This window comes from Haliaeetus leucocephalus, unplaced genomic scaffold (assembly GCF_000737465.1).
Source record: "Haliaeetus leucocephalus isolate CR32 unplaced genomic scaffold, Haliaeetus_leucocephalus-4.0 Scaffold830, whole genome shotgun sequence".
NCBI lineage: Eukaryota > Metazoa > Chordata > Aves > Accipitriformes > Accipitridae > Haliaeetus > Haliaeetus leucocephalus.
Genome location: NW_010973266.1, coordinates 854,084 through 926,172, shown reverse-complemented (window position 1 = coordinate 926,172; position 72,089 = coordinate 854,084). Strand labels below are relative to the sequence as shown.

At 41.6% G+C, this 72,089-nt stretch overlaps 1 protein-coding gene across 1 annotated transcript; it reads left to right on the top strand.

Moving 5' to 3' along the window:
- Positions 1-27,438: 27,438 nt before the first annotated feature.
- On the top strand, positions 27,439-62,822 carry JAKMIP3 (Janus kinase and microtubule interacting protein 3). Its single transcript, XM_010581942.1, has 21 exons — positions 27,439-27,573; positions 30,896-31,393; positions 42,240-42,455; positions 44,080-44,199; positions 44,653-44,799; positions 45,663-45,794; positions 46,312-46,347; positions 47,735-47,794; positions 49,278-49,406; positions 50,904-51,032; positions 51,873-51,956; positions 52,756-52,818; positions 53,218-53,316; positions 54,324-54,422; positions 54,512-54,565; positions 57,268-57,333; positions 57,787-57,855; positions 57,959-58,036; positions 61,198-61,401; positions 61,751-61,816; positions 62,772-62,822. The coding sequence occupies exons 1-21, from the start codon at positions 27,439-27,441 to the stop codon at positions 62,820-62,822; spliced, it is 2,535 nt and encodes an 844-aa protein (XP_010580244.1).
- Positions 62,823-72,089: the final 9,267 nt, after the last annotated feature.

Genomic DNA, 72,089 nt, shown 5'->3' with positions numbered 1-72,089 from the left:
AGGAGTGGAGAGCAAATGATCTTCATGGCCCAAGATGCATTCCCTTTCCTAGATAAGAAGTTGGGCATTTTCTGTGTGTACAGAGTTCATGTGGAAGAAAAAGGTGTAAGAAACTTCTTCCATCAGCTAAAGCTAGAGGCTGGAGAGATAAGATACTCAACAGGAGCAGACTTAAACCAGCACTGCATGCTTTTGGAAAATCTGAAATGGCTCCCAACAAGCAAGGCGCTTATTCATAGGCATTGGTGTTGGCAAGGGGCTGGGCATCAGTAACAGGCCCAGTTTAGTTGTCCATCTCAACATAGTAACTGCTTTCCATCTCCCTGATGCTGTCAGAAATGATTGGATGTATTTTACTGTAAGAGCATAACAGTTATGCGAGGGGGAAAAAGTTGCTTATTAACTCAGTGTTATGAATAAACATGTGAAACTAAAGAAAAATAGGTGCTTTGCTAAAAACTTTGTTACTGTCGTTTAAAAATAAGTCACTCAACAACTGCATTTGATGCTGAAGAATATTATACAGGTATGAATATTTTTCTTCTGCTTATATTTCTATGTCAATCAACAAACAGTGGTATCAAGTAGTGTTAGTCAGCTCAGGAGTAGATGTACCTACTGGGAAGGAATGTCTACGTAGAAATAGATGTACACGTAAATCTCCAAATCATGAGTGAAAGATGGGGAGCAAAAGATGCAATGATTTGTTTAAACAACAGATGCACCTTTGGAACAGAGTTTGAGGGTGTTACTGTATACCAGCACTAAATTAAACCAGGTAATTCAGTTACTAATAAAAACTGTCCTGGAAACTGTGAAATACATTGCTCCTACCTCCAGCCAACCTTCAAGCTTAACACCTATCTTTTAATTTCCCTTAGCATCCATTATCTCTTTACCACTTCTTTAAATACTTCTGTTTCTAGGAATGTATGTAGTAACTCTGGGTGTGATTTAAGAGCATTGGAAGTATCTTCTGTCTGTTTATCATAATTTTAACCCCTGTGCTGCAGTCCCTGTGTCTGTACTCTCAGCTCCTGACACATTGTGTAACATATGGATGAACAGTTCTAGAGGTGGGGCAGGCGTTTTCCACAGCACTTTCTTGAATAACCCAGCCTATGTAAGCATATGCCGAAATGGCCATCTCTTGTGTACTCCCAAGCAGGTAACTCCAGCCACCCCTGGTGCTGGGCTTTGCCTTTTTTCAGCAGTGGCACGAACTCGCTGACCGACTTTGCGCTGAAGCTGCTGAGCAGCTGTTCAGCAACGGGCCTTCAGCTCTTGTCTATGGCCTCTTGGTGTTAGTGACTTGCAGCACGAAGCATGCTGCTGTGATGCTGAGCATGCACCTGCATTGCAGGTTTAACACTGTGACTGACAGAAGGAGCCATTGACTGATCTGATTCTGACAGTTTTAGTGTCTCAAGCTTGCCTTGGTGCTGCGGCTATCCAACACTGCTCTTCTAGCTGTGTGGGCTGAGCACGTAACTAATTAATTAAAGAGTTATTTTTTAACAAAGCAACTGGATATTTAAAATTGTGGATCAGAACCCACTTCTAGGCATAGGAAGAAATGTAGAAGTAGCCTCAAGACATGGTGTACCTGGGAAGATTTTACCCTTTGAGCTTCTTGTAAAAATAATCTTTAGTGCTTGGATAGTATGCTAAGGTGTTCAGTACTGGATATGACCTGTATGTTTCAGATTGCTGTGATTCTTTATTGGTATGGCATTACTTAATTATTTTAATATATATTTTTATATATATGCATGCACGCACACATAGATACATAGTATACAAGAGTATAAACTCTTTAGGAAAAGGGAAGTCAAACTGTACAAAAGCAAAACTAATTTTTTCTCACAAAGATTTTTTTCCCCGCTATGATCAACACTAAGGACCTGAAATGTTTTATCTCATTAAGAGCAATAATTATTATTCTGCTCAAAGGATCTAGACATACACATCAGTTACATTCACTGATGTAAATGGAGATGTTTCCTGACATGGAAAACAGGCAACGAACCCCTTCCCCAAGGTGAACACTTCAGGAGCAATAGCTGATAGCGTGCAGAACCTTGGATGCTATTTTTAAAAAAGGCAACTTTTGTTTATCAGTGACATTTCATAAAACTTAGCTTTGGTTTGCTAGCTCAAGGTTATGATTATGAACATAATTTCATGCATGCTTATTTCATATTAATGTGACCCAACTATTGAAAGTAATATAAGTGCAAGCTTAGGTCCCTCAAGTTTCCCTGGAGTTTTGGATTCCAAGCACTAGCTTGGCTCACCTTGAGTCAAAATTTTGACATATTATTTACAGCCAAAATCAGTTTTACTACGCCTAAATTTAGGCCATCAGTCATGCAGGTGGGATTAGTAGCAGTTACTTATTACAAAAAAGTATTTATTTCATTACTGTTGTGTTTTCATATGGAAGTTCAAACCAGTTGCTGGATTTTGATTGTGTCCTGCTTACTGTGTGTCTATAAAGTCTGTATTAAACATCATAAATATGAAGGAAGTGAAAACCTGAATGGCACAGACTTGCCCCTGGAGATTAGAATATTGCTTCGTTTCTTCTACAACTCATAAGAGTTTTAGCTCATTGTTTTCCAAAAAAGCCTTTGTGCAGTAAATTGTAAGCACTTTGTGTTAGACAGCTTTTAAGAAATATGTGACTATCTTAATTGCTGTCTCATGCATGAGAAGAGGACTAGAAAGGAGTTTATAGAGCCAAAGCTGTATGTAAAGTATCACTTTTGGGAGGCTTACAGCACCTCTTCATAAAGTTTATTTTGGATTCTGAAATATTTGTAATATTCTCTCTGGGATATAGGTTTGGGGTTGTTTTTAAACATTGTACCACGTCTACTTCGAAGATGAAGCATGAAAATTTATTTTTAGCATTTGCTGCTAAGTCATCAGAGATGATAAAGGACAAAGAAGAACAAAATTTACAGGTCTCTTCTCTTTGCCAATAGCAGGAAAAACCCACCCTGCTTCCTGGTTGAGTAAGCAGCTTTTTTTTCTCCAAACTCCTTCTCCAACCCCCTCAGCTGGAGCTGACTAGGTGAGAACAGGAAGAGATCCATTCCTCATCCTGCCTGGGGTTTAGGCCACTGTTGGGTTTTTTGTGTTCCTTTTTTAAAGAAATGAAATGCAAATTGCACATATATTGTTCTGTGCTTTGTGGATTTGCTCCTAACCTTGAGCTCCTCAGATGCAAGCTACTGCCACGGAGGAGGAGGATGGCATCGTTCACCTGGGGGTGTGCCTATGCCTCTGCTGCTCTGTGTCAGCTGCAGCTCTGGGGTCCAGCTGGCCTTGCAGACTTTCTGGGATCAGGTTGGATTTTTGTCTAGATTCCTTGGAGACTTTGTTCTTCCACAGAGGGATAGCCTATACTAACACATGACAGTGAAAACTGTTGGCTTAGTTCATGCGCTAGCCCAACTGAAACATCTCAGAAATGTTTTTCCTTCTTAGGAAACTTCTTTCTCCCTTTAAGCTCCTCCCAGATAGAATGCAAACTTATCACTTGACACAAATGCATTCTTTTTGGAAGACAAATGTTTTACAATAGGGCTTTTAAACTCTTGTGTTTAATTAAAAGTAAGCAATTCTAAAAATTCAAATGTCATTCTAAAACATTTTAGTTTCATTTTTTACATCATCATGGCAATTTTTTTATCTTAATATTTTGACTGAAATGATTGAGAAATAAATCCATCATAGAAATTCTTCAGTCAGCAAAGTTCATCACAGTAGCTGTGTGCTTCAAATATTGCCTTTTGCCTATGGCCCTTTGAAATCTTACTGTAAATATAATTTACTGATCTGCAGCAAAGTTACTGCCTATCTATTTAAAAAAAAAAAAAAGAGAGAGAGATTATGAAAAGAGAAAGCACAGGGCAGGGATGTGATCGTAGTCTGGTACAAGACGGGCAGAAGAGGGTCTGAAATAAAGCAAAGCACACCAAGGGCACAGCAGCGCGGGCAGCCAGGGCTCCATAGCAACTGCAGCTGCTCCCATCAGGAGGGATTCAAGTGTTCTGCTGGGTTTGGGGTTTTTTTTAAAGCTGCTGCGTGGGTAAGTTGTTCCTGAGTATATATTTGTTTTCAAAATCTTTTTGGCTACAAGCCTGTTTGCCAGCGAAGAAAGTCATCTTTTCTTTAAATCCAGTTAGTGAGAGCGGTGGTAATTGCTGCAGATGGACTGAGCAAGTGTTGCTCAGCCCTTGCAGATCACATCGGCTGGGCTGTGTCTTCCAAATAATTCTGCTGGGGAGGAACATGGCGTGTGTGGCAGCTTCTCATCTGGTGGGGAAGGATAGGGTCTGTTTGCATCTTAGGCTCTGAAGTATGAGGTGGGGAGGGAAGGAGTAGAAATTCCCAACTGGCAGTAAGGCAAAAATACTTGTATTTTCAGAGACCCATGAGAAAACTTGTTTTCTTTTCCTTTGATATGGCTGTGTGCTAAAAAGCTGTCAGAGTGTGGGTCAAAGCAAAATAATGGGTTTTTTGCCTTAACCTATGCTATAAAGAGAAGCAGGAGAAGAAGGGTGAGACAAGGTAAACTTTGATCACAAAAAAAGTCTATTTAGCTCAAAACAGGATATTTTATTTCCATTTTAAGGATATTATAACAAAAACAAAGCAGTGGAAATCAAGAGCCAGACTACAGCCTTTCCTCCTGTCTTTCTCCCCCCCCCCCCCTTCAGAGATACTACTGTAGTTACCATATAGTTAGGGTGAACCTGGTGGGATTCTTTCCTCGTGGGAGGATTCAGACTGGTGCCTCCCAATGCTTTGAAGAAAGGCTGGTGTATTGACTGACTGCGAGCAGAAACTTTTGCAGTGGGAGGACAGCCGAGCAGGCAGAACAGGCTGCCCAGAGTGCTCCTGCTGTCTCCTTGGGGGTTTTGAGCCTTACTATTTTAAATTGTGATTCTATAGTGCTTCAGGCTAATATTGATTTTTTTATTTTTATTTTTTATTCAAGTATTCGCCTTATGGTCTCCTGCATGCCATGAAAATGTTATTCTTCTGTTTTCTTGCTCATTCACTCGTTTAATCCATTGTATGGACAGGGACAGGGCTCCCCCTGGTAGTGGTGGAAGCAGGGCTGGGGCTGCGGGCACCCCTGGCCCCACAGGCACTTCCCAATCTCCCTGCGCTGAGCATCGTCTGTGAAACCTGGCCTTGCTGCACCCAGAGCTGAACGGGGCTGGACCTGCAGCCTTTGCTTCCTCTCTTGCGCTTGCTTTTGTGAGTTATTAGTAAATAGAGTTTATAGTGGCAGTGACAATATCTTCTTATTGTTGATTTAAAGTGAGATAGTAAAAAAAAAAAAAAAATTGGAAAATAACCCTGGGGAAGAAAAAAAGTCAGTCAGTTCTCTATTATCTGGTGTAATGGGGAACTGGGACATCTTTGATAAGGAAAATAATCCTGTAGGATTGATACAGTGGTGCTGGGAGCACCCCAGATCCTGCCTGGGAGCTGCCATGGGTTCATGGGGATCAAGGGAGCCCTATGCATCCTGTACAGCAGCAGCCTCTTTGGCAGGAATGATGGAGGGAGAAGAAAACAAATCTGAGATGGATCATTATTGGGTTTGTGTCTCAGACCTGATGAATGGCTGGCGCTGGAGCTGGCCTGGAGCTGTGGATGTTCAGCATTTCTGGAGACAGTTCATTGTACCTGAACACGTGTTGCCTAATGACTAGCTAGGCTGCTTAGGTTAGTGTAAGAGATTGGGTTTTACATTGGAACAGGCTTGGGATTTTAAAATGTTGATTAGCTGTTTTGTTCCTGAGCTGTTGGAGTTCAGTTTCTTAACAGTGAGAGCCACAGGTTGCACAGGCAGGGCAGTACACCCTGTACCTGCAGCCCCACCAAGGTACTGCCACCTTACATAGGTAGGCTCAGCAACAGAGAGCAATCTCACTCTGTGCAACTTGCCTGAAATCCTACACAGAGATTTCTGTGCACAGTTTCTCCCTGGTTTCGGCAGTGCAGAGCAGAGGGAGGCAGCGGGGTCTGGCTCGTGAACAGGGGCTGTTGTTGGGGTGAAGAGCTCTTTTCTCATGGACCCCGTTGCCCTGCTGTGTGCCAGGGCTCATGCTGAGCGCAGCCACGGGGTACAAGGTGACCACTGACCCTCCAGCTGATCTGTGTCTGTGGAAGGGCCAGAGGGATGCTTTCAGTGGGCAGAGACGACAGGGCAGGAACAGAAGCAGCTGCCTCGCTCCTGGGGCGCTTCCCACCCCCACCAGCCTGCGTGGGGGCTTCTCGGGCAGGAGGCTGAGCTTCAGCTGCATCACAGATGCTCGCAGATCTTGAGTGCCTGACTAGGAGCAGCATAACTCCTAGGCTAATAATAAGACGCCACCTTTTCTTTTAAATACAGTGTAGACAGAGGTTGGGAATTTTTTCTTTCTCACTCAGCCTGATTCCCATGCAGGCTTGCATTTCGGTTTTCCTCAAAGAAACTGTTTCCTGTTGTTGTAACGTGACCAGATGGGGAGGGTTGAGTGGAAATATCTCAGGAGAAACCAGCAGAGAAGTGGATCCAGGAAGCAGATCCTCCCCGTAATGTTGGCATGGTTTGGTAAGTTCCATCTGAAAAATAAAAAGCGGCTCCTTTGCTGAGTCACAGCCCCCTCAGAGCTGGAGCTGTGACAAGCTGGGAGATGCCGTGCTGCTGGAGTTGAAGCAAAGGTGAGGAAAGGCTGTCCAGAATCCTTCTCGAGTGCATTTCTTGTCTGAAATGATTTTTAAATCTCATTAAAGTATATTGTAAGTTTAATTCAGTCTGTAGAAGTGTACAGTTACATTCCTGTCTTGCAGGGCTTGGGGTTGCATGGCTTTTCTAAAGGCAAATGCTGGGCAAATCGCAGTGGTAGCCGCTTCCCTCTCTGAAGGCAGTGCAGTCCTGCATCAGGAAATGGGCTGTGGCTGTCACTGCTCTTGCAGGGACTTGTTCTGGATGCAGCACTGCATCTTCCTATATCCCCTGGCATGGGCATTAGTACTGCAGGTCAGGGAAGCCCGTACCTGCCCAGGTGGGGAACAGGAGGGGCAGCAGCATGCAGAATGGGTCTGCTGGGAAGGAGGTGGCCAGCATGTCCGGAAAGCTTTCTTCTTGATGGAAAGGGAAATTCTGTTTGTTAGGCTCTCATGGATTGAATGGTGAGGTGGTAGGTAGCCAGGTGCATTGCTTCCTCCATTGCTTATATATACCTTGCAGTAAAGCAGCTAACAATTTTCTGTCCGAGTGGCCTTCTTTAGTGTACCAAGTCTGTTCTGCTTTCCTCATGTTTATAAATCTCTGTAGCTAAGGTCTGGTACTTTTCCAGGTTTTGCACTGTTGTTTATTTTCTGGAGTTGTAACAGCTTTATTTATACTTGCTTCTATACCATGTTTCAGTGGTTCAGATGCACAATCAAAGATTATTTGCTTTCTGAAGGTTTTCCATCTTTGTAAGTATACAGAACCAGGTGTCAAATCCAGAGAACTAATTTATGTGGGGAGGAGGAAGTTACAATTTTTGAGGGAAAGCCAGCTAGGTTTCCTCACAACAGAGAAGCTGCAGGTAGTACAGGGACACAGGAGCATTCCCTCATCACCATTAAAATGTAACATCTGACATTTGAAAGTAATTCTGGTTTCATTGAAATGCTGCTAAGATATGTATTATCTAGACAGAAAAAGTACTCTTTGGCTATTACTTCAAATATATACGTGGACATTTAATTTGTGGTCACTTGTAAATTGAGGATTTGTATTTTAAGAATAAGAACGTTTCGAAAGGAAGTGTTAAACTTAAGATGCTATGACTGAATATATGTTTTCCATGTACTTTTTAATAGTTTTTTTTAAAAGTAAACAAAAAGCTCAGCAATATCATTAGGGGCTGTGATTTTGCTGCTGCATGGGTAATCAGCCCAGCTCAAACTTCCTATCAGCCGCACAGGATGCTGTAGCATGAGCTGACAGCCCTTGAGGGCAGGAGCAGAAGTTGCCAGCCTGTGTGTGCATCAGCGCAGGAGGTGGCAGAGACGTGCTGAGCTCCTGCATTTTGCAGGTGGAAGAACAGCAAGGCAGCTGGGCTGTAACCCGTCCAGGTCAAGAGTGAGTGTTTGGAAAAGCAAACTTTGCTGTAGCTGCTGCACCATGGAAACCTGCACCTCTACTCTTTCTTCCATATATTCTGCAGTTTTGTCTCACCAGCTCCACTTGTATTCCCCAGACAGGTCTCTTCCTGGCTTCCAAAATCAGTCTTGGTGGGATGCAGTGCATCTCCTGCACCTGCCCATCAGCATCGCTCGGCTCCTCTGCCTGGCCCGTGCCTACTCCCCTCTGCCAAACTGGTGCTGCCCTGATGCTGCTGACACCTCTCCTCTGGCCCCCTTTCCTCATCCCTGAGCCCCTGGGCTCCTTTTCATCTCCTCCTTGCCCAGGCAGGTCGACTCCCAGGCTGTCTCACCAAGACATCTGTCCTGTCCCACTGGCTTTTACGCAAAACAAGACAAAAGAAAGAAACTGTGTGATTTCAATACAGAAATTAAAAAAGAAAAAGTAAACCAGAAGGGCAAATATTCTCATTAAATGGAAGGGCCAGGACACCTCGCTGTTTCAGTCCTAATGCCTGGCCTCGCCCTGCCTGATGCAGTTTGTGCAAGGGAAGTCCAAATCTAAACGGGGAATGTGGTGCTGCTGCATGGGGCGGAGGTCGCACACTGCTTTGTACTGGGAACCATGACCTTCTCTGAAAGTTCACTGAAGGCAGATTTTTGGGTTTTTTGCTATATTTTGCTGCTAAAATGAATTTCCTAGCCTTTACTGGAACAGCTGAGAACGGTGTCTTGGAAAGGGTGAGTGGAGCTCAGGTTGGATGGATCTGCATGACCTGACAGCGTTTGTGTCATGGGGGTGTGCTCTCTTTCTCACTCTGTGGGGCCATTACATTCTTAATACGATGTTATTTATTTTACTGTGCCCACTGAGGGGGCGGATTTTGTCACTGACTTCCGTAGGAACAGGATCATAACTTTAATCATACTGCAGTAGCAAACAGTTGTCAAGGAAAAAAAATATTGTCTTGGATGTAGTGTACCATATTCTTCATGGCCATGTAAATATTTTAATTCTTTCCTAATTATAGCCTGATTTAGGGCAATGTTGAGGTAAACTTCTGAGCCTGATTCTGTGTACAAGGTGCTCCTTTCTGTCAGCCTGTCAAAACAAAAAGGGCTTAAAATACATGTAAACTCTGTTCATATTCACATTCTCCCCTCTGTCCTGGAGCTCCATAGCCCGAAAGTGAAACATGCATCCAGCCTATACTTGGGTCCAACATTTGAGATTTTAGTACAAACATTTTTAAAGGCTATGCTGAGTGTTGACACTTGTTTGAATCTGGACTGTGAACTCTGAGGTGATGTCGGTCCTAGTTTGAGGCCAGAAAAGCAACCAGTCCAACCCAAATGGAGCTGGGATGCTCCTGTGCTGCTGGACAACACAAAGAAGATGTAACATGATTTTTTTTCTGTTGGGTGATTTAATTGAATGCAAGTTTAAAAACAGATGTAGAGACATGTTAGCTCTGTAACATGCATTTGATGCGAGCTGGGATTAAGGTGAGGCATTACCAGAAATGAGGACAATCTCACCGTACTCCTCATTGTGCTGTGGTTAGACTGTGAGGCTCCACAGTCCTATTTATAGACTGTAATAAAGCAAAATATTACCCTGCACAGGCTCCACAGACTGAGAGTCAGATTGGGTCAGAGGGGCAATTGTCCATCCACGCACATCAGAGCTGAACGGGGGGTCGTCGTGCTTCATCTGTGGTGGGTGAGAAGTAGAATTAAGAGCAAAATGCTAATCCTAACTGAAACAATGAAGGAGGCTGCAGGTGAAGCACCTTGATGAGTTTTGCATTCAGTTATTTTGTGGAGAACTCTTGATTATGTAGGGGGAATGCTTTAAAGAAGTGAAGCAAAGTGGAAGTTTAATTATATGTCCAGAACTCTGTAGAAATGATAGCTAACTGAGAAATTAAGCTGGATTTTACTAATTATGTGGCTGAAAATAAAGTGAAACTGTAGTCATTTTTACTATAGGCCCCTTAAAAAAACTTACCACCACCAAATCCTGTGCACTACAAAGACAAGCTGTATAATTTTAATGATGTATCTTTCAGCATCTTTCCACAGTCACAGTATGTAAAAGCCAGAACAGATTGGGGAAGCAAGGATTTCGTAACTCTTTACCTTCCAGAGCTGATGTAGGTACTATACCTGCAAATTAAAATGGTTGTCTCTTCCACATTCTGCTTTACTGTTCCCAGCAGGTTGCTTCAGAGAGTTTGTGTTGTAGGATGTTTTCTGATCAGTGTAGCAGAGGCTTCATTGCTAACTGGATGCCAGCCTAGGGAATGCTCTGGTTCCTTGTTTGTGAAGGATTTATGCGATGGATATTCAAAGCAAGGGTTTCAGAGCAATACAGTTCTGCTCTTGACAATACTTGGGAGGCATCTGCAGCAAAACCTGTTGCGCTGCTTCTTTAGTTACTGAAACTAAACCCAAGGAGACTACTAGTAGAGTTGCCATTGTACCTTTTATAAATGCTGTTACAGGTCAAATTGGGGCTGGATGCTGCCAGTTCTACCACTGTCACCCTGCACCTTCTGACTCAGAGCAGCAGCATTTTTCTCCCCTGTTGAATTTGGCTTGTGGTGGTTTGACCCCGAGAGCAGCAGAATGACATAGAGCTGCTGCCAGGATTTGTGGTGTATGATGATAAAAAAATGGAAGATTCATGTTTCCACTGGGAAAATCATGTAACTAACCCATAGGGTGGCTTCTTGTTCTTGCATTAGTGTGAAAAAGTAAATGAAATGTCCTTTTCACCTACACTATATCAATCATTTTATAACTGCCTGTTTAATGTCTCTTAAAAAAAATTCACAGATCCTGATTCTTTTATTACCTCATTGTACTGATTATGTTTCTTTTAAATGAATATAAGTGTAATAATGAGTACCTACCACTTACCTTTCTGTAACATTATAGTGCTTTTCATCTTATTTCCCATCTCCTGCTATTACAATCTAATATCTTATTTACCTAGCTGTGTACACAACAGATGTCCTCAGTGATCACTTGAATCTTTCCTTCTAAATCTCTGCATGCAGGATATGTCAAAATTGTATTTTAAAATATAGATTATCTTATACTTTCCCATATTGAATTTCATGTTGCTTAGTTACCTAATTTTTCAGTTTGAGGTTATTGTTTTGGTTTTTTTCTTTCTTTTTCTTGCTTTATATTCCTCTCGCATCTTGATTGGCCTAAATAATCCTCTATTATCAGCAGATTTTGATATCCTACTCTTTACTCTTTTTTGCAGGTTGCCAGCAGAATACCAAACATTGCCAGCCCTAGCTCTGGTCCTTGGAGCTCACAGCTGTGAATCTCGCATTTTAGTAGTAATTTCTCCTTTGTTTCTATCCCCCGTCCATGACTAGAGTTTCTTACACATCACGTTACTAAATCTTCCTAAGCAGTTAATTGCATAAGCATCCAACCCTTAAATACACACTGTGAAACTGAGATTCAGATTTACATTCTCACATCCTTTACATATTTACATGCAAGGTTTCATTGAGGTCTGGTCTACTAGCCCAAATCCAGCTCATGTTTCAGGCTATGAAACCCTTTTGCATCAGCATGTTTGCTTGGGCATGGACTGCTCTTATGGCTTTAATGTTCTGTATGTATTTGCACATTTCTTACATTATTTTTTTTTTGTCAAAACTTTAACAAACTCAGGTTACCCTGGAGTGGAGAAGCCACAGCTATTGCTGTACATTATGTTGCACATCTCCAGCTTCCTGGAGCTTTGCAGATGTGTAGTTCCACTCCCTGTCACTGCTGGAGAACTTGCCCAGCTGCGATACCAGCAGTTGGTAGTGACACAGACCCCAGCAGGCAGCATTTATTGTGCCCTTGGGCATCCTGACTGGGTTTTTGCAGGCAAAATCTGGTGCCTCCACTCCCAGTGACAGCTGCTCCCCACTGTTAAGAGCAATGATCAGCTAGAAAGTCAGAAGCCAGATGGACGCATCCTCTTAGCTAAAGATCAGTGTAGTGCAACCCATGAGAGAAACAACTTTCTCTGAAGGGGTATGTGCAGAAGGCTAGAAGATTGGAAAATCCTGAATTCAAATCCCAGATTACCCAGATGCCACACTAAACAAATAGCTAGGAAAGAGCTCCTCTGTAGCTGTTTCTTATCTGTAAATGGAGATGTTTGCGAGAATGTTTTCCCAGTCCTTTTATGTAGCACTTTTCACAATGAAAAGCAAGGCTAGCACTTTTCCAAATCATCAGAACAAGTCTGGGAGGGAGATATCTGCATGGGAGGAAGTTCTCCTGAGACAAGACATCAGCAGGCACTGCTGCCAGAATATACCACTTGGAAATGAGTGACTTGGCCACAGAAGTGAACTCCAGCAAGTAAATTTTAGTGACACAATAGAGAGCATGAGCAGAAGCAGCTGCTGAGGTTCCCCTTTTTCCTTTTTTTTCTTTTCTTTTCTTCCCTCCCCTCCCCGATAGAGAAATGAGAGACTTTTCCATACACTTCCGTATCCTGAGATTGCCCCAGGTTTGTCCCTTAGTAGAACCAGCAAACTGATCCAAACTTCAGCTCTGCAGGTGCCAGCTGATACTGGTGCCAGTGTGCTGCCCAGGAGTGTCTTGTCCTTTATAATCTCACAGCTGGTGAGCAGTAAAAATTGGGAGAGCTTTCAAAGTTGCTGTTCAGTTTTGGTCAGTCACATGAAACTCTTATGACAGCAGTTATGCAGTTGCTGTTGTCGTAGGGGGGTTTGTGTTTTTTTTAAAAATAATTTTTATATTGGTCCCTGGATGTCTTTTGTAGGCAGCTAGAGGCCACATGAGCCACATGGTGCTATTGGAGATTTAATCCTTTGTGTGCATTTGTCATTCGTGGTCCTGGTAGCAGGAGGTTCTATAACATGGTCTAACTTCTGCTAACTTTCTCATCACATACACACACACACACGCGGCTTGGATGGTCTACATTCCAAGTTGTTAATTCCAATTATTTTTACGTTAAAATAATATATCCAATTATATTTATATTCAATGTAATGCTTGTTACATTTAGTGTAGCATTAGAGGGATCAATTTATGTCATGCTTGTTACTAACTGAAATTATATCTTGAGTATGATAGTGTATACAAACTGTGGTTTTCTGTGAAAGTCAGCCTGTCTTCTGGTTATTAGTCTTGTTTAAAAAAAAAAAAAGAGAGAAAATAAGATTTTCCCAGAGGAATGGATCCTTCGACTTCAAATGTTAAAGTTAGGTTGGAACAACCCTTACCCTTTTATCCCCCTTAAAAGTCTAAAATATTTCAGAAATGGACTTGCCACTTTGAAAGGAAGTCTTAAACCCCCTTACTTATCTGTTCTGTGAAACTACAGAGAAATGGATATCTGCATGCCAGTCAAATTGACTAGAAAGGTTGATGCAGGATCTCAAATCAAATCAGCTTTAAAAAATCAGATTATAGCTTAAAAATTCTCAGCCATGTACATCTGGTTAATGCACAGGCACCTACTAACAGAGATCACCTTGACAAGGTCAGCAGCAGTGAGACACCACCGCATCTGCATATCCTCAGCATGGCAGTGACTCGGTTATCAGCCTCACAGACAAAAAGGTTTGTTTCGTGTTACACCCAGCATTTCTTGCTCTTCAGTGTGTGTTTTTCTACATGCCTTCAGCATTTTCCTTCCTACTTGTTGCTTTGCCTCTCCTTTGAGAAACATGAGCTTTGTGATTGCAAGGTTTCTTAATATTTCTCTTTCGTTATCTGGGAGGGCATTTTGCCCTTAGGATTTTATTCAGTCATCTTCCATGAGCTTGGTTGGTTTGGTTTGTATTTAAAATATTTTTTTAAAAGTGAGTGTTTTCTTTATAGTTGGAAATTAACCAGATAAAATTGGAGTACTTCTCCGTTTCTATGTAAATACTGAGTGCTTCCATACTTGTAATGGATTATAGGATCTGTTGGTTCTTGCTTTAGAGTTTGCTTCATAGCACAAGTGTCAATAGGGTCCTTCTCTGTGCACCTCAGTGCCTGGGTCAGGCTGTGATTTACAGGAGTGTGTCTGAGTTCTGCTCTCCAACCTGACAGTTTATTTGTCAAAAAAATGGTTAATTAGAATGGGCCTTGTACTTACCAACAGCAAATACAAAAAAACATTGTCAAAGGGAGGTTAACTTATTCATATTTGGTACAGCCATGGCTAAATACAAATTTGTTTTCACATGTAAAATTCTTTCAAGGTGGCAATATTTTTCATGATCATCTGGGAAAAAACCTCATCTTATTCAATGTTATAAGGATTGAGTGTTATGCTTAAAACATTCTATAGTGCTTTTCTTCAAAGCACTCAACCAGCTCTGCTGTCCTCAATCTCCTTGACTACTTTTCTGTTTTTTCCTAACGTTTCAGCTGCACTTGCCCTGGAGATGAGTGGGCAAGGAGAGGCCCCTCTGACTGTTGTCCATGTGCGGCTCAGGGGTGTCATCCTCCTGCCCCTAGAAACTGGCAGAGATTCCTGGGAAAAGAGCAGCAATCTCAGGATGGCTGGCTCTGGTGAATTATCCTATTTCCAGCTCTGAGGATAAATAAGAACTTGTTTATTTTCTAACATTTATCCTGACACAGCTGTCTCTCGTTCCTTTCCCTCTTTGTGGCACAAGTTGGGCACAGGTACAAAGGAGGACCAGCAAGCGTTCCCAGGAGCTGGCAGTGTGCTGTCAGTGGGACAGGCTGCCTGGCCTCCGGGTAAGACCACTTCTCGCCTTGCCTGGCCAAGGCTCTGCTGCTGCCCTTCCCTGCCTGGAGGAGAGCTGCTGGGGATGGTCCCGCTCCTGCGCCAGGGTCAGCAAGGCAGCGTGTCGCCTCCCCCGCTCCTATGCCTCACTGGCACCTTGTCCTCTCCAGCATTTTACACCATCGAGGGTTTGGTCCATCTCGGAAGAGAGAATCTTTTTGCTTTTAAATTGAAGCTCTGGAGAAGTGGCTTTTAGGTACTTATTTTTGACTTCCGAGTATACTAATGACTGGATCGTTACAGTGGATGGAAAGTTTCCTGCTTACTTAAGTGGAACTTGGCTCAAGTGGCTCCTTCGTAACCCAGTGGAACAGGTGGAAAAAGCCTGGTTTGAACGGGCCACGGGTGAGGCTGCAAGGGGATACAGTTGTTGCCAACTGCATTGTTCTTCTCTAGCATTCTTATTCCTTGAAGAGATGCATTCTTTCAAAAGGTGCATTGGAGCTCTTGTATGAAGTTGGCTAGCAGTATTTTTTCCTCTTTTTCAAATCCTTTTCTGCTTGCTAAATATTTCTGTATTTTCTCTGAACATGTATTTTATTCAGTGCATTACTTAAAATATGCAGAATCAATGAGCTGGGTATTTTGACTTCTTGTTTCTTCGTAATGTTTATTAGCTGTGAAAAGACACTGCTTACATACTGATTATTGGGTGAATCATGAAATCTGTGAAAACTTACAAAATAATTAGATATGCAGCAGTTCATATTGTACCTAGGGACACCAGATCACTGTTTGAGTGGTAAATTCGGTGCTTTTCTGATGTTAAAAAAAAAAAACAAAAAAAAACTTCTGTTATTTTGTAGCCAAGTGTATAAGCTAAATACAGCAGTTCTGATCTCCTGAGCAATATTTACAAATAAGTGAGGGTTTGGTTTGTTTCTTTTTTTTTAGTGTTTCTATTAGTAATTTTTGACAGAGAACTTGGCCAGAACATATGGATGAGACACAGAAGTGCTGTGGAGGGAAGCCTTGTCTGGTTGGGCTGCTGACCGATAGCTGGGATGCTCAGGAGGTGTTTCTAGCTGTCATCAAACCTCTGCCTGACTTCAGGAGTGACACCTGGCCTGCCCCATGCCTAAGATTATTTTCGGTGGGACCTAAGCTATTCATATAACTTTACATTCATTAAATTTGCCTGCTGTAGCTGCCATAGGGCAGTGGGAATCCCCAGTTCTACAGAACAGTGATGTCTTGCTGTTGCTGAAGTTAGTGCTACTCCAACTTAGAACTGCTGTTCTGACTGTGCAAACCTTGGCTTTTTAACTGAGACTGACAGCAGTAACACTCTTGTTTTGTATCTGTGTATAACTTAGACCTCTTATGTGTGTGTCACTGCAGCTCTTTCCTTTAAGAAGACAAAAATCTTAACGCTGTTGTCTTGACTCCCAATTTGTTATGAGAGATTGTACCAGTACATGGATGAACACCAATAATTAAAAAGCACTGTTCTCACTGAATCCTGCAGAGCTCTGATATATTGAATTGCCAGCTTCCTTCAGGAAGGAATATAAGACTGAGTTAATAACACCCAGAGCACATAACGATTTCCAGAACTGTTTTTTTATTTTCCTTCCACATGCTATGATGTTATGTGATAGAAATCCGTGTAGCTAAAACAATTCCAGCTAATTGTGTGACAATACATATAAATGACCATTACGTTCATTACAGTTTTCCCACCCTAGTTCTAGTTGTCATACCAAGTATTCGTTTAGTGCTGCCCACTTCAAATGTTAGAAGCCCCATTGTGTGATACTGAGCACTAAATCTTCAGTGATGGTAATGTGATATTTGAACAGCTTCTCTTTTCTGAACTTGTTTGTCATCTCTAAATTGGATATCTCTCTCAGCTTTATCTTCTCTAGCAATGTTCTTGCCAGAAACTTGACCAGTGTGAAAAGCAGCAGCACATCATCTCTTTTGTTACTATAATGCAACAGATCTCCCTTTCTCCAGAATTTACTTAAAGCTCTCTTGGTCTTTCCCAGGGACCATCTTCCCATCTGAGATCATGCTGGAGGGCTCACACTTGATTCCATGAGATTTTGGACCTCCAGCCCCCACCAGGACTGCCCTCGTCAAGCAGATGTTTGTGGGAGAGGAATGGTGTTAGTCCCCAGCACTGTCGCCTTCGGTAGGTACTGCAGCCCATCCCCCTAAAGCATCCTCACAATAAATCTCCAAGTATGTTAGTTTGATTGCATTTTTGCTTTCTTTCTAAATCAGTTTATGGGCCAAGGAACATGCTCTCTATTAAATAAATGGGCAGAGATGGGCTGAAATTAGGGAGGGGACTCTCAGCAACTGTAAGAAAAGGTTATTTAAACTAGGATATTTAGTAATGAAAATTCAGATTTGAAATAATCTGATCCTCAGTTTTTTGGGGCTGAAGGAGTAACTTTTCATTAGAGCTTGATGGGCACCTAACAACTTGCAACTGTTTTCATTTGGGAGATTAATTAACTTCCCATTCAAATTCTTGTCTGTTGCTGTTAAATGTAAGTTTTTATCATCGTTTAGAACTGGGCACGCATCTACTGAGAAATAAAACAAACTGTCAAATAGAAATATCTTTTTTTTGATAACCATGGTCAGCCTAAAGAAAGATTCCTCCTCCCATTAGTGTCCTTCCACACTGCCCAGTTCTTCAAAGCTGAGTTTGATGAGGATGAGTCATTCTGGAAATTAGTCTTAATTCTGCAATCTAAAATGCAATGTTTTTGTTGCCACAGTAGAGTCTGTTATTTTCTTGCTAATTTATAAATTGAATAAATCCAAGAATTGAAAATCTTTTGTAACAGTGTTGCAGTTAAATACTGCCTTTTCCACTCAAATCCAGCTGTGTTGCGTGTTCATGCAGAAGAGGGTTGGAGAGGTAGTGTTAAGTAGTTATTTAGGGATGTTAATAACATGCTTAAAATGTTTCTATAAAGTGCTTTTGGATCATACGATGCCATCTGTGTTACAGTTGATTGTAGTTAATTATACAGGCATGAATTTCTTGGGAAAATGGATGGCATTACTCAAACAGTTTGTTTGTGATCAAGATAATGGAATGACACAATATTAAACTGATGGAATTAAGTCTGAAATGCATTCCTCACTAATAATCCTCCACAAATCAGTGGAATTATTCTGAGTTACTCCAGTTTAACTGAGAATTTGGATAGGTGTACTCTTGTAACATTATTGCAATAACTGCAATGGATTTTTGTACCTTAAGTGTTGTGAAGTATCTGAGAAAAAAGAAAAATTGGTTTCCTATGTAATAGCCACTGTTTCTAATTAATTATTTCACTTTCTGCAATTTAGCTGTAAGAGATTTAAAAGTTAAACAGGTGGCGTGCTTTAAAATATACATGTTGAGGTTTAGCAGCAATTATGTCTTCCAGTACTGAAATTCTATTAATCTCTTCTGTTTTACTATAAACCATTAACTCTTCACATAATTGACACCCAGCTATGTTTTGCATTAAAAAAAAAAACCAAACAAAAAACAAAAAACTGTGTAAAACTTCTGATGAAAAATCAGTGGATGGGATTTAGATATGTATCCAAATGTATGTGTGTGATGCAAACAGGTAACTACACACACACAGGTAACTACACGTGGTAAGTCTGCGTATAGGAATATATGTAAACTACATATGTACAGCTTATAAGGTGCAGGATTTTGCATGGGTTTTGTAAACATGGTCCACCCATCAATGAGTTAAAGCTAACTATGGTTGAAGGATTAATCTTTGAGGAAAAATTCAGGTCAGTCAGGATTTGACATGTGTCTGTTAAAGCTGTTGGAATTGATCTAATCCTAAACAAAACTTTGGCTAGACTTCCATCTGCAGAGACTCATTACTGTATGTTGGGGTTTGGGGGAGGGACTGTTTATTATTTTTAATTTAAATCAGATATTATTTCATCAAAGATAAGTTTCAGAAGTTATTTCACACTGGGAAACGTTGGTTGGTTGGTTGTTGTTTTGCCTTATGGAAGCTGAGATTTGCTCTAAACCAGCCAACTGTTGGTAAAGGAATACATTAACTCTGCAATATGGGTAGCCCACGAAGGATTTGCTAGCATATGGTAGTGCGTGGTAGTTCTATTTAGAGTGGAAATCTTCAAGACAGGACGCTATTTTCCAGTGAGCATGGCACTGGATTAAAAGCAGGGTCCTGAATGCAAGTCTCTCACATCCTGAATGAGTGTCATGTGTACCCAGGCTTTGCTTATGCTGGTGTCTTCTGCTAGTTTTGATGAGAAGTTTTGTTCTGAACCTGAAATTTTCTCAGCAAAAGCATGGTCAAGGCAGATATGCTACTTTGGAAGTTTGGGTTGAATTACCCACATTTGGTTATATTTTAAAAAAAAAAAAAAAAGTGTTTCGTCAGACTAGTCTCAATCGTTATGTAAACAGCACAGAGAGAAAAATCCTCATGGGATGTGTACAGGAAATATGCAACATAACCATATGTACATGACAATAAATGTCTTGGCAATTATTTCTTGATCTCAGTACTTTCAAGACTTGCTACCTGCTTACTGTATTTTTCTATGTAACTTCCAACAGATTTTCTTCTCACATTGCAACTGAGTAGCATACTATTTGTGGCAAATGTTTGTACAGAAAAAAAAACAAAACACAAAACCAGCACATGATGTGATTACATTGGCAGAGCACTTTGGCTTAGCATGAAATACCTTTTCAGAGGAAAACTCATTTTCTTGTATATAGATCTATAGACTGTTGAAATCCTAAATGAAAAATTGACATTAGTCAGAAGAGCTTCCCCATATGAGGAAGTGGGAACTCAGGCATAGACAATATTACATTTTCTTGCTATTATAATAATTTGAGATGTATCAGAGACTCAAAAAGGTTTGTCTAAACTAATTAATTGTAACAGTTTTTCAAAAATAGAAAACAACAGTGTTCACAAGGCTGTATCATGCACTTGAAATTTTCAGTATTTGTAAGAATAGTGTTTTGCTTAAGCTATGGTTTGCTTAAAATATTGGTACGCTGGGTAGGGATTTATTCATTTAAGTGCAGTGAAACATTGATTTCAGAAACTACTATCTAGAAAACACATTTTCCAATTAGCCTTGATGTCTGAATTGCAAGTCAGGAGGCAAAAAGAATGATGAGCCCTGCTAAAGACAGCTTATGATGCATTATTAATGCTATTTTCAATATCAAACATGCCAGGAATCATATGCATAATATATTCTCCCAGAATCAAAAATATGAAGACCTTTCTGTTCTATTAAGATGATGTGTCTTATAGATGCCACCCTCTACATAACTCACTGAAAAAAAAAAAAAGGTAAAAATACAATGGCAATGTAACTGGTTTTACAGGAAGTGGCTTCTCTGCCCACTGCTGCCCAGCACTACAGTGGTGGTGTCCCACTGAGTTGGTCTATTAGCTGTAAGGGCTGGACGTTTTGAGGGTCTATGCTCAGTTTTGGCACCTTGGCGTTAGCTTCCTGGGCTTACTGCATGTTAGCTAGCTGGCAAAGCAGACCACTGAGCAACCTGGGCATGGTAGGTTTGCATTCCCTCGCCAGCATGATAAACCATCTCTGTGCAGTGTTCTGTATCAGCACAGTGATGTTGGCTTGGAAACGTTTTTGTGGCAAGTTTTTCTCCCAGTATTTGGGAGAAATATTCTTTTAAGACTGGCATTTGTCCACCAGTCCCCAGATGGCTTTTCTGCACGCAGGCATGCACCAGCAGACACCGCTGTCTCTGTATTACAAGACTGGCACTTTTATTAATACAAATAACTACTTTCATAGTTCCCAACAATGGGGCTTGTCCCATTGCGTATGCAGAAGCTCATGGTCATCACTAGAAAGCTGCCTTACTCTGTCCAGTCTGATTTCCCATTATTATCCCTGGGAATAACAACCCAGCATACACCAAATGGACCGATGGCTCTGAACTGTGTAAATCCCTTTCTGGTCTGCAGGATGATGAATACAGGAGGGGGCCTCTGTGTGTGTATCACCAGTTCTTGAAAATAAAACTATTGCTTTCAGGTTTGCCCCTTCAGTCTGTACAGCAACCTGGCTGTTTGAGAAATTTTGCTTGGGAGCCCTGGCTCAAAACGATTCTGCCGTTGTTTTCCCATGCGGTCTGCTGTAGCCCATGTCTGTGTGGTGTATACCTGCAGCTGGTAGCATGTCTGCAGGTGGGAGAAGGGAGCTGGGATTTCCTTCTTTCTGGTTTGTGCCCACTCTTGGCAGTATTTTCATTCTCAGTGATGCCCAGCTCCGAGAGAGATGTGCCACTTAAGGATGAGGAAGCCGCAGCCCTCTGGGTCATGCAGAAATGCCGGGGGAGAAAGGGCTTCTGCACCCCCATGTTCCCTTGCACCCATCCTGCTGCTTCCTGCACTGGTGTCTTACCCTCAGACCAGAAACTAGTGCTGCCTGATAGGAGCTGGGCAGGAGGACAGGAGGCAAAGTGTTCAGTGCAGAGGGCTGAGACCTCCTGAGGAAAGGCAGAGCAGCAGAGGAATTCTCTCACCAGAAATGGTCTGCTCCTGGGGAGTAAATCACAAGTCGCGTGTTAGACCGCAAGTGAGTGAGTACCCGTCTGCTACCTGCTTTTCTTTTGTTTATGCTTCCTGCAGCTTGCTTCAGTGTGGCAAAAACAGTGATAAGTGAATGGTGTATGTAATGAGTTTATTGAAGCTTTTATTCTCTGACGTGAAGTTGCTGTTGTAAATACTAGTAATGGTTGCTTTTTGCTGGTTTTGCCATCAAAATCGATGTCCTTGCAGGTGAACAGCAATTCTGATTATATTTCTTGGTTTACCAGAGATAAATCAACCTGCTCCATAATAATACATATTGCTCACACTGCATTTTAATCTTTTCATACTTAGAAGTTCAAGAGCCTGTAGGCTTCATTAGTTTAAGTTTTCATAATGTCTTTGAAACCAATGGAGTTTCATGAATACAGATTATCTAAAGATCTTTGTATTGTTACTGATCATTTGTTAATTTGCATAGAATAAAGTAAAATTACAGTTAAAGCACTGAAGTGAGCATTTGGTAGCACTGAAGCTCCTCAGTCCTAGGCTGACTTTCCTTTCCTGCCCTGGGGAGGACCGGGTCGGGTCTGTAAGCACAGAAGCGTTTGGTCCCGCTCTTGCTGGGAGGGGAAGCGGGAGCCTCCTGGGCCTCCACAGGGGTGCCAGCAAGGGCACCTCCTTTACTGTCATTCTCGAGCATGTGCCTTTTCCACTTCAGGAGAGACATGCAGGGCATCTCTGCTAGCTGGGGCAGCTGCCAGCAGTGCCTGAGCTTTGGTGTGTCCAGGAACAAACCCACCTGTAGCATCACGGATGGGCACTGACACTTCTTGACCAGCGTTTCCATCCCCACTGGTTTCTAAATGCATGTGGGAAGGCTACCACAACCACTGCCTCGGCAGGCTCCTTCCCACTCTGTATGAACAAATGTACAATGAACGTAGCCCTTTTTTTATCATGAGGAAGGGGAAACGTACTCCTTTCTTGCAGGTCTTCCTCTGAGAAACCTTCCCTGCCTACCCCACAGGTTTTTGTGCTGAGAAGCGTGGTGTGCAGAACAGTTTTCCATTGTTCTGCAGGTCTCGCTGCTATTAGTTCATTTGTGCAGATAGACCATTACCAAGGCTGATCAAATTCCTATTATCTGGATCTCTTAATCCTTGGATGTTACTCTTGACTACATTCAAGCTTTATCATTATGTCCCTTTTCATCCTTAAAGATTTAATTGGAAGAGTCCTCAGTTAATTTCTGCGTAGTTCTTCTTGAAGCAGGCTTGTTACTTTAAGTACTGGCAAGGGAGCTGATTTTTCTCTGGGAAAATCTCATTAAGGCTTCAGCATTCCAGCATGGAAGACATTTCCAACATCAGCCCCTTTCCCACACTGTGCTGATGGGGGCCTGTGGGATCTGAATGTCAGTGACCTCCCCTTTCTTTTGTCACCTCAAACTTACCATGGGGTGTGTAGATGTGATCCACAGCTGAGCGTGCAGAGGAGAAAGTCTCCTGGAACTGGTGTCTGGAGAGGATGGGTGCCAGATACAAACAGTGACTTTGGCTAGTGAAGCCTTAGCAAAGCTTGGCTTAGGGTGGGCAACTGCAGCCTCTGGCAGGCATTCAGTTTACCACACTTGGGTTGCTTTTATGGGGTAACAGGGAACAGCTTGCTGATATTTCAGATCTTTAAAGGTTTTGTGGACTCACATAGAGCAAACATGGCAATACAAGCCCATCTTTCTTGAAATAAGCTAACCAATTTTAAATTTTATTTTTTTAGTAGAGAAAACTCAAATTTAGGCAGATGCTTGGCATGAAATGTGTCGACTCATACAATTAAACCTTGGTAACATTTTAAACAAAAGCTTAAATACTGAAAGTATGAGGACACATAGTGCTACAGATCGACCTCAGACAGAATTCCCACGAAGTGAACTGTGCTTAGCAACCATAGGTCCCTAGCTCTGCAGGGAAGGTGCCAGGATGGTGTGCTCCTCTGCGTGATGCTCCTGAAGGGGTTCTCTGAGACAATACCAGCACATGGTAGCAAAATGGTTGATGATCTGCTGCTTGGATTCACAGGGATGCCTGGGGAGTGTGTGCGCAGGGTATCTGACTACTCTGCACTATCACCATGCACTGTCTCCCAGAAAATCAGCTGCTGGGCTTGCACTTCTCCTAGCTTACCTCTAATAACATTTTTGCTTTTTGGTTTACTTGTATCAGTTCCTTAGTTTTATTTTCTGTAAGCAAACAAACAAAAATTCTTGTAGCCCTTGTCTGTCAAAAATAATCCTTCTGATTGAAATTATTCCCACAAATCCCTGTATAATTTAAATTATTATTTGTCTGGCATTCAAATGTAAGCAGTTAAAAGCTTGTATTAATGCTGCTTCTCCTTTCCTCAGGTTGTGAAATAACCTGGCTCCACCTACTGCATGCATCGTTATAACATGTCGTTTCAGAAAATAATTGTAATGTGCACAAATGCTTCATTCGTTGCAGTAGGTCGAATTCAGTGCCTGTGGCTACAGACTGCCCCATTTTTTTATTTCTAAAGAAAGATGGGTTTTTAAGACCTCCGTGATAGATCACTGATGTATTGCATCTTCTTACACAAAGAAGCAAGAATCTTAAATTCAAAGAACATCTGCTCCTGTTTATATTTTTTTCAGGCAATATCTGTAAAGTTTTATTTATTTCTATTTTTTTTTGATGAACCAAACACATTTGTAGCTTCAAGGCTACAAAGTCAAGCATCAGACTGAGAAACAACAGAATTAAGACTGTTTGTACTACCTTGGTTTGGTCAACTAATATCCGGAATTTTTTTTTTTTTCCCCAAGTCTCAGCCTCCCCACTCTTACCCTGATCCAGTGTAGATTTGTAGTGATTGCTTGTCCTACTTGATTTCCCCAGCTCTCAGCAGCTTTGCTTGGTTACTCCCAAACTCCAGCCACTTGTCCCAGATGCTCTCAGCCCTCTCCTAGCTTCATATCCCATTTTTATATCCCCCTAGGCAGCTGCCTCCCTCTGCTCTTTTCTCCCTAATGGATGCAGGTTTTTGCTCTTAGAATTCAAATCAGGCTGTTCTATTATTATTATTATTACACTTGTATTTTACTATTATTATTATTATATTGTTGTTTTACTATCATCATATATTGTTATTTTATTATTACAGCTGCCCTGAACTGTTAAGCCTCTTTACTTGTGCTTGGACAGGGAGTAGCACTGCTCTGTTGTGGTTTTGTCTGTGAGTCATGATGAATAAACCAATGCATTGAAGGTCATCGTCCAAAAAGATTGTTAGCCACATTAATAAGGTTGGTATGAACAAGGTTGGAAATATTTTCCCAAATTTGAGCTTTTTTTGTGTATTTTTATAGCATAACTTAAACAGATCTTTAAAACAAGGATTTACTTCAAACTAGAAATGTAGTGACAGTTAAAAATGAATCCCAGTAAGTTTTTGAACTGAGAAATACATGTAATCTCTTCAGGATATAGTTTTATCTAGGCAAGTCAAAGTTTTCCAGTAAGACATTTTTTCATTAGATTTTACATTCTTCTGTAAATTTACATGTTGTTGTAAAATTCCCAATCTGTTCTGCTGTTTGCTTTGAAACAACAAAACCATGTTGTCCTCGGCCCTCGTCAGAAGTTGGCCTAAGTCTTGTGTGAGAACTTTGGTGAAAGACAGAGCCTTTATACCGCTGGATTTCATACCTCCTCTGTTACTGCAGTTTTTAGAATCATCCAGTTCTCTGAATATTACTTGGATCCTTCTCTTTGCTGATGGTGTTTCCCCACTTTGCATTACCATGAGCATGTATCTTTTGCGTGAGCTTGTTAGCTGCTGCTCTAGGCATTTCATTCATGATTTTGCTCCCATTATTTTTTTTCATAGGCAATTTTAAAATAAACTTTGATAGCGAGTCAGCTTTGTCTAGAGAAGCGAAGGCAACTGTTTCTTTGTGTGTGTTGCTGTTTATCTTTTAAATAGGAATGAACTGGGTTTTCACAGCCATAGTCTGTATCCACAGGTTGAAAAATTGCATGGGATAATTCTCAAGGAGCTTGTGCAGCATCGTGGGGATTCTCCTTCCACAGTGCTTTGACAAGTAATGTTGTTAGAAGATCCTTCAGAAAGTATACAAAGTGTGAAAGAAACATCAGGGAAACATCCATATTTAGGGAATAGAGCAGACAGTACCTACGTTCCACTGCTCCAGAGCTAAACAAAGCCTTCAGGACACAGTGTTTTGCCCAGAATTTCTTGCTGTCCTCAGGTTTCTATTAGATTAAACCTGTTCATGCTATTGATGAGCACTGAGTTAAATACCAATCTGAGAAAGAACTGACAGCAACCTGAATGCCCTCCTGTGGACTTGTTCAGCACAGAGTGATCAAGTGCATAATATTAATGGACTGTCTGTCTGCATCAACAGTTTTAAGAAATTAATCAAATGAAGTAAGGACAAACTGTGACACTGTCAGTCAAGTTCACCTCTGTGCAGACAACTCCCAGATTGCAGGGATTTGATTTAATTTGATTTGATGAATAGGTGAATTATTTATTTTTACATAGAACTCTGACATTTTTCTGAACCATAGGATGGATGCAGCACAAAAATGACATTAACAGGTAAAAAAATACCATCTTTCTCCCTACCTTTATCTGTCTTTGTCTCAGATTTGCAAATTCTTTGGAGTGAGTTTGTGTCTTGCTCTTAGGCTCCCTATGCCTGACAGTTATACTAAGCTAGAGTATGTTTTTTGCAAGGATATGAGTTTTCAATAACTCCTATACTCTTTCCTTAATAGTATTGATTGTAAAGGACCTTTGACTGTCATTGATAATATGACATTCTAAATTTGGCACAGTCTCTACAGACTTTAATAATGCTTACCCATTCCAGAATGCTGCTGTTTATTCTTGGGCAAAGTCTCTGTTAGAGAATCTTGAAATAAAAATCAACAAATGTATGTAGCTTTTAGCACTGCACTTAGTATTACATGTTTTGCTGACAAATCTGAAGTTATCACTATAAATTGTGTATGTTGTATAGTTTATGAATGTGTTGGGATTAATGGATAGACATAGAGTGCAGACTATATGAATTCTGTGAAGTTGGGTCCACTTTTGCCCGGTTCTCCACTGTTTAATAGAATAAATTTGCTTGACTCAGTTTTGTTTGCTTAGATTTGACTCAAAACCTCTTAGTGTGAGTAAAACTCCTACATTGTTACCACACTTAGATAAACCTATATAGATCTTAATTGCTGTTTTGATGGTACACCATACACTCCTGTATAGAAAGCTTTTGATGTTGGGTAATCTCTGCTTGCTTCTGCAGCTTCTTACTACTTTTTTTTTTTTAAATTTTATTATTTGCATTGTGAATATCTGAAAAGTATTTGTAGGAAACCAGACTTTTTTTAAAGAACATAAAAGTATTCTGCCTGTACTGAAAATAGTTTTCCCAGCTGTTGGTGTCTCCAAGCCATGACAGTGCCAGGGGACAGTGCTGGGACATCCCTCCCGAACACCCACATCCTCTGCACTGTGTGAATTCCAGTGCAAATGAAGTGACAGAAAACATTTATAGTTTGTGATTTAAATCTTTTGCTGTATACAGGTGTAATACAAAATATTATTGCACCTGAGCTCTGTCCAGCCCTTACTTAATCCAGGGAAGAGCCACTTTAGCTGGCTGACATGTACCTTGTGCTTCCTAGAAATGTCTTGTGTCTCACCGTGCGCGTGGTGGGTATCTCATCACCTACCCACCTCCAGCACTCTGACAGTGGTTATGTGATTTCCCTCCTTCCAGGCAAGTAAGAAAATGTAGTGGGACGGAGGCAAGGACGAGAAGCCTCGAGCGAGCACTGGGACGAGGGCCTCCGGGCTGGACTCCCCTCTCTGCCGCGCGGCCTCATCATGTCCAAGAAGGGCACCAGCAGCCGAGCTAGGGGGGAGAAGCCGGACGCCTTGGCTGCCTTGCAGGCTGCCAATGAAGAGCTCAGGGCCAAGCTCACCGACATCCAAATAGAGCTCCAGCAAGAAAAGAGTAAGGTGTGCATCTTTTCCTTTCTTTCCCCTATTGATTTAAATAAAGATAGTCTGTTGTTTCTGACCGCTAACCACTCTTTGCCCCACTTGTAGCTGACTTGTACACGACTTCGACAATAAATCAGAGTGCGTGCACCTGGAGCTAGCCTTCTGTGGGAAACAAGAGGCAACCCCTTTATTGCAGATTTTTAAACTGTTCTCCTTGTATATATAACGTGCGTATGATACAAAAGAACTCTGGAAGCGAGGGTGCTTTGGTGGTGTGGCTCTTGGTGGGAAAGCTGAGCAGTGAGGATGGCCAGTCCCTGGGCAGGCAGGACTCAGCCGTGGGCAGCACGCTTGCTCCTGCCATCCATGAAGAAATGAAGTTGAAAAATCACATAGCTAAATGCCAGCAAAAGATCTGGAAAAACAAACACCTGCTCAAAACAGATGGCATAATCATAGCGGTGGGCTGAAAGCTGTCCACATCCTCTCTTTCTTCCGCTACAACTTTTTCTAGTAAATATTTACCTATTTATGAGGATGGCTACATTGAGCGTTTTGAATGCAATTTTGTGTTATTCAGAAATTCTCTTTGCTGATTCTTCTCTTTCACATTTACACTAATTTCATTTGGATTTTATGCTCAAAATCCTTCAGACTGGCTGCTTACAATCTCCAGATGTATGGTAATAGGCCTCAGCTCTGCCTCCTGCTCTGATTGCCAAAGTTTAAGGAGCCACAGTTTCACCCTGAGCCTTTGAAGGAGTGGCAGCTGATGCAGCTTGAGCCTCAGCTTTAAGAGCTTTCAGCCATAGCCTTCAGACCACTTCTGAGTGAGGGCATAAAAAATTTATTTGCTTTTCCCTAATCCCCCAAACTAGTTTCTACTGATAAACTTTGGGGCTTTCTTTGGTTCCAGAATGTTAAGAGACATGCATTACCATGAAGGGGCAGAATGATATTCTGCATTTTTTCGTTAATTTGCATCATTATTAGGCATTGTATACTATGAATACAATTTTTAAGGAAGCTTCTAAGGGGATGGTGGGGTGTGTGTGTATCTATATATATGTATAAATAGAATATCTATTAATCCTTTTGTTGTGAACCAGCATTTGCAGTTTTAAGACTGAGGACCCTGTTTTCCTTCTCCCTGTCCTCCCCAGCCACTTCTCATCATGGCTTCTTTTGAGTTTATGGTATGGTTTTAAATTGAAATGTCATTTGACCCTTCTGTGGTCAGATACAGTTAGTTATTTGTACTGAATAATTAATTGCTTAAAAAGCATCTGATAAAACGCAATTGTTTGGGGCTTCACAGTAGCTTGCACAGAGCTTTTTATGTCTTGCATATGCATGTGCGCACAGTGCAGTTTGGATCTGTGTGCCTGAGCTTGCAAAAATAATGGCTTAGCATCTGATTTCTCATGTATTCTTTGAGGGACGTGGTGTGAGAGCTTCTGCAGATATCTAGATGAAGAATAAAGTCAAGACCCAGACTTACTCCACAAGATACTGCTTAATTCCTAAATGTGTATTATCTTAAACATTAGTCTGTTTGCAGAACCTATTACACACACGCTAGCCTAGTTTCTGAGCCTACACTTCCTGTAGCATTTGGATATGGATGGTTAGTTTACCAAGAAATTTTGTGCTTCTTGCATAAATTTATGATACTTATTTATATTGTGTTAACTCGTGCTTTTTAGGGCACTGAACTGAGCAAATTAAAGAGTCCATAAGATTGCAAGGGATTATTATTTAATTATAAAAATAGAATATGATGCTAAAATCAGCATTGGTGCCTAGACTTTTATCCTCAATATCAGTAATTTGCAAAATGATGGTGATACATTTGTTTCCCTTTTTCTAAATATGCAGATATTTCTGCTTATGCTGGATTCCAGTGAAAGAAAGGTCTTTTCTACAAATTTGTCAGGGTTCTTTTTCTTGTTTTCACAAATTACTTTTTCCTTAGAAGAATTCTCAAAGTCTTCTGTAATATCACAGTTTTTTCTTTACACTTGCACAGTTTGGTTCTGCAGTGCAATCATTTGTGAGGCAGGCTTAGGCATATTCTTAGCAAGGAAACCTTATTGTGTCAACTGAGGAAGAAAAATGTATCTTTAGTGAACTGAATTGACTGGAACATTTTTCCCAATAAACATTTCAGTAATTAAATACAATGTAGCAAATACCCACTTCTTAATTTTAGCATTTAAATGTGTGTACAGGCTGGTCTGATAAACACTGTAGGGCAGAAAAGACAACAAACTGATATGCACTCCCTGCCTCTGAATAAACCTGCCCAAAGGAGAGGGTCAGCTATGCAAACACTGCAAATGCTACTGCAAATACATGGTGAGAATATCTTCTAGTGCAATACCCGCCGTTATGCAGGAACCACTTCAATAAAGAGCTGAGGTGGGTTGTATTTTCCCCTAAGACACGTGATTCTCATTTGTAGCCCAAAAAATCACTGATGACTGCCTGCCAACTCTGCCGGCTCTTCTGGTGTGTGTGTGCACATGTAACCTCCCAAGCAGGGCTGCCTAGTCCCTAGTGCAATGGACAATCATAGATGGGAAACTGGACATCAGTGCCTAACTCAGTGCAGTGGTGCACAGGCATAGCCACCCAGAGGACAGGTTGTATCTTAAGGGTTTTAGACATTGCCACTGTCGATTTTGATTATGTGGAACTACAGTAGCTATATCAACAACAAGGTGAACGCTCGTTAGTGCTTCTGGAGAGGATGGGTCTGTCAGGGCTAAGGCAGAGTTTTTCCCAGAGTATTTGTGGTAGATTTAGAATCGCTTTTACAACCCCGAGTACTCCTGACTGTGTTGCTAGATTAGCTGTGTCACTAAAGATCCCCACAGGTACCTGCCAAACCTCAAGTCCAATGACAGCTGTGACAGTACATTGAAAGTATTTGCCATAAATTGTAAAAAAATCTTTTCCCTATGAAAATGTTTTACAGGGGTTTGTAATGTGTATTTTCTTCACACAAAATTTTTCAAGAGAGGAAATTTCTCTTTTGTAAGGCTACAGCGTGAAGACTGTGCGGCAGAGCTCAGTGACCCTAGTTTTACCCAGAACCTCTTTAAGAAAGCGGTGTTTAATATGTAATAAAGTATTTGATCACAAAGAATGACAAAATGCCAAATATGTAGTTCTGCGTGAGGTAGTACTACTTGACTGGCCTTTCACTCTAAGGTACAGACATACAACGTTAAGGTCTAATATTGTAAAGTGATCTGTACCATTTTTAAATAATATCATAATTTGTATTAATCAGTCTGTTGATCAAAAATACTTTTTTTGGCTTTCCTTGTAGGTCAGCAAGTTGGAAAGAGAGAAAAATCAGGAAGTTAAGCAGATCAAAGAGCACGAACAGCATAAAAGTACAGTGGTGGTAACAGAGCTCAAAGTCAAACTTCATGAAGAGAAAATGAAGGAGCTCCAAGCTGTTCGAGAAGCACTTTTGAGACAGCACGAAGCTGAACTACTTAGAGTAATAAAAATTAAAGATAATGAAATCCAGAGACTACAGACCCTTCTCAATGCTGTACGCGATGGGGCTCCTGACAAGGTGAAAACGGTGCTGCTCACAGAGGCGAAAGAGGAGGCCAAGAAGGGGTTTGAAGTTGAGAAAATAAAAATGCAGCAAGAAATTTCAGAGCTGAAGGGGGCTAAGAAACAAGTGGAAGAGGCTTTAACTATGGTCATCCAGGCTGACAAAATTAAAGCAGCGGAGATAAGGAGTGTGTATCACCTGCATCAAGAGGAAATCAGCAGAATTAAGAGGGAGTGTGAGAGAGAAATTCGTAGACTGGTATGTGTTGCTATCTGCATCTATGTTTTTACTAACACGTTATTGATAGTAAGTAAATGAAAGTTCAGTGCTGGACTCAGATGAATCAAACTTCTGGAACTTGCTTCGAATCTGTTTTACATTTACCAGTAGAGATGTCAAAATGTTTTTAAAAACTATTAGGATGTGTTGTAAGGAACTTTTTTATCCACGTTAGTACCTACTGATATTGTTCACATTTCAGATATCAGGAAGAGGCCTTGGGTTACTAGCTGGTTAGGGGAAAGCTACAAACCAGTTATGTTTCTTGGCACATGCCTCTATTTCCCCACCATTTGTTCCTTGCTGATCCACCTTGGTCCCTCCTTTTCCCTGCCTTTGCTAGTTCCTGTAAACATCCCATAATGAGCTTTACACAAGCCCCAAATGCTCTTTCTTCTGCATCCCATAGTGAGTCCTATACCTTGTAGGCAATGACCCCCTTCACTCTGCAAGGTGTTCAGGAAGGAGCTTCTCTCCGTGATCCACCTCAGTGGCTTTCTCCCAGGGCAGGTGCTGGTGCTCCTCCTTGGGTGGCCCCGTGAGCAGCGACCCAGCACACTCCCCACCTCAGCAGGTCACTGGGGTTCCTCACCCATCATTGCTCATCTGATCCTCACTGGGTCTTTGTGTGTGCTGATCAGGCTTCAGTTACCTAATCGAACCATTTGAGTCTCAGGTGCAACAGTTTGAGTCTCAAAGGCAATAGCTACATGCTTACAGCTTTGGAGTATTCCTCCAGTGTGTCTGGAAACTTGTTAGAGAGGTTAAAATGGATCATGTTGCTTGGAAAAGGGGAGAACTCCCTGCCAGAGGGAGCTGCCTCCAAGAGGGAAGTCTTTGCATGAGAGCCTGGCAGGCCACCAACACTTTCTGGGTTTTAGATGATTTCTTCTCCACTGCCATCTCAGACACTTGCCTTACAATTCACACAGTCTTGTGAGTGCACAGCTGATTTGCAGGACTGTATCCCTTAGCTGCTGCTGCCTTTCCCAAGGACATGGGAACAAATGTAACACCCATACTCTTGTGATGCGTATTTTGGGTCTTGGCTCAGTATTTATTTGAAGTTACCATCTTTTTGTGATTGCCATGCTTTCTTGTAGCATTCAGTGTCTCAGTATAAACTCATCCATGTCTCTTCTAAGTTGTTATCCCTTGACTATTATCCAAATACTCAAAAAAATTTAAAAATGCACAATCAGCTTGTAGACTGGCCCCAAGTCAAAGTATGGCAGCATAGCCATGCTTCAGTGAATACTCTGCAGAACCTACCCACCACAGAGCTGGTACAGCATCGTCTGTGTCCTAATGAACCAAAGTGACTGACAGCAGCTGAGACACTGTGCACTGCTCCATTATTCAGTGGAGTGCTATGTACCCTTTATTTAACCACCCATTCTCTCAGACTTCAGGGTGTGGTTTTTTTCCCTCATAGATTATTTTATTTTTATGAAGAGGATATTAAAATAATTTATAACCAACTGATCTATTGATACTTTTCAAATATCCTGCAGTGGAAGTACTTTCTTCTCTAAACATACATTACTAGATGCATTGATTTAATACATCAGAATGAAAGGATGGCTAATGTACATCCTAAATAAACTTGCTGCATTACATAAAAGTCCACATTAATGGCCTCTAATGTAGAAACTATAAAATAAATATGTTCTTAATTATAAGGAATAGAGTGGTTTGATGTTCTGTTTTCTAAATTGCCTTTGAAAATCAAACTTTTTTTTAACTCCTGCTTGAAAGAATCAGATTATCTAACTGTACTAATTAAATTACATGATGCCATCGTTTTACCAAGCCCTGAGTGCTTCCTGAATGACTTTAAGTACTCTCAGCTCCATTGACTTGACTGTAATTGATTTCAGTGGGAGCTGTTGGCTCCTGGCACCTTGTAGGGGAGGGCCCTGCCATTTCAGGGGGGAAAGGCTGGTGCCATGTTGTATGATAAAAGCTCTCCTCTCTATGAAAAGGAGGCAGTTCTCAAAACACTTAAACTATTACTGAAAACCAGTGCTTTTTTCCCTTTTTAAGATAGAGGTCATCAATAACGTACAGTCATTGAGCCTCACTGGGGTTGCAACGAGATAGAGAGAAACACAGAATATCCTGATGTGAGCGGGTCCATCCATCCAGCAGAGCAATGGGATTGCACCTTCATGTAACGGCTGTGGCAGACATCCAGCCCTGAATTGTTAATGGATTCACATCAGGATTTTAAAAGCTCCGTGATTCATGTACGATGCATTATTTAGTCATTTTAATCAAGGGGGAAAGTAACCTTTGAGAAAATTATGATTTCATGCCTAGAAAAATACTACTTTTTTTGTTTAGTCAGAACGGAGAAAGACAAGTTGTACTCATTCATGTTTAGCTTTGCAATGATGTGAAGCCCTTTAACATTAAGTAATTTTTTGAGGTTATTTATCTCTGATAGGTACAGTTTTTCATTTGCAAGTCAAGTATATCTATGCGGGCTTAGCTTATGGAAAATACTTCCATACATAGTCAGACAAAAATTGTTATAAAAAGGTGAGTTAGTACTAATCCATTATTCTCCTTTCAAATTTAAACTACTTTTTTTTTCTTTATTGGACAGACAGGAACACATTTGTTGATGTCTCACTTTATACATTTGGAAAAATATTAGATGGCCTTTAAAGTAACAGGTGTGGTAGGAAGACAGAGCATTATGCAAAAAGGAACTGTACAGCCACCAAATTTTCTTCAAGCAAATTGGAGTTTATTTTGGTCTTCAGCATCATCCTCTTTTGTCAGATTTTGCCAAGGGAGATGCAGGGCATCTGCTGATGTGAACAGCTCAGGCTTTCAAAATAACCAGCTCTAATATAAACCTTTCCATTTTGTTGAGTTACTACAACTTTGAAGTTAAATTGTCCTAACAAGCTAAACCCAGTGCCAGTGAATGAACTTTGTCCTCACCAGGTTTCTAAGGGGAATCCCTGCATTTTTGCCCTCTTCCAGAAGAGATCTTGGTGAAGGCTCAGCTGCACTGTAGCCTCTCAAACCAGCTGTGCCTACCTGTGCACTCTACTGATCTCCAGCAGCAAAACTAAATTCAAAATATAATTGTGGTCAAAATGAGACTTCCAAACGCAACTGTAAGCTGGGTCCTCCCCAGCTTGCACTCTCGTGCCAGGACATGTTTTCAGCAGACCCAAAATAGAGAACAAACAGGCTGTTAGAATAGAGGGGTAATATTTGCAGGTGGTAATTTTGGTAGTTTTGCACTGCAGGCACTCAGAGGCTTGCAGATTGTAACAGCTAATAAGGTGTAATCTCTCTTTAGAAACAGTTCCTGCTTAGTATTTACCAAATAAAAATTCCAACTATTTATTCTAGTTATTTTTCTGGGGCCAGGGTAACTATTACTCATTGATGCCAATGGCTTCAGACTAATCCTATACAGCACGGCTGAGCGTCTTTCAGTTCTGTGAACAGCATAGGAAATGAAATAACGTGTTTTGCAAAAGTGTATGTTCAAATTATTCTGGCCTCATGGCTTCTGTTTGCACATATGGCTTGTGCTGTTTGTGTCTGTAAAGTCTGAGTGTGACGCTCTCTAGAGAAGTACAGCTAACCTAGTTAAGCTATCCCTGGCTCAGAAGCTTAAGAAATGTGAATGTGAAAGATAAAAGTCCCTTGCAGATGGTAACAAGTAAGTATGGCAATGACTTCCTTTCTAAAGAATTTCTAATTTTAGTAAACTTTTTTAAAGTTTAATTTGTGCATTTTAAAACATCTTAAAATACTACACAAATGTATTTACATTCGTATGGTCTCCAACTAATAACAGCACACCATGTGTTAGTGTGTGCATGTCCAGGGAAAACAGCCCTTCAGCCAGGAGAATTCCCTGAGATTAACTGGCCTTGAATTTTGCTTAATGGGGACTAAACTTCAGTGCGGTAAAGAGCATTTAAATTTTACTTAAATGTAGATTGATCAGAAAGGAGAAGTGCTGAACAGCAATGGCCACTGCAGCCTCCCTTCCCCCTGTCTCGTAAGGGGACTAAAAAAAAATTCAGAAAAACTAAAGAAATGAGATTTGTTAGAGACTGGAAAGTGTTTATTTTTAATTTAAGGTAAACTTTAGTTGATGATGACTACCGAAAGGTTTAATAGCCTGCTCTAATACCTCTTGTAAGACCATTGTATGTTGAGACCTTCATAGCTTCTTTATAGTAATGCAACACCACAGACAAAGAGGAGATCAATCTTTTCAGTATCGCACTGAACCTCTATGTTTACAGGCGCTTTCCTGAGATTTCTCTGTTAGGCAGTGGTAGATCAGTGAAAATGTCTGATTTAAAGGATGGTATCAGATGAAAAGTGTAGGAAGCTGACTTTTTAAATATTAATTTTATTGGTGATTGATTTAGTCTTTATCTTCTCCTTTTTATTCCCATCTGTGGTGAAAAATTACCATATTTGGTATCACAAAGGTATCTCAGCAGTCATCCTGTACTGAAAGGTAGACAAATTATTCAAGGTGAATAATTCCTTCTTGCAAATGTGGGTGTTTTTCATCATTTGTGGTTTGAACCTCATTTACAACAGTATTTATTCCAACTAAACCTGGACTACTGAAGCATTTTGTTGTATATTAGAAGCTATACAACATTACTTTTACATTTTGGAGGGTCAATAAACCTCATAGTTTTGAGTTGTTCCTTTTGTGTCTGTCAGTCTAGTTCTTAAAAATGTTTCTCTCTACGGTCCTAAACAAGAAGTTTGCTCTCTTCTGTGCTGTAACCACGTCGTTGTTGTGCTACAGCACACCTAATACGGTGCTTGGGCTTGGGCATCCTGTACATCTGGAAGCACTTTGAAACTGTTGGCACTGGGTGTGAGGTTTCTGCTCTCAGCAGTGTAGGTCTGAGACACAACACACTTCATTTTATGGCATTTACCAGTGGCACTGAATAGTTACACTATCCTGAGCATGAGGGAAGTATGATATATGTTTGAAGGTAGAGCAAAAGAGGGGAATGCAAAATAGGACAAGTGTGGGAAAAATCTTTGAATCTTTATGTACAATTATTTCTCCCATCCAATGTACTTTACTCTTCAAATATACTATTATGATTATTTAATTCTGTTAGAATTTTTGCTACGAACTCTGCAAGTTATTATTAATTGAAAAATCTAATCTGATTAGTAATTTTTTCAATATATCTTAATATAAATCCAGAACTATCTAGCAATTTGACATGAGTAGCTTTACATATAACACTACCAATTCTGTGTACTGCAATTCACACCTCACACTCCAAAAGGAACCAGTTTTCAGAAACAAAAGCCTTTAGTCACCTAGGAAAGAAATTTTTTGGTTATTTATAGCCTGAGTGGGGCAGCAAATTATGATTTGACCTGCACCACTTAACCTTTCTATGCTTAACAGCTTAAGACCGCATCTCTCTCAATATTGTTCCAGTGATTTCAGTGGAATTATAGTGATTTGCAGGGTACTAATAAGGGTCCCAACCCTGCCCATCAGTGGCAGTCGTTCCAGCCAGTGAAGCTGCCGGTGAGGCAGCTGCAGTGCTCAGGTCCGAGAGCCTGTTCCCGGGAAGCATTGGGACCCAGCGTGATCATCAGTCCTGTACCATGGGCTGCTCTGCTAGAAGAGCGGCTTGCCATGTCACCAGGTCCTGGGTAGCATGTTAACTGTCTGGAAATGGGCATATTACATTTACTGGGTGTCTTATAAACATTTTCTGTTTGGTTAAGTATAACTGGGATTTAATCAGTTTGAAACTGAATCCTTTTTTGGCCAAAGTTGTAGCAGAATCACATTGCAGAATGAAGTTTTTGGTAATACATATTACATGTGTCCTTGTTTAACTGAAAACAGATGACATTGTCTCCTCATGTCTGACAGTTTGGCAAGGTTACTGGAACAATGGTCATGCACTACTGACAGTGATCACGTTTTGATGAGGATTAATTCTGGAAGAAGATGTGAGAGGAGAAGTTTCCTGGGTGATCCTGGGAGGTACCTCTGCATGATGAACCGCAGCTACTGCTGTCCTGCGGGACAGTGGTGCTAGGGCTATGCCCGACGGCTTCCAGGTGCAGGTGGTGGCTGCCAGTGTGTAAGGGTTGCTTAACTGCTTCAGAAGAAGCAATGAGATAGCCACAGGTTTTTTTTCTAATGTCATCTAATGATGACTCTAAAAAAAACCCCATGCAACCTGCGGGATTCAGGAAAGTCAGAGTAAAGAGAGTGTATTTTCACCTCACAGTGGAGCCAAGCTGAGCACACAAGGCTACCAAAGCACCCAGCCATGCTCCCCACAATGTCATGCCCACCCCACCTCTCCTGCACTGGGCCATGGACGCACACAGTGAGCCAGTCCAGTGAGCTGCCTTGGCAGAAAATTTCCATGAAAGTGAAAAAGAACAGTTTTCCCATGGATCAATATGATGACCCAACTTCTCCTGTCATATGACCTAGCACTGGCATAGGATTTGGGAGGGAGAGGCATGGTATGGGACCACCTCTTCTGGTGGGGGCTTGCTCTTGTATCACCACTTAACTGGAATGAGAAATCGTCCTCTTGACCTGCTGCTCATTGCAATGCCTCTAGCAGCAACGTCAGCATGAAATGCTCTCGGCTTTCATCTCCTCCCTCAATGATAAGGGAGATGCATCAGTTTCTGGCCTCACTCTGCCAAGAGGATCAGTAAAATGGGTTGGGGTGTTCCTGGGAGCCACAGCGTGGGTGTGGGAATGACACCAGTGGCTGAAAGGAGTGTTTTGCTCTTCTAAAAATACTTCATGTACTTTGCAATGTGCAGCTTATTATTGCAATATAGATTGTAACGTATATTGTAGCAAGATGTTACAATAGTGTGAGAAGTGATTACACTTTGCATTTTGGTTTTCATCTGTACTGAAATAGGGAGAACTTTCCTTGGTCAAAAAAACAAAATCTTTGCTTGCTCCTGTATTGTATCAGCTGTGTTCCCATCATTCTGCAGTGGCGGGGATTGATGCAGATTTGGTGCTGCAGTGTTGTATGACAGCCTGACTTAGACGTGTAAGCATGTTAGTGGAGTTTAAACACCTTGAGTTAGGAACATTAACAAGTCAGCCGTATCACTGTGCAGGTATGCTACCACCACCCCCCAAGCTATCTGTAAAACATAAGTCATAATAGTTGATATAAATGTGCGATATCAGAACACTGGCTTGAATTACTCATGTAGAGTATTTGGGAAAAAGTGGTTAACTTAATCTAACTGCCTGTTGCTGGTGAGTGATATCTATCACCAGGACAAAGGGGCAATTGCATTTATTTCTTTGAGACCCTTAAGGAAAACAATAGGCAAATGGAGAGGGAAGGTGAACATGAGCAGCACTGCATACGGGGCAGACATCCTCTTCTGCCAGCCTGTGTACGTGAACCCCGTCTCTCGGGGGGCAATCATGCCGGAGGGTGACCCCATCTCCTTTCATGTGGGCCTTCTGTTGTCAGCCTGGGTGATGGGGGCCTGGCAGTTCCGTCCCCTCTGCTCCTGAGGGCCAAGGCCCAGGGCAGGTCTCCTCACATGTCCTAATTGCTGACTCTGACACCATGTCCATGGGGAGATGCGTTTGTCATGTAACAGCTCCAGCTGGACAGGGGCTTCTCGTTTGCATTTAAAACCGTTGCTTACGAATGACTGGCTTTTATCCACCATGCGCTGGTAGCTTCAAAGGCAGATTTCTGGGGCGTGCAGCCGTGCTCCTGATGGTGTCTGTGAATTTTCAGAGCTGCAAAGGCCTCAGGAACATCGCAAGGAGAAATTACCTAACCTGGGAACCTACATGTTGATTTTACAATTGTGACGGAAATAACACATTTTAAAAGAATCGCACAGCTTAAAACCAGCTGCATGTCAGACCATGATAGGCATCGCAATGGGTAGCAGAAGGAGGGAATAACAAATTTAACTTTGCATGGGATTATGTTTGCATAATTGGCATCAGCTGTGCTCACGGGCTGGTTATTAATTAGCACTCCCACATAAATATTCATCCCAAGTCGAGGCAGCCTGCTAGAACTAAAGTGGGAGTATCCACGGCACGGCACAGGGCATCCTCTCAGGTGGTTGGATGCTGCGCTTCTAGGCGCTGACGCCCTTTGCCAAGCGCTGCTGGTGTCTGAAGCCATCAGACACACGGGTGGGGAGGAGGAGTCCCACCGGTCCCGCACCCACCGCAGAATGAGGCCGGCCTGCGCGACAGCCTGGTGGGGTGCGCGCCTGGGGACCCGTGCCTCTTCCAGTGAGTTGCAAGTTGTTTCTTGTCTTTACGTTTTCTTAATGTTACTGATGCTAGGAAGAAATGTGCTAAATAATATTTTTTAGTGAAATGCTTCCTTCAATTTGTACTATTTTTACAACATTGCTCTTTAATAATGGGCTGCAAGCATCAAACTGTTATGTATATTTCATGAATGTGAATTTAATCATATGAGGGGAAATGTGAATACTGATGTTTCCTTTGTTGCTTATGAAGATTATCTTTAGTTTTTTTTCTGGAAATCAAACTGTTAGTGAAATACTGTGAAACATTTTGTGTTTTCTCCAGTTTCTTTGTTCCTCCGAATTTGAGGTGTTGTCTATATTGTAACATGTCTTTGTTTTCATATAAATTGGGATCAACTACCCAATATTCTGCTTATTTTAAACAAATCATCAGTTGATGATGTGTTACCTTTTCATCTATACATCCATTTAGATTTCTACCTAGTTAGGTGTTTAGCAGAAGGACCTCAGGGGGCACCTCTTTGTTTCATTCAAAGTTAGTAGACCATTGCCTTAGTGGAAGTTATTGAAAGCACCTTTAATAAAATGGCACCCAAAGTACATTTAATTTGCTCTATCTTACCAAAAGAATCTAAATTTTGCATAACCTTGAAACACAGTTTCCGTGCAAGTATTTATGAGTTGTCCTACGTTGTCTTTTGTCAAAGGCTGGCTCTTCCCCCAGGGACGATGTGGGATCTCTCTGGCCTTGTAGCTCAGTTCTTTCTTCCCGTGGCTACCGAAGAGCAGGACCGCCCCGGGCAGTGCGGCCCCTCGGGCAGCACCTTGACTCTCACTTATGGCTGGAGCTGGAGCGGCGGAGCTTCGCCCATGCATGGGGATGGTGATGGGGTGATGGGGTGGTGGTGAGCCCACCCTGGCCTGGGTCCCGACGCAGCCTCCACGCTGTGCAACAGAGGGACATCATGCCCCAACCTGCTGTGTCCTCTCCTCCTTCACAGCTGTGAAGCTGTAATCAACCCCTCCACCCAAACACACCTAATGGAAGTAATTTCCCGATACGTCGCTGGGTGTGTGTAAACTGCTTTTTCCCTGGGTGGGCTGTTTTTGCAGTTATTGGAAAGAAAGTGCTTTTAGTGATCTTTTAATTCACAATGTCATTTTTTTCCAGGTTTACAGACAAAGCTGTCAGATAAAAGTATCAAACGCAGTTCTCACAAGGCAAAATGTTCTGATTTCAAGCAGGCCACGTTTTAAAAACTGATCATTTAAATTAAATGTGTAAAGCCTCAGAAACTTATGCCAAAAATCTTAAGCATGTTTGGTGTCTCAAACCAGATCAACAGACATTTTAGGGAATGTATCTGATTTCTTTCTTTCCATAGAATCGTTATTTGTAAGCACATTTGGCAGCCCTGTGGCGTGTGAGTGCAATTAATACTTTATATTCATGTATAATGTATATGTATGCAATCCAGCTGGGAAGAGCCTGAGATTCTGCTGCAGTGTTGTACATCATCGCAGGCACAGAGGAAGATTTCAGGCTGTGCTCAGTAATTTTTTGTTATTAGGCAGGGCACAGGCCGTCCTTGTCTGAACTCTCTAAACAGACTCCAAAGGTCTGATCCTGGCGTAAGCCATGGCACGTTCACCCAGCCTGCAGTGTGAGCCACCTCTCTGGCCCCTGCATGCCTTTGGGCACAGCACTCCACGCCGGTGAATGTGGCTCAGCTCCATATAGAGGGAGGCTTTAATTCCACATTAGCATTTGGAAAAAATATCCAGAAAATATTCCTAGAGCGCCTGCAAATTCAACGTGCCCAATCCAATGGTGATGAGCACAGCTCTCTGAACTCAGTGAGAACAGTGCAGGCAAATAGGAAAGAAGAGAATTAGAGCTAGCCGGACATTTGTCATTTAAGCACTTAATGATTTTGCATAATGTTCATTATGCATAAGCAAAACTTTCATGGAAATGGGATAATTAAACAAATTGCTCACATGGGAGACTTTTGGAAAAAGAACTAAAGAAATTGATATTCCTTCTATATTTTGAAAATTAAAAGGATATTCAGGTTTTAATATTTTTCTTTTAAAATCATGAATCCAAATTTTCAAAAGGTGATGTCCAAGCAAAATGCTGCAAAATCATTAAAATGTTTAGGTGAACTAATCCAAATTGTGATATGAATATTAGGTTTTAATTTCTTTTAAGGTATTCTGAAATGGTGCTAAGAGTATGGGTTATTTCCCAATCATTTTAATGAAAAAATTCCTGCTGAAAAGAGAGATTTCATTCTGGGTGGCCCCCAGAAGATGAGTTATATTCCTGAGTTGGTTAAGTGATTCAGTTCGTATGTTCACTGTCAAATATTCATTGCTGTTCTATTTCCGAGAGAGCGTTGTTGTATTTTCTATGTTGAGGGGTGTCGGCTCTGTGCAACTGTTCTCTGGCCGCGTTTGGGGTCATAAGATGGTCTGTTGTTGTCAAGCCGCTGCCTGCCTGTGTGATTGTGTTCTGTTCTCCTTGTAGATGGAGGAGATTAAGTTTAAAGACAGAGCAGTCTACGTGCTGGAGAGAGAGTTAGGGGTTCAAGCCGGGCATGCTCAGAGACTGCAGCTCCAAAAGGAGGCTTTAGATGAACAACTTTCCCAGATCAAAGAGTCTGATCGGCATCTGAGCAGCCCCAAGCGGGAACTTCCTTATGCAAGTGGTGCAGGAGACGCTTCAGATCATTCGGGAAGCCCCGTAAGCACTTTCACGTGGTTTCACCTAAACGAACGAGCAGACAGAGTGACAAAATGGCACAAAGTGACAGAATCTTGATGAGTGCACCCTCGAGCAACAGCTTTCCCATAGCCGTGCAAGGGGAAACCCCGAGGCACTGATCTCTTGCTCTCATTTGTAGACAAACCTTTAAGATTTAAAATCAAACCCTGTTATGGGAGAGCTTTTGCATTTTTGTCGTTTTGTTTTCTGGTTTGTTTGGTTTGGTTTTGTTAGCAGGGTGAAATTTTTCTGTTCTTTTTCTCTTCCTTTTCCTCACTGTATCATACTTCTGCCACCTGCCTTAGTTTGACAGTTTGACACAATTTTGCCAACAAATGATGCAAATGCATTTCTAACCAAGTAATGTATGTATGCTAGCTTTCGGAACTGCTAACAATGGATTTTGTGAGCAGATGTACAAGGCCAGTTAACAAAGGGAAATGGGGGAAGGTAATCGGTGCATGAAAGCGCGGGAAATCCCGCAGTCCTCCCAGAACACCGCTGCTATGTCAGATTTTTGTGCTGCTAAGTGCTCTCGCTTTCAGTGGACCAGAAAGTGAATTAAATACCTGCTAACCTATTCTCTCCTTTTTCTTTTCTACAATGTAATATCCAGAACATTAAATTTTAGCCACTCTTTCACAATGGCTTTTTTTAATATAACTATGGCACCTTTCTGCTTTTGCCTTAATTTGCTAATATTAAAAACCCCTTGGTTAATTGACCTCATATATCTGGCGTATGCAGATTTTCTTCATTGCTGATTCTCATCAAGATTTCTTTTGCAACAGCCTTAATTTTCTCAGTAGAAGTGTAAATACTTATACATGAGCAAACCAATCTATTTTATTCTTTGTCCCAAGCCTCTCCTGCACCTGTTGAATGAGGAACCCTAGACCTCCCAAAAGTGCCACCAGCACTATGGACACTAATTTGCTTGTTTCGATTTGTACTCCTGCCAAACATCAGAACAAGTCCTAGAGAAGGGGAAAAAGTCTGTCACACTTGTAAATAGATGTAACTTCTCTCTGATTCTGAACAAGAACACATCTACCTATATTTCTATTCATTTATAATTTGATTTAAGCATTTTCACTCAGATAAAGTGCTACCCCTTTGGCTTTACAAGTGACCCTTTAGAACCCAATAAGGGCCACAGCTTTATGGAAGAAGAGCTTATGCAATGGTATAATTGCATGGATTTTCCCCATTTGTACTTCAGTATTTTTAATATCATTTTATTATAACAAAGTCCTCAGAGTGGGTGATGTGTCTGAAGCACTCAGTTCAACAGTGGCATACATTGGAAACGTTGCCTTAATTTTTGATATTTTCTTTTCTAGTTCCAAGTTTACCATTTGTGACTTTGTATTTGCATATACATACTTCTGCATTTGCATACTTTGTTACATTTTCACTCCTAACTTTCTGTTGGTCTCATCCTGCACGTTTCAGTGGTCAGTTAGGTTACATAGGTTATACACTCTGCCGTATAATGTTTTGAAATGTTTGGATTTGGGATAAGAAAAAGTTTGAGCTTTGAAAAATATTGATATTGCATGTACACTTATGAACAGTTATTTGCAGTTGATCTTTGTTTTAGGAACAGCAGTTGGATGAAAAGGATGCCCGGCGTTTCCAACTTAAAATCGCTGAGCTGAGTGCCATCATCAGAAAGCTGGAGGACCGGAACGCACTGCTGTCGGAGGAGAGAAATGAGCTGGTGAGTGCAGCGACAAAGCATGGCGGTGACTCTTTGTGGATGTGCTTCCATGGCTGTGCCTTGCCCCCAAAATATCAAGATATTTTCTCCTGTGCTATGTGGAAATCATTGCAGGAGTAGCTGCCTCCTCCTTACACTCTGTATTTGGTGGTATGCCACATCACACTCATCTTCACTTAGGTAACAATGAATTTTTAAGATGGCATTAGCTGGAATGATTTTTATTTATTTTTTAAAAATAAATAAATTCCCCACATGGTACACTTGTTGCACAGGTTGAATACCTCATGAAGGAGGAACAATCTGTTTCCCATGGAAAATACCAAGAGGTTTTGATCAATTCTGCTTTGCATTAGGAGAAAATACAGACAGTATGACAGTTAAAGAAAATGATTAATATATTTGATGAAAAATAACAGCTCCAGAGGTGTTCATTCTCTCTTAATCTTTCAGTTAAAACGTCTTAGAGAAGCTGAAAGTCAGTATAAGCCCATTTTGGACAAAAATAAACGCCTTAGTAGGAAGAATGAAGAATTGTCACATGCCTTACGTCGAATGGAAAATAAATTAAAATTTGTAACACAAGAAAATATAGCAATGGTAAGTCTCTGTATGCTCCAGAGAGAACATGTACTTTAGTGCTCACGGGGCTGATGAAGTCAGGCATTGTCCCAAACTTGCAAGTTTAATAGGAAACTTTCCCCTTTCCAGTGCTCGCTGAGATGTTCTGCGGTGCACTACTGAGTGGTTTGTGGCTAGAACCTGTTTTGTTTTAACTTTAAAAACAAATAGTTTTGAAGAAAAGCGAGCGTGTGAGCTTTGCACATTTTGATCAGGAGATTGTTCAGTCACTGGCTACTTAGTAATGTGAGCACAAGTCACCCCACCTCACTTTGGACTTTTGTACCAGAATCACCTTGTAATCACTAGGAAAGCTGCACTTACGACTCTTCCCTTTTTTTATTCAATTTAATATTGTTAGTGGGCAATAGCTGGTAGCAAGTAGCCGTAGCATTGCATGAATGTAGCAGGGCCGAGGTCATCCCCGTGGGTCCTGCAGCTCTGGGACTGCTGCAGATCAAAATGAATGAGAGCAACCCAGAGAGAAGTGACATTGTTTTCAGCTCTCTGAATTCCTTCTCCTGCAGGAGAAAGCCACACGGTTCTTGGCAGAACTAAAGAGCAGGTGCAGCCGAGCTGCTGCTAGCCCCCGTCTTTGGTGCGAAGGCCCCCCATGCCCGCTGTCCTCTCTGGTGACCACGAGCTTCACACAGCAGTCTGAGGAACAGGAACACCCAGCGTGTTTGCACTCTAGATGTAACGCTCAGCAAAAGCGAAGCAGGATAGCTGCCAGAACAGCCATTAGATTAGATGCATCATTAGCTGTAAAAGGAAGGCTTGTGTACTGTCCTTTGGCAAAGCCTTCTGATCACTTCCTCTTCTGCTGTGTGGGTTTCTTGTAGAGGCAAAGAGCGGGAACAATAAGGAGACCGAGCTCTTTAAATGACCTTGACCACAGCCAGGAAGAAAGAGAAGTTGATTTCCTGAGACTCCAAGTTATTGAACAGCAAAATATCATTGATGAACTCTCCAAGGTAAGATGTAATACTGCTGCTGTTATGTGGGGTTGACTGAGGCCATAGCAGAACAGGAAGCCTAAGCAAGGGGTGGTTGGGTTCTGTGAACTAATGGGCATAGCTTGCATCAGTGGGACATGGTAGGCATTTCTATTATATTCAGTTCACTTACTAGTAATAAGTTATCTGTGGTATAGTATTTGGAAAAATCCTTCCAATCTACATTGCACTTGCATGACAGAACCATTGCAGCATGTCCAGTAGATATGCTGATGGCCAGATCCTGCTCCTGCAAGAGAAAATGTTAGAACTCCTTTAGCTGGACACAGCATCAGGGCTAAAGATTACTGTGTACAAGGGGGGTGTTCTGCAACGTTGTGTTTGGGTTTTTGCCTCTTTATTAACATGTTCTCAGTCTTTGGAAACAGAAAATACTGAAATCATAATACTCCTCAAGGAAATACCTTCTTTTTTTTTTGTTGATGGGGTTTTTTTTAAGTCTGTACACTCACATTATTTCATTCTTTTTCATTAGACCCTGGAAACTGCTGGCTATGTGAAGAGTGTCATGGTAAGAACGACAACTTCGTCCTTATCTTTGTATGCTTTAAATTGCTGTTCATGACAAGAATGCATGTTATAATAAAATTTATTATCGCTTACATCTCCATTAAGGCAGCAAGCTAACGCAGTATTTTGCTCAGCGTAGATGTTGTCAAAGGCCATATCAGCAGAAGTTGTTCACCAGAGAAAAATGTACCAATAGTGGAGAAGAAAGCTCTGGTGAGAGAGGAAAGCTTTTTTTTCCACCACTAGGATGACGTCAGAGGCAAAAGTCAGCATGGTCACCCTGTCCTGACAGCCAATAGCGAGCATCCCCCATCTTCAGGACAGCTCTGCCACGTTGGAATTGCATTTTTTTTTTTGAGTCGGATAGCCACTAGCTTTGTCTCACCCATACTGGCATGTTCTCAGTCACTGCCCTTGCTCAACTCATCCCTTTGTTATTATCAGTAAACATTTTGTGAAGTTAAGCCACTAATAGGTATTGATAAAATGTGTACTGTTTTGTTCTTCATTGCCAAATGTGCAGCAAAGCTTGTGTTGCCAAGCAAAACAAGTATTTGATTTTCTTCTGTCACTGCTGCTTATGTTAGGATTTGCCATTGGGCTGATGGTAGTGGCACATTATCCGTGTCCCACAATGTCTTTGCATCCTTTTACCAAATGGTTAAAATGAAAGCTTATAGGGGTTTTCCCTTTAGAACTTTACCCTCTGCAATCCTGGACTTTGCCTGTATTTGCAATCCAGAATAAAGAAATTTTTTTCAGTACTATAAAAAATTGACACAATTCTATGAAGAGTGTCATAATTTCCACTGAACAGAAAAATTTACTGGCAGCAGTAAATGCTCAAACCTTTTTTTCAGAGGCACTGGGAACCTGAAGATCCTTAGAGAAGTCAGCTGAGACTGAAAGTGCTGAGTTCAAATAGTCCCTGAATTTTGTGTAGTTGGGCTGTTACATGTGTGCACGGCAGTAACAGCCGTGGCTCCAACAAGCCAAGGGCAGGAGTTGGCCTTTGCTCCTCAGCCCTGGACAGAGAGCCCATCTGCCAGAGAAGAGCCATAGCACGGCCTTGAACACATCTGCTTGCTGACGGAGCAGCTCTGAAATGAGGCCTGAACTGCCAGTGTGTTGCATTGGTTATAATCAACTTTCTTTTGCTGCTTTGATATTCATGAATACACAGAGCAATTGCTACTTGTATATGGCAAACTTGGAAGATGTTGGAGTAAAAATAACATTTGTCTGATGAAAGCATGGTTATTTCAGTTTGAGGCAGTGGCCAGCATTGACATTACTATTTCTTGATCACCCAATGACTCCTAGTACTGACATAGTTAATTTAAAGAACAGCTTTCTGAAAACAGCTAACGTGTATCTGATTCTTTCAGGAACGTGATAAGCTGTTAAGGTATAGGAAGCAAAGGAAAAAAATGACAAGAATTCCTAAGGTAAAAAAAAACCCTGTATCATGACATGCTGATGGGCATGCTGGCTTCCTGGGGTGCTCCAAAGGCCTTGGAGCCACGCGCAGGAACATTCTCCTCGAGGGTCTGCAAACAGGTCCTAATCTTAAATTTGGGTCACGTAGTTCAAGGACATTCATAGACTGTATTGGGATATTCAGACCAGATCTGGTAGGGATAGGGGAACCATTTGCATTGCACATTATGAGCATTTGCACGCTCTGCATTTCCCCGGAGCAATCCTGTGGGATTTCAGTGGTACGTGATTGTCTTAAGATGAGACAGATTTTATGAATTAACACATCTTAAAATGGTCTTTTAATGGCACTTCCTGAAAACATATGTAGGTTGTAAATAATTCATTATGGAGTTTAGTAACATGCAAAAATTGCTGGTTACAAGAAGCAACGGTTAGAGCTCAGGGAAAAAGAAAATGTTAGTTAATGAATACTTGGCAAGATGTTAATATAAATATTAACACTGTATTGACATTGTAAGGTACAATGTCAGGGACCTGAGAGCAAGCTGCATTCTACATATGAAGAATTAGGGTGGCACTGGAGCTAATGGATCTATAAATAACGAATTGAGGTCAATGTGAGATAACCCCTTAACTCCTGTTGTCCTGCAAATGGCAACCAGGCCTTTGAAAGAGAGTTATGTATTGTCTCCTTTGAAAGTTATCCACTGCAAATTAAAACAAAAAGCCAAAATCTAGAAATATTTTTTGTAAATCAACAATTAAAAATACTTTAGAACTGTATTTGAAATATAGTCTTTGGCTTTCAAGCATTTAACAGTAAATCTTTCTTTACCACCACTACCATCATTTTTTAAACAGAAAGCAGCTTTGAGTGGAAAAAATGGATTTCTTCGAACTGTAAAAACATTGCTGTGGTGATTAACTTCAAATTTTTCAAGTAGAACATTTCTTGCAAATCTAACTTTTCATGTGAAAGTTGTGGTAGTGGCAGGAGGGACGTTGTGGTGATGACAATGGATTAACAAAGACATTTCATTCCACAACTCCCACCTCATGCTGAGGTGAACACACAAAGAAGTAAAAAGGGTGATCTGCTTAGCTAGAGAAATCGGGAGGAAAATACATTTAAAAAAGGCAGAGGCTTGAGGTTGCACACTGTGATACCTAATAACAAATACAGCAATTCAGCGATTTGAATACTTTTAGCTATCATTAGAGCACTGTCATGGGGTGAAAAAAATTTATAGGTGGATACATGCAAAGAACTGGACCAGTTTTTCAAAAACCAATAGAGTGAGAATTACCAGTAATCTGGAATTGAGACTCCTCTGAAGGTGTGTATGTTCAAATGCTACAAAAGCACAGGGTTTAGCCATGTGTCCAAAGTCACTGCTGTCCCCCCCCCCAACGCCATCGGGCTGGTGCAGCTGATGGCACCGCTGCTGTGTGACACGGCCGTGCTCGCTGATGCCTTGTCTCTGTCAGAAGCCGGTTGTGGAGACGTTTTTTGGCTATGATGAAGAAGCTTCCTTGGAGTCTGATGGTTCCTCTATCTCATATCAAACTGACCGGACGGATCAAACCCCTTGCACTCCTGAAGATGACTTGGAAGAGGTATTCATCAAAAATATGTGTTGTTTTGTTTTGAAACCTCACTACTAATTTTTACTGAAATTCCTGGTCTGTTATATCATTCATCTGTCACCTCTGATCAGAAAACTAAAAATTGATGTTAAATTTAATACTGTGCCTGTTGGTTAATATCTCTGCATCTCAAGTCCAGTAATTTCACAACTTTTAGCCAAGCTGGAAATATTATATCCTAAGAATATTAGATGTATAATGGGTTTATTAGGTTGGAGGTCTAAAGAGACTGGACAACCCTAGGAGGACCTGTTCACACCGAGATTTGCTGCAGGTTTGTGCATGTGTAGTTTGGTTCAGGTCCTTCTTTGTCATTTTGACCTCAGCACAGAGCACAGCCTTAAGCGATAAGGTTTGTGTTTCTGGAAGGAACAGTAAGCAGTCAGTCTCCAGAGGAGAGGCTGTCTCCTTGCCAGTATATTGAGGTCATGACTTTTCTGGAGGCTCTGAATGCAGACTACACAAAGGTAGTTGGTAATACAAATAAAAGTGATTATTCCTGGTGTTTTGCAGGGCTTCCCTACAAATGCATTCCTGAGTGTATGTCAGATCGCTGTACCATTTCATGTTTCTGGGTTTAACAAGGATCTTGTAATAAACAAAAAATTGCTAATAATGACTTGCAGCTTTTTTATGGTATGTTGGCTGCAACTTTTCATCTGCCATTTCACTTGTTTCATGGGTTGTAATTAGATCTGTTAAAAGGGAACCTAAAGAATTCCTATCTCCATCATAAAAGATATCTAACTGGTTACCAGGTGTGTGCTGCACTGCAGGGAATCTGAATGTATTTTTATATGTATGAGCCTATTTATTTTTCATTCCTGTACTGACTTTTTTTTTCCCTGTTCAGATAGTACGAAGTTTGTGCATGCAACCAGCAGTATAATTTCATTTCATGTCAAATGAAACATTTCAGTCAACCTGACATGAAAGCATTCAATGCTGGATATTGTAAGGAGAATGAAGAAGATGAAGGGCTCTTTTCATGTTGATGTCACCATTTCTACAAGTATTAACTCTAGATTAGTGTTTTAATAATTGAGTGAGACTGTCAGGCTTGGCTTAGCCTCCAGATTGGAAAGCTTTTGTTGTTTCAAGAAAGTTGTATTTTCACCTTTAAATGTGGTAACCTTGTCTGTTACAGCAATAAAAGGCAATTCAGTCGTTAGTATGTTATATGGATGACAAGGTTTTATTTTTCCAAGGCGATGGGAATTCTCTCTTCTTTTCTGTATTTAATTTTCTTGAAGCAAGTGTATGCAAGAGATGTTTAAGGGACAAAAGAGAAATAGTCTGAGGGCACATAAACAGGCTCCTTAGTACTGTGCTTCCCAAATTGGATTTTGAAAGTAATAATTTTGGCACTTTTTAGAGGAAGCAAACGTAATCCACTCTTATAATATTTTTTACTTTGATTGCAGAAAAAAAGCAACTGGTGCAATGCATGTTTGGTTTTAATTCCAGGGCATGGCCAAGGAAGAGACAGAACTGCGGTTTCGGCAGCTGACGATGGAGTACCAGGCTCTGCAACGAGCATACGCCCTATTGCAAGAACAGGTCGGAGGAACATTGGATGCAGAACGAGAAGTTAAGGTCTAAATGGCTTATATTACATGAAAATAAAGGATTGTAATTGTATGGGGGTTTCCAATTGTACTTGCTCAGGTTGTTTTCAAGCTAAACTGGGGTCAGCCAGCCCCTCCAGCACACTCCTGGCTGGGGGTGCAGGGCAGAGGACTTGGCTGGACTGACTGCTGAGGTGGGCTCTGGGGTCTCTAACTCCAGCCAGCTTGTCCGGCATCCCCTGTGAAGTGCTGGAACCACCATTACTGTGGTTTAGTCTTTTCACCCCTGATCAGTTAGTGATAGTAAAAAATTACACACAATACAGTAAGACCATAAGATAGGGTACTAAATGCATAAAGAGCAAAGCAATTTGCCAGTTTGTAATGTTACATATGTAGGGTCTGTTCTGAGCTTTTTAACTTATCAAAAATTTAAAGGAAACAGGTGTGCCCAGAATTGTGGCAACAATAATTTTCATTTGTTCTCATGGAGAAATGAATCTTTGCATTACACTGGCTTTTTTAAATGCCTAGTTCTAGAATAGGGAAGGCTGTTCACTGCAGACTGTCGTAACCAGCTGTAAGAAGCCATTTATATTTTGCTGTCCTACTGTCTACCTAATGGGGTGCTGGTTATGTTAATCTTGACTTAAGTCTCAAAATTATTAACCCATCTTCCAGACTTCTTTTTATGATTAATGACTAATGCTGTGTGCGTAGCTGCAAATTTATTCTGCCAAAGAACTTTAAAAATTATTTGTTAAATGTATTTGATATTTTTAAGTATTTTCTGTACCTGTGTTAGCTTTTGTCTTTGAGAGAAAGTTTGATTTTTATTATTTTCTTCCCCCCTCCTCATATCCTACAGACACGTGAGCAGCTCCAAGCAGAAATACACCGATCTCAGGCTCAGATAGAAGACCTGGAGAAGGCCCTTGCTGAGCAGGGACAGGTAATGCATGCAGCTGAACACCAGCCCTTTCTCCAGCCTTCATACTGGAGGCGGGAGGGGGCTCTAGAGACGTGCCTGGTCAAGTTACCATATAATGCTGCAGACACTAGTGAGTGTTTATGTATGTATAGCATAATCCTGAAGTGACTTTTCAATAGCTGATTCATTGCATACAAAGCAGACATACTAGGGAAATACAAGAAATGTTACCAGGCTGCTTCTAGTGTATGTCTTACTTTTCCAGACCAAAAAAAAAAAAAAAAGGAAAAAAGAAAATAAAGAGAAAAAAAAAAAGAATTTTTTTTGAGAACTTTAAAATAATGCTAAATTATTTTATCATTACCTTTCAAGCTTAACCTCTTTTTATTGTTAAACTTATTGATAAATAATATTCTGGGTTTTGTGGGTTTTATATATTCATCAAATTAAGAAATTAGTTTCAAAATAAGGTTTATTTTGCCTATTGTTCAGAAATATGTAATTTGCATTCAGTGTAATAGAAATTTAATAGTAGATACATAGCTAGAAATATCTCTTTTAATGCAAACCGATTTTTTTATCTGAAAGAGTTTTTTAATCATTGGAGTGTTTCTATTCCATTTGTATACTACAGACTGTTAAAATAAGATGGAAATGTTTAGCTTAGGAAATGGTTTTAGGAAATAACGGTATTACAATTTCATATGCAATATTATTCTGTCCCTCTTCTCTATATGCGTGATTTAATGAAATACGTGCTACTGTGTTTGTGCTAAACATTGCCAGTTTCACCTACAATATTGGTCATTTCTTTTTCAAGGACATGAAGTGGATTGAGGAGAAGCAAGCATTGTACAGAAGAAATCAAGAACTGGTAGAAAAGGTATTCAATGTTTCTATTTGTATTATTCAAATAATATTTGTAGCTTAAGGAATGCAGAAGGAGCAATATTTTAATCTGTATCACACAGCTCTACTGGAAATAATTAACGAATAATAACAAGATCCTTATAAACCTGCCAGAAAAAGTGGTTTTGTGGCATTCCCTGTTACCCTATACAATGTCCTGGTGCCAGGTTGCATGAGGACAATGGCTCTGGGGAAAAGCCCCGTGTGCCCCCATCGCTGGTGCCACATGTCTCTCCCCATACTGATCCCATGGGGGTGGGCTCAGACCCTTGGCGCTCATGCTGACCCCGGCGTTTCCCCAGCATGGTCAACATGCGGTGGATCTCGAGTGACACTGCAAACAGTACTAACAATGTGTTGCTTTATTTTGCAGATAAAACAAATGGAAGCCGAGGAAGCTCGCTTAAAACATGATGTCCAGGATGTTAAGGATCAAAACGAGCTCCTGGAGTTCAGGATCTTGGAGCTTGAAGTGAGCACGTGTTGCAGCCATGGTCCTGCCCACCTGCCCTGGGCCGCGTGAGCTGAGGCCAGGGGCACCATGGCTTTGGGAACTCTCTCACATTTACTGTGAAGAGCCGCATTGCACTGAATGAGACCAAAGGGTTTGGTACAAAGTGCTAATAAAAGAGAAAAACCTCAAACACCCAGGGATCAATAGTAGTATTCTTGATAGGTTGTTCTGGCAGTCTTACTACTTAGGTAATTTTAAGATCCAGAAGAGCAGCTCGTGATGTAGATACACACTTAACTATACTCCATCTGTTCTGAAAATGAGAAGATATAAAACCAAAATGGACCATATATGGGAAAGAAAAAGAAAAAGGAACTTTCTTCCTTGCCAAAATTCATTGCTGTGTTTCACCTCTTGCTAAATGTACAGAGAAGGAACCATGTGGCCTAGACCACTGTGGTTACTCCACTGAGCCTTCTGTTTTCTATATCATTACCTGTATAAACAGAATCTATAAGCTCTTGGAAACTATTTTCAAAATTCTCCAAAGAGAGATTAACAAAGCAGCCACTTACAAGAAAAATTTACATTCTATCTGTATTATACTACGTATAAATGTATAATTTTGTTCAAATATATTATGTAGTCAAAGTAATAGGTAAGTGGTCATGATCAGTGCCCAGTGAAGAAGCATGGTGGGAAAATATTGGTGCTGTTAATATGTATGTCCACCCTGCTTTGCAGTGAGGTACAGGTCTTCCCTGTCAGCCCTAAGTGCCATTGCAAAAGCACGTGGTCTGGCCAGAGAAACAGCTTTTGCTCCTGGCTGTTAGTGTAAATAGCCACAGGGTGCAGGAGGTACGGTTTCTGTGCTCTGCACCCGAAATAAAGCCACTCTGCAAGAGCATTGCTTTGCAGTGTGTTCAGTTAGGGTGGGCCTTTTTCAAACCATATTTATCAAGTTCTTGGTGAAGCTGTCATTTGACATACTGTAGTGTGTAACCAAGCAATTATTGTCATTTCAGGAGAGAGAAAGACGATCGCCTGCCATCAACTTCCATCACGGCCCTTTTACAGAGGGGAAAAGCCCTCTCCAAGTCTACTGCGAGGCAGAAGGTGTAACAGTAAGGGATTCTCGTTTTGTATTTTCCTTTCCTGAAATAAAATCAGACGCTCTGTTCTGACTCCTGGTTTTCCATTTCTCTTTTGTTAGGACATAGTAGTAGCAGAGCTGATGAAAAAATTGGACATTTTAGGGGATAACGCCGTAAGTGTATGTTCCTTTAATAAATTGTGCATGCTTCGGTAAATATTTGTCTTCATGTTAAGCTAGCAAAGCCTTCTTGGTTTGCTACTGCACAGCCTGTCCTCCCTGTGGTCAAAGTACTGACCTACAAGCTAAGCATTTTCTGGCTTTTTAAGACTTTGTTAATAGCCTTCTGATGAGTGCCACGCAGGATCTTGGTGTCGCAATATTGCTTTTAATTTTTCAATGATTTGGAAAATATTTTGAAACTTTGGAGTTTGTTTTTTTCTGGCCACTGTTCACACATGGTTTCTTTATTTGCTTACTCTGCATTTGCTTTGCTTTTGCATTTTAGCAGCTGTGTGTTTTAATTTTGTCTAATAATCCATAAACCTTTGGTAGTAACCAGGATATTAAATGAAAAGTTACAACAGCAGTATGAAAAGAAGCAGCAAATAATAAGAAATTTGAAAGTGTTTCTCCTTTAGTAAATGGAAGTGAATAATTACACATGTGTATATAGAAGATATATATGCCCTTGTTTATTTTTTTCCTGTACAGTCATCTATCAGCAGAGCTACAGAGCCCCTGTGGTTGTGAGGGGCAGAGAAGAGCAGAGCCCCTCTCTAGCCCAGGGTCTTGCAGAGCCCTCAGCTGCTGCAGGGCTCCTCCCTGGGAGACTCCACCGCCAACATCGGGTCTGCAGAAAAGTCCCCACCGCTCTCACAGCTCCTCATCTGAGCTGCCTCAGCTCTCCCCCATGCCTCTGTACAGTTTGGATACCAGCAAAAATGCTGTCCCAGGGCCATGGGGGCAGCCTGGAAGTACCTCTTGACCACTTCTCATTAGGGTCATCATGTCTCCACTGTCACCAGTCTCTGGTAGCTACACACTCTGCCTCACAAAATCAAGCCAGGAGTTAGTGGAGGACCTGAAACACATTGAAGCAATTAATAATCTTCACTGCTGCTGCAGTTCATATTTCTGCCAGTGCAAATATTATTAAGAATCCTAAAATCTTTTGTGTGCAAAGAGTAAAAAAAAAGATACATATAGGTTTAATCACCGATTAGCTAAGACTGACCCTGCTAACGTGTAGAAAGATAACACCCATTAATCTATTAATCCCTGTAGTAATGTTGTCTTCAGTGGAATTATTAATGTCAGGTTAGCCGTGTGCAGAGTGTTTTGGAACAGCGTCCCAAACAGGGAACTTGGAGACAAACAGGAACAGAAAAAGTGATAGCTTTTCTCACATTTTCTATTCCCTTTCATTTCATCTTGGCTTCTGTATTTATATTAATGATCTCTAGTCTGTAATGTTATTTCCTCCTGATTTATTTTTTTCCCTATTACATGCAACAACTAACTTCTAGATGTGACACACGGGAAAGTTCCCAGTTCTCAACTCAGATAGCTTTAAGCTAACTGTATACTGTTGTTATCACTTTGGTTTTTTCTTGTTTTCATGTGTGTAATGTCACAGACTCAGCCACCAACGGCGGATTCTGCCCCATGGCAGCACATTGTCATGTCTGGCTGTTAGGGAGTCTGGGAAAGTGAACCCAAGTCCCACCTGTGTGCAAGTGGTTCCATCCTTTTCCGCACATCTTCTCTCTTGTGTTTCTGTAAAGTCCCCCTGGCAGCTTCTAGCTGCTTCCCACTGAACTGTCATGAGTTTAATATTGCTTTGAGTAAGGCAAACCCTTGAGAGAGTACCTCTAGGAGTAGAGCAGAAGCAAAGGTCAGAGGGGTGCAGTAGATCCCCTGCAGGCTACAGGGTCACTGGGGACAGGCACAGAGAAGGGGGCTGAGGAACACAGCTGCCCTCCTTTTCCCTGCAGGCAGGGGAGTCAGGTCAGGGGGTAACTCACGGAACAGGAAAAAACACCATTAATAATGCTGTGTGGTTGGTTTCATTTTTAATGTAACGTAACTTGTTTTTTAAAATATTACTTAAATTTATGGAAGAGACAATTTTCAGGGGTCCTCAGGAAAAGTCTCCTCCCCTCCCTGCCAGATAGCACTTTCACTGTCCCCAGCCTTGTGCATTAAATTGAAGTTCACCATAGTCACTCTTCTTACCAATTTCCTAATTCCCCTGTAGGAATGATAGCTAATGGCTTTCTGTATCTGACCAAATGTGGGTACCAAACTAGAAGGATTCACTTCTCCTACTGTAGATGTGGTCAGAGTAAGACCAAAGTTTGGGGTGAAATGCAAAACGTAGTTTCAGTACTTTATTTTTTAAAAAAAGAAACAAAACATGGATTGAATAGCTAACATCTTAACAAATGTTTTCCAAAATCATGACTTGGCTGCGCAAAATAAGGATTGCGTATTAACCTACTGTGCATATAGTGAACTTAAGGACTTAAGACTGCATCTCTTTTCTCCATGGCACGTTGTGCTAAGCCTGATCTTGTCTTGTGTAACTGTGTGTTTATTCCCTGTTGGGTAAAAATAGATCCAGTGTCACCTTTTTTTTGGTAAATGTGAGAATTTTAGAAGAATTATAACTATACGTATGATAAAAATTCAGCATGAATAGTTACAATTGTTTTTACAACAATGTTGCATTACAATACTAATTTTCTTTACCTTAGTTTATTGTTCCTCGAACATATTTAATTTCATATTTATTTAATACAGCAGTGGCCCAAATAGTGGATTAATAGCAAGACACTGGGATTTGTTGTAATTATATTCTGCTTTTGGCGCAGAATCTGACCAACGAAGAGCAAGTAGTTGTCATACAAGCAAGGACAGTTCTCACGTTGGCTGAAAAGGTAATAACAACTGCATCAGTCACTCGCCAGTAAACACGTGTCATGAAAGCATCTGACCCACAGAATAGCTCACTTGGAGCCACTGGTGATGTAACCGATAGCTTCATCACAAAATGCCATGTTTCTTTATGTGGAATTACACTAGTTTTCACCAAAATAAAGGTAACATTCAGGCAATACAGACAGACATTGCTTATTTTAAAATGTTAATTAGCAAAATGATGTTAGAAGGTAAGTGGCTAGGCTTTGAAATGATGCTTTTTTCCATCATCAATATACATAAAAGAAAAAAATGTAATAATATAGTTAATTTTTCCTCTTTTATTTAGTGAATTTAAATAAGTATTTGCAGTGTGTGCTGACACACGCTAAAGTCACAGTGAAAGCTGAATATGCAGGCATGCTGCCTCCTGCTCTTTAGTCTTAAGCACCTGCTTTCTGTTTTGTGCACAGTGGCTACAGCAGATAGAAGTGACGGAGTCTGCGCTGCAACAGAAGATGCTGGACCTTGAGAATGAAAAGGTACCAAAGAATGAGGGGAACAAACCGGTGGGAGAAGCAGCAGGAAGAGCAGTGGCGTTAGGGCCGCGGCCGTTGCACTCACTGCTTCTCCTTGTGTCCCCAGGAGCTGTTCAGCAAGCAAAAGGGCTACCTGGATGATGAGCTCGACTTCAGGAAACAGTCCTTGGACCAAGCTCACAAGGTGAGGAAAACCAGCCTTGACCGAATTATGACATCTTGATTAACTTACCTTATGTAATATGTATAGTCTGTTCTCAATAGAAAAAATCTCTGCTTTGGACAGTACTGCTTGTGGACTGGCTCGAGCACAAAATAGGCTGAATTTTAAACAAATCCTCTATACCCTGAGCTAACAGTGAGCTCCTTATGGATGGAGTTTCTTATGTTTGGGTGTTTCTTGCAGGATTAGGACCTAAATATTGATTTATTAAACACAAATTTTAATTCATCAGAGGTTTTGATAAATGACTGATAAGAAAATGGTGTTTTCAGTAATTTCTCTTTTCCTTCCAAAATAGAGATTTTGACCTAGACATTTCTTTAGATCTTAGATTACAGTCTCTGTAACCAAAGCAGCTGGAGATATTATATGATTCTGTAAATTTGAAATAAACCTGGTTTTAGATCAGATTCATCCTTAGCTGATCCCAAGCCATTTCAACCACCTCTTCAGTCATCAGCTGTCTTGCTTCCTTCAGTTAAAGTTCAATATATACTCATGAAAGATATAAGTACCTGGATTTTCCTATCGATTTACCCCATTCTTTCAGTTCCATTTAAATCTTGAGCACAGTTACACTTTCTGAGAAGCAGTGAGTATTTATGCCTCTCTTTCTGGATACTTATTATCTATTTGTATCTCAAACCAGTTGGGGGAGCTTTTACTCAGTATGTTTTCTGTTCCTGTAAGGGTTTTTAAGACTGATTTTGCCAAATGCTGAGCTATATCTGGAACCAATGTCTCTGCACAGTGGAAACCCTGCAAAGTACACAAGCCTCTCTTACCTGTGGTCTCAGCCCTAAGGCCAGATTATCTCCCATGGCCTTGAGCTGTTCTGAGAAGCAGTTTGGTGCAACTGAAGGCTGAGCCTGTAGGATTTATCTTCAAAGACAAGCCCTGAGAGAGGTGATCTCCTGTGTCTTGGGCAAGTTATGAAACAGATCCATAAATCTGAGTAGGCAGAAACTGGCAACAGCAGCAGAGCGGGGAAAAATCGTATGGCATCTCTTGAAACTCCTGGTAGCATCATGGCATCTGCAGGAGAGCTCACACGCGGAGCTGTGGCTATCAGCTATGGTATACCCAGCATCCCTGCGTCTCGCGGCCAGCCGCTCGCTCTCCATCCATAGACAGTCAGTTCCAGGGTCGCAGATGTACTGAAGGATCCAGCAACAACTCTCCGCTCCTTGGCTCTGCTGCTTGCGGAGAGGGAACAAGCATCACAAACTGTAGCAGCCCATGCAGAAGTAGCCAAGGTTTATTTGCATTTTCCTGTATTCTTTAAAGGCATCACACAAGTGTACCCAAGCAAAGTGATTGGCTTTACTCCTGGGCACAAATGCAACCTGAAAACAGCAAGAAAGCTTTGTTCTGCCCCAAAATTAGAGTGGAAAAAGCTCTTTTGATTTGTATAATTTGTTTCAGTTCCATGTTTCCTTTGTGGCCCTTGGAGATGAGGAGCTGCTAATCTTCCCCTGCTAACTGCAGCCAACAAGATTACGAGCTGTAACCACTAAGCTTTTTGCACGGTTTTCACTCCCTTTGGTTGCTGGCAGGGGATTTTACTCTGAGAAGCACTTGGCTCACACGGAGACTCCTGACACTGCTGCTGCTCTGGAGACTGTGAATTTCCCCACACTCTTCCTTCTTCACAAGTCAATATAATCAGAGAGGGATAACAGTTGTATAATTGAGGTTTGGAGCCCACCAGAAATCCATGTTTCAAATAACAGCATTTTGTTGACACAGTTACGGTTAGCAAGGATGTTGGCATTATTTTTAAAAGTGAAAGCAGAATCTTATTCTGAGATCCGATCTGATCTTCCCTGCAGAGACACTGTGGTTACTGTCTTTCAGTTATCATCAGTATCCATAACTCCTGCCAAGTTGTTGTTATTCCTGTGAATGCTTGTATTCTTCTGTCCTGACTCTACTAAACCATAGCAAGAAAACACCAACAGACCCTCAGGTGGAAAAACTTTTTAAATTGAGCTGAATTATCACAACAGACATCTATGGCATTTCCAAACAGCCCATCTAGAGGTTCAAGCCACAATATTGCAGTCATGTTCTCCTGAAGCCACAGAGAGCTCTGCAAGGTTCAGAACACACTATTGCAGTCACATTCTCCTGAAGCTATGGAGAGATCTGCAAGATGCTACCAGCTTTGGAGAGGGTGTGCAAAGGTGCCATCAATTGCTGCTTTGTATCCTGCTCTATATCAAACTTGCTGAAAAAGATTTCGGCTTGCTTTTGGCTTGCATGAAGGAATAGCATTTATCTTGTGACTTTGAAGCAGAAAACATTGTCTGTCAAGGTCACCTGCCCTAGGAGGGTGCCAGGCTCAGTGTCTTATGGGGAAACATTGCCAGTCCATTTCTTACACACTTCTATATCTCAGTAAATCCGAAGGGTACATCTGTCTGTGTTCAAGAGACATTTTCGGATGCAGTAAAGTAAAAGCTCTGCAGCCTGAGACTTGCAGGAACAGAGCCCAGCTACCAGATATATTTTTCTTGAGCATTAAGCCTCTTGGAGCTGGCAGCTCTGCCAGACGAAGTGCTGGAGATGCCTTCACACAAGGCATTTTAAGCTAGTTGGTACAAAATGCTGTAAGCTCACAAGAGGGAGTTGTTCCTTTCTGGCATGAGTATGAACTGATGCTGTATCCTCCACTGCTGCTTACAGGGAAAGGTGAACTGAGAGACTGAATATTGAATTTAAAAAAAAAATCTGTAACTCACAGAATGAGTCTTTTAGGAACCTTTTATCCTCCCTTCTCCCTTTTCCTTTTTTTGTTTTCTTTTTGCCTCTTCTCCCCACAGCCATCCCCCCATCTCCAGAAAGGAGAAGCTGACACCCATATACTTTTTGAGAATCAGGCTAGGCTGACCAAGGGGCCGTGCCAGTTCCAGTGCCGCTCATACCCCCACAGCATAAAAGCAGCCTAAAGTATTTTCCCCCTGGATTGAGTTTTCCGCACTGTCCTGTGCAGGAGGCTCAGCACACACCACCTCTACTGCTCCTGTTGCTTTACTGGGGTAGGATTTTCAGTTCCTCACAAAATCCTCATCCGACCAGAGACAAGGTCAAGCTGACAGCCTTATATTGTTTTTGATTAGCAAATTCTGGAATTAGAAGCCATGCTCTATGATGCCCTGCAGCAAGAAGCTGGAGCCAAAATTTCCGAACTTCTTTCAGAAGAGGAGAAAGAGAAACTGAAGAGCGCCGTAGAGCAATGGAAGCGGCAGGTCATGAGTGAGCTCCGGGAAAGGGACGCCCAAATCCTGCGAGAAAGGATGGAGCTCATTCAACACGCACAGCAGGTAGGTGCCGGTGCACAGGCATGGTGAGATTTGGGGTGGGATAGTCCCTCAGATGGAAACGTAATGAACTTATGAGCACCAGCCTCTCCTCCTAGAGTTGTACCAGAAATGGTTGGTCCTGGGGCCAGACTCTGATTTGCCTTGGATAATCCCTGCAAACAGGGCATTTTGATTTTCATGAATTTGTCATGCATAGTGACATTCACAGAGGACTCCTCTACAGCTTAAACCCAATTTGGTTTTTTTAGAAACACAGCACATACAATTCATATCTCCAAAAATAATGCATCTTCTGGGTACATCTGTATTTGGTTGGTTAATAAATATTTTTTTATTTGAAATCTGACAGAGAATTAAAGAGCTAGAAGAAAGAATTGAAGGCCAAAAAAGACAAATAAAAGAGTTAGAGGAAAAGGTAAGGTAATGCAGATGAAACAGTTATTGTATGTGCACATGACCATATATTCATTTCACCTTGGCTAAGAAAATAATCTTATAAAAAGTTTGTGTCTGTTAGTGCAGTGAGCTAATGGGAGAGTGCTCCAGGAAACCATTTTGCATTTGCATTAGTCCCTCTGAGAAGGAAAGGTTACCAGCTTAAGTTGAGTCTTTCCTTCTGTTATCCTTCAGTGAAGTCCAAAACACAGGACTCAGCAGGGATGTTGGGGGTCCATCTGTCATGGGAAGGGAGTGATGGAGAGCCACCGGACAGCAGAGGGATGAGGCCAACACATGCTCTGGGGAAGGAGCCAGGGATTTTTTCTCTGTCCCTCCCATCTCTAGCATTTGCACATGCAGCTGCACTGACCTGCCTTCCCCAGAGGGAATGAGGAGGCTCTTCTCACCTGCAGCCACAGCAGTCACTGTCACCATGGTTAATGCCATCGAGCTTTCTCCAGTCAAGCCATAACTGTTGAATTTTACCCTAAAATTGCCCTCATCTGAAACCATCTATTTCTAGTGAAATTACCGTAGGAGAACTTGTTCAGGTACAGCAGTGGCTGAGCTGGACTTTCACCTGAAACTAAACCCAGACCTTAGCAGTGCTGGTTTGGGGCTTTTTTTTGAGGTATCAGAAGAATTCAGCTAATTTTTTTCCTCCCCATTTTTCCTGAGCCCTTGGCTGCAACTGGGATGGGCTCCGCTGGGGCAGGAGATGACTCTCATCGGTCTGAGGGACACAGGGGCTCTGGCTGAGCTGAGCCGAGCGCTGGGCCCTTGGAGCTTACTTCACACTTCGTATTTCTTTTCAACTGAGAGTTTTGTTGCACTCTGTCTGTAACCACAGCTTATTTCTCAGCTAAACACACTGTAAACTCTTATTCTCTTTCTTCTCTTCCATTTTTTCCTCTCTTCCCTCCCCTTTTCAGTTTTTATTTTTGTTTTTATTTTTCTCTTTAGCTTTCATTCTTTGGTCATAGTCCTTCAGGCCATATGCAAAAGGTAAGCCCTCAGATCACCTCTGGTCTCCCCTCTTCTTCCTGTAAAGCATCAGAGCCTTCCCCTTGCTACTCAGCCTGCTTTGTCGGTATTAGGAGGTCTCCTGGGTGCCCCAGATAACCCCAAAATTGAAATCTCTAAAGCCTTTAAAAAAATGTGAAACCTAGGCACCAGCAGGCTAAAAACTTGTCAAACAGAATTTCCTTCTTCAGAGGGAAGGACAAGGAAAGAGAAAAACACAGCAGGTTTAAAAGCAGGGAAACTTCTAGCAAACCAGGGTAAACACACAGTCTGTGCTTACTCCTCTGACTACATCAGGGGATTGCTCCAGCTGATCCTTGCTGGAAATCCATGGAAACCGACTGCCCCTTCTCCCTGCATAGCTGAGGTCTCTGACACGCTCGCAGCCAGGCTGAACCTCTTGCATCAGGTTGTCCTGCCTTCAGGCTAAGCAACTAGAATGGTTTGGGGGGGAACATGTCACTTATAAGTGTGTGTTTCTCCAAGCATCATGCCATAGGGCCCTAGATATTGCCTAAATCTCCCTTTCTCCCCATGTAGATAGGAGATAAATTGCCAATCTGTGCTTCCAGAGATGGCAGAAATTACCACATCATGGAGAACGTTCCCTATTAGTCATCAACAGCAATGGAATATAACACAAATCCTTTTTTATCAGTTGTACAATTCAAACAGATAATTATAAATATAACCCTTACAGAAATTTCATGCATGTTATTGTTGCCCAGATACACTTCTCTTTGATCCATGTTTCTATATCTTTTCTTGTTTCAGCCTACTGAGGAAGCTACAGTTGCTTCTACTGTTATCAACAGGAAGACAGCATTGATTACCAAGACAGAAAAAGAGACATTGCCATTTCAAAACCCCCAAATATCTCTCATATTTTGCTACTGGCGATGGAAGATGCAATCTTTCTGACCCTTTCAGACTGAAGCTGAACTAGGGTATGTGGAAATTTCTGCACAGGTGATGTCTGCACCACTGAAATCTCTGACTGAGCATTTTGAAAAGCTAGAACTAAGCCGACAAAGAAGAAAGCCAAAAAACCCCTCCCTCTCCTACAGCCACAGGCTCCTTCCAGGAGTCCTGGCTCTGCTGCTTGAACTAACTTTCAGTGGAAGTCCTGGCTCTGCTGCTTGAAATAGCTCTCAGCTTTACATAAGGAGCGGTATACTAATTCAGATAAACTGAATATATTTTGGTTCCCTGCTAAGCAGGTAGTAAATTGCTTCTCTGTAGAAGTGACTGTGTCCTGTTTTATATGTCACGCATTTATATTTGTTATTCATAGTTGTTTAAAAATCAGTCTTGAAAGAAGATTTTAGGAAGAGTTCCAGAGGAGTAACTCATGAAAAGATAGATGTAAATGAAAATGAAGTGTTTTGTTCCAAGGTATTTCTTCATAACACAGGGTATGTCCGATGGTTTGTTGAATATCCTGCAAGCCCAGTTTTAGGGAAAAACATGAAGCTATGTTCAGGAAATCAAGTTGTAATTTTTGGGGGAGTTTTCAGTAGACCATGGCCCACAGCACAATGAGAAAAATGGCACAATAATTTATAATTTGCTGTCCCTGAATGATGACAAAAGGCTTAACATTGTCCCAGCAAAAAGTTCGACCTGGAAAAGAGTGAACATAAAACACATTATCCCTGATCTGTACACTCTGGGCTGGGGGAGGCAGCAAGAGGGAACAGATTTTGTCACCTTAATTCAGGGGAGCACAAGTACCGCAGAGCTCAAGCCCAGGAGGCTGGCACAGGAGCAGGGAAGGAAAATGGATCCTCTAGAAAAACAGGTGAAAAAGGGAAAATCCAGAAGAAAGAAATCCCACAGTGTGATTCACCATATGGGAACTGCAGCCAAGCACACAAACCTGGGGCTGTCGGGGAAGGCCAAGAACAAGTTCCTGTCCGCAGCTTTCCACGGCTGCAGTGCAGTGAAGGTCCCCAAGGCGCAGGATGCAGTGGAGGATCTGCCCATCCCTTGGAAGCACGAGGCAGAAAGCAAAATGAGAGCTCCTGACAGGTAAGATGGACTGATCAACTGGAATCATTTATTATATGATTATATATACTATGTAACTTCCTGTACATGGCTGTTAGTCTCTCTTGCTTAGGTTAAAATGCTTCTGATGATAACACAGAAAATTTTGAAGTTACCAAAGTCTTTATGTAAACATTATTTGTTTATCTCTGGTTTACTTTAGTAATTTAGGTATTGAATTTCAGTATGATATAATCACAAATGCTAACTTTATGTTTTTAGATCAGTGGTCACTCTTAACAAAAGATTACTAGGGACATAATGAACTACACTATCAAATTTGTATGCACAACAAGCAATCATGCTACTTTAAAACTATATGTATTTTAAATGCCGTAGCTGAAAATATTTTTCATTTTGGATTGAAAAGACAAGTAGTATTCAGAAAAGTATTTTAATTCACAATTTCACTTACTTTTTTTCTAAGTTATGCTGGTAATATGTCACTTGGCTGGTAAATGTGATGGGGACATTAGCAGTGGTCACCCTAGCACTGTCCGAAGCTGCCTTTTTTTAAGAATATTGAAGAATACAGGAATGTTAGACAGAGGACCAGAACCTGGCTAGACAGCTGGCGAGAAATCGCTGCTATCACAGCCTTGGGGAGTCTGTCATGCCCAGAAAGACCACTGCTTGATGGATGCTGTTATCTCTCCCAAAATGAGGGAAAATACTCAAATCTCCAAAAAATACCCTGGAATAGAATTCAGTCACTCCTGTGGATAACGCTCAGAATAACTCAGTCAACAGGCAAGCCAATAGGCAAATTGGAGCACTTAGAATATTGCTTGGAGGCCATTTCTTTTTTCAGTTTTGTTGGGGCTGTCCCAGTACTTGTTAACTTGTCTATAACTTGTTACACCTCTTAGAGCTAATACTTCTCACAGGACTTGTTTCTGCTTTAAAGTAGGAATTGTCTCTCTGTGCTTCATCTCATCAGTTTTCTTTTTTTTTCCAAATACTTTTTCTAAGCAGAATGTCTATCAAATCTGAGTTTGAACATCTCTCTGATCTTAAGGTGTTTGACTGCAGGTTATTGATTTGCTGCTCTAGATAAGATTACTGCTTTTAAAAGCAATCAGACACAGGTTGTCTACATACAGAGGGATGCACACAGGAAGTCTTAGAAATTGTCTTACATGATGCTCACTGAGGTGATCTGTGCTCACAGTTAGAGGCGATGATGCACGCTCTTCTTCAAAACTTGTAGTTGTACATCTCAGCCCTGCTAGTTTTTAGAGAGTGGTCCAAATCCTTTGTGCCTGTCAGTGTCATGCCAGTCCCCAAGGGACTGATGTTTCCTGGGCAGTAAGATCAGTGAGATCTACGTGTTTAGCAACCCAAAAAAGAACTTTAATGCTGTCAAAGGAGGGAAATAAAAATGCATTGGATTGTAATTAGGGCTTTCTGAAACATCTGTTAAAACAACTTCTCAACAGAAAGTTAGATTTCAAGTAAATGTTGCTTTTCATCAAGAATGTGTGTTTTTAACAAGGAACATTGTGAAAAACTAGAAAATCATTTGGCCTTCTGGACCACAACACCATTGCCATTTTCCTCAGGCACCCCAGCTTGTTCCTGAGCAGCTCAGACACCAACACTTCCCTACATGGAGTTTTGCCATTAGCCGGATCCCCGCATGTGCCAGCTTTGTGGTTTTGCAGATGATGGGTGGGAGAGCTCTGGGTACCGCAGGCAGTGCGATCTCGGTACGGAGCACAAATATAACCTGCAGCTTGGTCAGGCCAGCCAGCAGCTCTGCTTAGGGCATGGCTCACCTGCATGGCCATGCTTCGCATGAGACATGGCACGAGGCTTTCCAGGAGCATTGGCAAGAGGGTGGTTAACCTCTGGGTCTCAGACTGCTCTACCGTGCTATGTGGAGGCATTTCAGACACTTGCTAAAGCAAAAATTAAGTGCTGACACGTGGGATTGGCAAACCTGTAGACTCTGAGTTCATAGAATCATAGAACGGTTTGGGTTGGAAGGGACCTTAAAGATCATCTCGTTCCAACCCCCCTGCCATGGGCAGGGACACCTTCCACTAGACCAGGTTGCTCCAAGCCCCATCCAACGTGGCCTTGAACACTTCCAGGGATGGGGTGGCCACAACCTCTGTGGGCAACCTGCTCCAGTGCCTCACCACCCTCACAGTGAAGAACTTCCTCACATCTAATCTAAATCTGCCCTCTTTCAGTTTAAAGCCATTACCCCTTGTCCTATCACTACATGTCCTTGTAAAAAGTCCCTCCCCAGCTTTCCTGTAGGTCCCCTTTAAGTACTGGCAGGCTGCTATAAGGTCTCCCCGGAGCCTTTTCTTCTCCAGCCTGAACAACCCCAACTCTCTCAGCCTGACTTCGTGGGAGAGGTGCTCCAGCCCTCTGATCATCTTGGTGGCCCTCCTCTGGACTCGCTCCAACAGGTCCAGGTCCTTCTTATGTTGGGGGCCCAGAGCTGAATGCAGTACTGCAGGTGGGGTCTCACCAGAGCGGAGCAGAGCGGGAGAATCACCTCCCTCCACCTGCTGGTCACACTTCTTTGGATGCAGCCCAGGATACAGTTGATATATCTTAATGTGTGCTTATTATTAGAGGCATTCAGGATAATACCATTATTACACCCTTAACACACCTACACGTCTGTGTTTCAGCAGTGCTCGCGTGCAGCAGGAGTCGCACTGCGGCACAATCTCCCACCTACGGGGAAGGGCTGAAGCCATGGGTGGGAGCTGGAGCGGAGGAGGCTGTGGGGGCTACACCCCAGCCTTTCCCAGCAGGGTGCTCGATGCACCCGGGATGTGCTGGAACATGCTTCGGAGAAATAGGAAAGAAAGGGAGACATATGGAATAGGGATCACGGGCTATGAGCGACACAGGGCGTTTGGCGCAGCGTGGGACAGTAGTGTCAGAGGCAGCCCCAGCACAGGAGGCCAGTCAGGGTCCAACGAGTGCCTTTGTCTGGCTTTTCTTGGTTTAAGACTGATTAACTTCTCAGCATACTTCTAATAACATTTTGATATAAGTGTGTGTGTGTATAAATGCATGTGTCGTAAGCACAGGGAAAGTTGTGGTTTCAAGTATTTTGTAAAACAGTATTATTTCTGCACCAAATGTGTGCATTAATTATGCACCAAATTTAAATTTCACTACAAGATGAAGCGCTCCTGTCAGGTGGCAGTGAACCGCAGCCGGACCGGGCCGGGGGCAGCGGGGCTGGGGGTGCCCGGGGGGTGCCCGGTGGCAGAGAAACTGGTGAGCGGCATCAGCCACCGGAGGGTGCTGCAGGCAAAAGGAATCTGGAAATACTGTGGGCTGGAGGGTGGTAAACCGCGGCTTCATCGACTATTGCCTTGTTTTAAGCAGTTTTCGGAAGCTGCTTTAGGCAGTTATCTTAGTCATTTTTTGGTGTGTGTTTGTGTCAGACTGGAGACACCCAGGGGTAGGTAGCACTCACATATTCCCAAATAAATAAGTTGTCCGTTAAGCTAAGAGGAGCTTTTCTTGATAGTAACTTTTACATTTGTAGAAGGGCTTGAGCATCCCCAAACTTTTTTTTCCCCAAATTATCTTAGTTTAATTAAAAAACCCAACATTTATTATAACTCTATTTGATATTTGTTTATTCAAAAGAAATAACATCTGAAACATGCTGAAGCCCAGATTTGCATAACAAAAATCTGTACTTGATGCAAAAGCTTGTACTTGAATGCACGTACTCAAGGAATTCAGTGGCATGTCTCTAAGCATATATTCAGTCAAATCCTAAATGGATGTTGGGAGTTACATCCCCACATTAGACTCACATTTCATATATCTGGCCAAAAGGCTTTCTGGCTTCAGGTGCAAACCCCTGAGCCTCCACATATCATCAGAAGGAAACCTGTCCCTCGGGTTGGAATTGCTCAGGACATGATGCTATTGGGTTTCAGAAGATAATTTTCCCTGTTCCCTGTTTTTTTGCTCTCTACAAGCTTCCTGTCCTGCTCCCCTTGTCCCCACAAGCTGTGTACACCCCTCCGATCTGTGGTCCCATCCCATCCACCACCCCACAGGAGGTGGCTACTGACCGTCCCATTCCCCCGGTCTCTCGGGGGAAGCCCCCATGGTCCCAAAGGCTCCCAGGGCCACCAGTGTGGCGGGAGAGAGGACCACAGCATGGGAGGTCAGTGGGGATGTGTCCCACTTCCCCAACCTGGCAGGGAGCCATGCCCCTGCAAGAGAGAGTTTCGGTCCTTCCCTACCCCTCCCGCATTGCCTTTGCTTTGGGGGGACAGAGAGACAAGCAAACCCAAAGTCCCGTTCACCCCCAGGCCCTGCCTGGGACTTAAATAAACACAAAGGAAGAGCTCCAGCGTGATGCTGTTGCCCACAGCCAGCTCTGCCAAGTGGGGGGTGGTCACAGACCAAACTTCTCTATGGTCAGAGTGGGCAGTGCTTTGTAGCAGAAATTATGGGGGGGTTGTACAGTGTGGGCAATAATCCCTCTGCCCTTGCTGGCAATAGCTGTTCTAGTAAGAAAAATTGTCCCAAACACAGAGTAGGCTATTAGGTTGTGGTTTCCAGTGTATCGATGCAATTATTTCCTTTATAGGTAAAAAGTTTTACCAAGTATGATACACTGTGTGTGTGTGTATGTGTGTGTACACATATGTAAAATGGAGAGCTTTGAGACTGGTGCTTGAAGGAGTCTGTAAACGCATGTGTCTGAGGAAAAGGAGTAGTTGCCCATCACTACCACACAATATCTTTTGTAACTAAATTCCTTCTGATAACTACACATGAGGTGTTACCTCATGTTAAGCAGTACGGAAGACTGACACAGATAAAATTGGAATGACAAAATTAGGTCCTGTGCTCACCCTTACAAAGAAATACTCCCTCCATGAAGAAGTATCACATCTGGGTGGTGATCCAGTTTCATCCATGACTGTAAAGGTTTCCTATTGGTAATAGAAGATAGTACTGTAATTACAATCTTAATTATGTCAATCTTAAAACATTGGAAATTTTAATATTAAAAGATTATTTACATTTTTTCACTGATAGAAGGATGGAGAGAAGACCTCTGTCTGAAAGAGAGTTGCCATGTTTAATGGGCACCTGTGGAGCAGCACGTGCTCCAGGAGCATGGGGAGGTGCCTCTCCCCCCAAAACTGTCAGCGATGTTGACGAGGAGTAAACCAGCTTTAGGCTCATTGTGGACAATGAGCTCAGACAGTAACCCGTCTATTCTCAGATCCTCTAGCCCTTGTATTTCTTACATCAGTATAAATTCTTTTTAGAGGTGGCCTTAACATTTTTAATTGAGAATATACAATGTATTTCCTACTGTAGGCAGCAATTAGAAATACCAATTTCAAATGTTCAGAATTTGATCTTTTTATTTAATTGTGGATAGTACGTGCGAGTGTGCACTGCAGTAGGGTGGCATTTCCCCCAGCGAATGCCTACACAGCTCCTGATGGGGTCACCTTCTTCAACACCAGTGCTAGATCTGTCCATGTGAACCCGTTTGTTTTGTAGGTAATTACTTTTCTTTAAATTACTTTGTATATTGATTCCATAATCAAATTGTTCTTTTTTATTGGTGTGCTTTAGTTGCCAGAAGAGGTTGGGTTTTTTTAAGGTCAGCAGCACGTTTTTCCAGAAATGATCCACAGGGGAGATGATGAGCTACTGGAGCTTAAATTTTCCTGTAATGTTCTATCAGCTGCCTTCTGCGTATATATATTCATGCATTTTGAAAGGGGTTGTAAATGGCTTTCTTCACAGGGGTATGGAGATAAGGCTAATGAGCTACATTATTAGAATACTAATTGGCAAGTCTCTGTTGTGCAGGATGACCCAAAACATCTTTGTTTAAAGTGAACTGTGTAGAGGAAATTCAAGCGATCAGGAAGACTCCAGTTGAGCAAATGGCATACCTGGGAAGATATAGAGGAAATTACTCAAAGGCTGCTCATTTTTACTGTGCTGTATATTTTGTGTAACGTTCCTGATCTCAGTAAAGAGCAGAATTTGGCTCAGTAATAATAAAGTGATTTCCAGCAGATTAATAATCATCGATTTATATAAAAAGTGCAGGGTGTCTCGTTGCACAGTATTTCTGCTTTGATGTTTCAGGGATTGTTAAAAACTGAAATGCACAGAAATGACAATGTCAGTCTGAATTTATAGATGAGATGAGATGGAGGTCCTTGGGCAGGAATAACGACATCACTGGTGCTTAAGGATAGCTTCAGCACAGTGCGGATTTGTGGCACATCTGGGAAAGCTCTTTCATCATGGAGAGGTCTCAGTTTATAAAGGGGCTGCAATTTACTGTTTTGCTAACTCCCACAGGAAAACAATTTGAAGCAGACCTGCTGAGATTTTTTCCTTCTAAGTAGAGCACCTGTTTTATTATGGCAGTAACTTCTTGTTGTGCTTCCTGGACAGGTTACAAAAGGGCAGTAACCCGGGACAGTCCTTTACTTTATCCTCTCTATGATCACAAAGCCCACATTCCTATTTTGTCGTAGGGGTATCTGATATACAGTATAATTCATACGGGTGTTCTTGTATCTCTGAGAAGTAGCAAAGAGCTTTCTCAGAGTGTAAACACCCTGAAAATTTGTGCAAAGCAGCAGCCATTGTATGTCGTGTCTGCTTTCCCCTCAAGACCGCAGGAGCTTCCATCCCATATCTTTCTCTCAGAAAGAAAACTGCAGGCACACTCCGGGCAAAGCCCAGGGTTTCAAACAAATCCCCACCGAGACCTTTCTACATCAGCTGACCATTTCCTGGCATGCCTCACAGACTAGACACGCTCCGCAGTGATTGTTTCACATCTGTATCTTATCAGCAGCATAGGGTTTTTCTTGGGTAAAAACAACAGATCAGTATTCATAATCGAAATACATGTTCAGCATACCTTGGTACAGAATTGAGACTGGCATTGTAAAAGCCTGTTCCACAGAGCTGTTTTTAAAGATAATCATTCATTTAATCATTCATTTTCCAGAGTACTGCTAGGCATAGCAGATTCAGTTGTCATTAAATCTGAAGTGTTCTTCCCCTTAATTTTATTTTTGCTCAGTCCTTGTAAATAATAAAGTCGCATCTTTTTATAGGGTAAAAAAAACAGTAGTGGCCTGAAGAATTAATTAGCTGCAAAATCTATTATAAAGTGAACTTTC

Excerpts from the sequence above, each read along its gene's own strand:
- JAKMIP3 (XM_010581942.1), top strand. The coding sequence starts at position 27,439 with ATGTCCAAGAAGGGCACCAGCAGCCGAGCTAGGGGGGAGAAGCCGGAC. Across the intron at positions 31,394-42,239 it reads AGAGAGAAATTCGTAGACTG|ATGGAGGAGATTAAGTTTAA; the intron begins GTATGTGTTGCT and ends TTCTCCTTGTAG. Across the intron at positions 53,317-54,323 it reads TCAGGATCTTGGAGCTTGAA|GAGAGAGAAAGACGATCGCC; the intron begins GTGAGCACGTGT and ends TTGTCATTTCAG.